General features: G+C 44.7%; 1 protein-coding gene across 1 annotated transcript; it reads left to right on the top strand.

The window, feature by feature from the left end:
- Positions 1–1,106: 1,106 nt before the first annotated feature.
- On the top strand, positions 1,107–44,154 carry LOC126533090 (uncharacterized). Its single transcript, XM_050180310.2, has 9 exons — positions 1,107–1,286; positions 11,900–11,962; positions 13,255–13,299; positions 18,061–18,123; positions 19,241–19,291; positions 25,988–26,116; positions 32,582–32,623; positions 42,022–42,075; positions 44,081–44,154. The coding sequence occupies exons 1-9, from the start codon at positions 1,208–1,210 to the stop codon at positions 44,110–44,112; spliced, it is 558 nt and encodes a 185-aa protein (XP_050036267.2). The 5' UTR covers positions 1,107–1,207; the 3' UTR covers positions 44,113–44,154.
- Positions 44,155–55,397: the final 11,243 nt, after the last annotated feature.

Below are 55,397 nucleotides of genomic sequence, written 5' to 3'. Positions count from 1 at the left end.
CGGTCGGTCGGTCGGTCGGTCGGTCGGTCGGTCGGTCGGTCGGTCGGTCGGTCGGTCGGTCGGTGTATTCGCTTGCACTGACAACCATCGTGCATGGCTACTGCAGAATTTTGAACAAGATTCTGCAGCAGGTAAGAGCAGCAGGTAAGAAGAACAGCATATAATAAGAAAGGGAACGACATGTACATGAAGCAGAAAATAATGACAAATCAAAATTCTATAACACTTAATGGCGTTGGAAACCGCAATTCCCCACGTCTTCTTTTTTTTTTTTTAGAAAGCCAGTCTCTTTGGCGCACTACCATAAGGCAGTAGCTGCAAGAAGTGCGCCGCTTCTTGTCGTAAGGCTATGAAAGATATTACCTTAAAATGACGGCTGCCACAAAAATTTAAGTTGCGAGGAAAAAAGCCACGATACATTCTGGATAGTTCGAAATAAATCATTATTTACAAATGACTGCAAACGAAGGACAAAATAAACGCCGCGTCGACAACATTCAAGAGGAAGAACGTTTTCGAGGAGGAGACCATACCGAGACGACAAAACGCCATGGCAAATTAATACCGCGCAGCTATCTCTGTGACGATGACAAGCCGGTACCAGGACCATGACTTCAATTCCTGAGCCACAAGATGCGGTGGTCTACGGAACGCCGTCACAGGTCATAGGCTCGAAGAGGCTTTCGACGGGCACGTGAACTGTCGTTGTGTTTCTATCTACATCCTTTGTCGCCACATGCTCCCAAACACAGTGAGATACGCCATTAACATTCACTATATTTCTGCTAACCATCACCTCGACGTTGTGCTTTGTTGTACGTCTTCCGCAAGTGCGCAAATAGCCGACCGCGGTGGCGGCGTTTGCTGCATTGCTACATTTCAACACGAATAGAGAATCTGAAACATTGGGCCTCTTTGTATTTGCATGAGATATGACCACTTGTTCTCGCACGGCGTGTTGTGTTCGAGTCGAGCGAAGCCGACCCTGTCAAGCTGGCCAGAAGGCGAGAGGACGAAATTGAAAGAGGAAAAGTCAAAGCTGCCGCAGTGGCATTGTGTTTTCGTAAATAGCAACGTTGGCCTCTTTTTAGCTGGAGCTTTCATTGCGCAAGCAGCGGTTACAACATAGCGTGCGTTCTCTCGATGGGCGTGAAGCTCGCTGGCAAATGTGTCATCTGGGGTGCCGATTTTGGTTACGTAGGAAAGAATGAAATTAGCCTTAGTTACCGTCACATTTATTGTCGTCGTGATTATAGTCGCGGAAGCGGAGATCACTAAAGCAAGAAGTAAGTAAATCTTAATCTCATAGTTAGTCTTTTCACGCATGTTGTCACGAATAGTCCAAGAAACACGGCGAAACAACGTTTTCTTTCCTAGCGGTATTGTCATGGCCATGAGAATTTTCGGCACAGCCTAAATAAAGGTAAATTTAGGAAAGCTGCACATATTCAACACGTTTACGATCCCTCAAAGAAAATGGATGCTTCCAGCAGTCTACGCGCGTACTCACACAACAAAGCCCCGGGACAAGAGAATAGACTAATTCTTTTTACAGGCACAGCTACTAACTCGTGACTGAGGGTGGTGTGAGGGTAGGAGCCGATCATCAGCGTTTTTCTTGCTGTCGCTTCCTGGCCACCCTTGAGCTCCATTTGGCTCAGCATCGGTGATCTGACATCAGAGAGCGCTGACCGTGTCAAGATGGTGTCGTCCATCGCCTCCGATATTTCGCGCGCTTGCAGCTTTTGCTCCGACCGTCCCATTCGGCGCGCTCCCCAGCAAAAATGTGGCATTCGGCGTGCGCGCCCGTCTGTCCCGACGTGGCGCTGTTAGCCGAGGGCAGAGTGGCTTCAGAACCGATGTTCGCCTGGACGATCACTTATTTGTCCTTACTCAATGCATCGAAATATCAAGAGTAGAAAGCAGACTGTTAGATGTGGCCTTTTTAGACATTGCATTAGCGTATTACAACGTAGTCAGCAACATTTTGTGGGATGCTCTGGAAGGGGAAGGAATTAGGCCACGATTGTATACAGCTTTTGGCAGAGATTTACCTAGAAAATACCGTTTGCGTTGAATGGGAAGGGATGAGGAGCCAGGAGAAAGTTGATATCAACAAGGAACTGAGGCAGGGGTACCCTTTATCCCCGCAGCTGTTTATGATGTACATGGTGAGGATAAAAAGGGCGGTAAAGGGAACTGTTCTCGAGTTTAATCTCTCATACAAACAGGCGGGTACAGTAGTAGGAGCAGCAGCTTCCAGGCTTGTTTTATGCGGACGACATTGTGCTGCTAGCTAACAAAGTGATACGCGACGTCTGGCTAATATCTGTGGACTGAAATTTAGCGTTAACAAATCAGTTGTTATGGTATTCAATGAAAACAGTGAACAGACAGTGTCAATACAGGGCATATATTATAAAGAATATAAATACCTTGGTATATGGATAAACGAAGGCAATAGATATGTGGAAAGACAGTAAAAAGTAATAACAGCAAAGGGGAAGAGAAAAGCGGCCATAGCGAAAAACAGAGCGCTCTGGGGATACAACAGGCACGAGGTGCTCCGCGGTATGTGGAATGATGTAATGGTTCCAGGACTTACATTTTGAAATGTCGCTGTTTCCTTGAAATCAGGGGTACAATAAGGACTCGACGGCAACCAAAGATCAATGGGACGCCTCGCATTGGGCTCTTACGGGAAGACTACAAATGAAGCTGTGCAGGGTGATATGGGCTGGACAAATTTTGAAATTAGGGAAGGTCACAGTAAAACTGATTACGAGAATGACTGAGGATTATGGAAGAAATTAAATGGGCTGGGAGAGTGTTCAGATATTTGCACAGGGCAAACATTGATTCGCAGCGGAGGAAAAGAACTAGGAAGCTTACCAGCAAGTATGCGATCGGTATGGTGAGCAACATAGCAAAAAAGAACGACAAGCGGAAAGTTAGAGGGGCTGAGATAATCTCATGGGTTGCGGCAGCGAAAGAAATCTGCCATGAGTAACTACATAAGAGAAAAAGAAAAACGAAATCAGGGATGAAACAATTCATGATAACTCAAAGGGAAGCTCATTACTTTTCGAAGCGAGATCAGCAGGATGCCTTAGAACACGCGCTTACCTATAAAGCGAGAATAGCAGCTTCGGCTTGTTGGCTTTCCATCCTGGTGTTAACAGTTCACAACGTAAACGGGACACGAGACGAGAAGACGACACCGCAAGCGATGACTTTCAGCAACGTTTATTTGAAAGAAACACGGCTTCTTATACCATTGTCCACACGTGCCGCAGTCACGTGATTGCACATCATGTGAAACACGCAGTGTTTTTTTGCACTCAAGATAGTGGTTGTACGTGCAAAAGGTCAAGATCTTTTTTATTAGTAACAAGGACGACGTGCTAACGCATTGATCACGAAGTCTGGCAATCTCGGCTGCCTCCATTATCTCCCGAACCAGCTGGCCATTGTGTTTTTTCAGCACTTCACAGCGTCTGAATTCTGCGGCACAAGCTTTAAAGGGGGCAATCCCTGACATGGATACCTAGATTCCTGTTAGCCTGCTCGACGCTTTTTATGTTCCTTTAGTCTTTCGTTTGTGCATATTGAAGTTTGCCCTATATACTTTTTTCCACATTTCAAATATATTGAATACACCATGGCTTCTGTGCAATCCTCGAAATTCGGCCGCCACGGCCGGTATTCTTTCCCGCGACCTCATTGCTTAGCAGCGCAACACCATGACCGCTAAACCACCGCGGCGGGAACTGTAGTCTTCGAGCTCGATTACTCGAGGAGGGGTACATTACTTGCACTAGAAATCGAAAAGCATGGTCGAATAATTACCAAACTTTCACTAATTTACTTTCTAGCTCATTACTTTACGGCACATATTGCAATTTACAAATCGTACCCGGTGAGCTTACAAGGCACATCCACTTGGAATTACTTCAAAGGAATGCACAGGTTTCCAGCTATGCGCCGGGAAACTTTCTGTAAAACTGCACTACTGTCCCACTTACTTTTCTTTATCAAGTCGCTGTTTAATGCACTGAAGCACGAAAGTAACTGGAATGCCAGTGAAATTAGTCGCACACTATGGATAATATTATCATGAAATTGGTACCAACCTGAAAGGCTGTTCCAAGTGGATATGCCTTGCCAACCCAACGGCTACAATTCGTGAAGTACAATGTATTCCGTAACGTAATTGATAAAAAGTTAATAAAAATTGTTTTGATAATTATCAACTATGCCTTTCGATTTATTGTACGAGTATTATTCGCCTTTTTGTGGTTTCGACCTCAAATACTAGAATTTGCTATCTGCCGCGGGATATTTCTTGGAATTCTGTATGGTCTGAAATAAAAGCACTCGTACATATAAACCACATAAACATTTAGCCACGTTCACGTGACCAATGTCGTACTTCATAGATGTAAAGCATACTTGGAAATAGTTACAGTGCGTTCTAGTGGTCTCTCAAGAAATAATACTATTCTTCATGTTAAGAAAATTATTTATTTTCAGACCACAACTAATAAGTCTTTAAGCGTGATGCTACTTCGAGGCTGATTATTCCCTTTGACGTGCTTGGATTTGCTGCGCTATTGAAGCATTCGTGAAATAGCTTGAAGCTTGGAAACGTTAATATAGGTTTCAATAAACGCCGTCACAATTCTCTCAGTTACCATAAGACATAATGAAAAAGTATAGCAAATATAAATAATCATTAGTGATACGGGACGTTTTTAAATCTAAGTCTTTACCCATGTCACTTTTGCCCCGCAGGGGCGTCTGCGTCAGCAGGCGTTTGGTGTGTTGCGACACCACGTACCCGAGCACATGAGGGTCGGACCCTCCCGCGTATAGCCGTGCGCGGCTCAGCCATGTCTGGGGAAAGGGGGATCCTGGAGGTTGGGCCGATGCCGGGTGTTAGGACCTTTAAGGGCCCCCAGCGGAGGCAATACACCTCTTTGGCCTCTGCTTCACATAAACGGCACCTCCAGACAGACCCACCTGGAGGAAACCGCGGCTGTCGCCTTTTCCTGTCCTCCTCTCCATCTTCGTCTTTCTCTCTCACCTTTTTCTCTTTTCTGTCTTTCTTCACTTCTTATTACTTCCGTATTTCCTGGCGGCAAGGGTTAACCTTGTGCATTATGCCCAGCCTTGGGTATAGGTATTTGGCTATAGTGGGGATGTAGCGCTGGCGTGTGCAGAACTGCATACTTCCCGTCCTGTGTCGTCCCCTGGTTGGGCTCTATGGTGGATGGCGGCCATACCTGCCGAATATATTATTATTACTTATGGAATCAACTTTCCCTCCACTCCCTGATCGCTCCTTCAAGAGGGGGCGCACCAAGGTTCCTTCAACTTCTTCATGAGTTAGAAAGAAACATTCCCAAAATACCATGTAATTCACAGTCAACATGAAAGCAAGACAGTCCGAACAATATCTCCTTTTGTTGTGGCGAAATCATTGACAAACTCCATCGGCCCAGGCTACAACGTAACTGAAATGGGAAGCGGCGACCTTCTTGTTGAACTTCGTGACAAGACACAGTACAGTAAATTGTCAAAACTAATTGCTTTTGGGGACATTCCAGTTTCAGTAGGCCCACACAGATCTTTGAACACTGTCCGCGGTGTCGTCTCTGACGATGACCTGCTCGATATTAGTGAAAGTGAGCTACTTGAGGGATGGCAAGATCAAAATGTAGTAAAGGTCCAGAGAATAACGATTAGGCGGGACGGCAAGGAAATCCCCACGATACACGTAATCTTAACTTTTGGAACTAGCAATTTACCAGACTCAATAGAAACAGGATACTGCAAGCTCCGTGTAAGGCCATACATTCCTAACCCACGCCGATGCTTCAAGTGCACGGTTCGCAAAGCTGCCGAGGGCGCACTACTTGTGCAAAATGTGAATCAAACGAGCACTCATCTGACACTTGCACTTTCACCACCCGTTGCGCTAAATGTGACGGGGATCACCCAGCGTACTCCCGGTTTTGCCCATCCTGGAAAAAAGAAAAACAAATAATCGAAATCAAATTGAACCTTTCCTTCCAAGAGACGCGCAAGCGCTTCTCGATGGACCAATCTAGTCCATCCGACACCGATGTGGCGCGCCGGGGGGCTGCGCTACATCATTCGGCGGCCACCCAAGTCACACGGAGTGTGACGGCGGTCACGCCATCAGCCCCCCTCCCCCCCCCCCCCCCCCGGCCGGAACAGCCAGCGCTGTTCGGGCCCCCGCAAAGGAGGAACAGCAGACCCTCGGGCCTGTTGGACCCAAGGCCACTGCGCGTGCAGATAGGCCCACCACCCCCGCGAACGTGCCCGCTGCGCAGGCACTATCCACCGCCTCAGACGAGGTGATGGATACGAACACAAATCCGGCGTCTCAGACGCCCAAGGAACGGCTAAGCTCCCTCGAGGGCGCCGGGAATCAAGAGAGAGCTCGTATCAAGGGGCCTGGAAAGGCCTCGTGAGCTAATTTAATCAAATCTCTTAGACACACAGCACAATACATACATAATATGGACACACAGATATTACGATAGAATGTAAGGGATTTACTCCGCAACCTAGACGACATTAAGGAAAACTTACATAGGTACACCCCAAAGGTGCTGTGTGTCCAAGAAACACATCTTAAACATTCACAAACTTTCTCCGACAGTATGCCATTTTTCGAAAAGACCGCAACGAGGCCCTTGTCTCGTCGGGCGGTGTGGCAATAACAGTAGATAAGTGTGTTGCTTGCGGGCAGTTACAACTTAAAACGCCCCTAGAGGCAGTTGCAGTCAGAGCAGTGCTCTTTAGTAAGCTGCTGACAACTGCATCTTTATACATTCCTCCCAACTGTCAACTCTCCAAACTGAATTTGAAAGTTTTATTGCGCAACTCCCGGAACCCTACATTGTCGTTGGAGACTTAAATGCTCATCATACCTTGTGGGGTGTCTCTCGGTGTGATGCCAGAGGACGTCTGATTGAAAACTTCCTCTTCAGTACATGTGCATGCTTGCCAAATAAGAAGGAGCCAACTTTTTACAGCGTTGCGAACAAGGCATTTTCATCTATAGATTTATCCATTGTTTCAAGTACAGTCGTGTCGTACTTGGAGTGGAAAGTACATAAAAATCCATACGGGAATGATCATTTCCCGATTGTTTTTAATATTAAGGAAACCGGACGAATGTTATCCACATGTACCCCACTGGACAGCTGACTCGGCGAACTGGCAGCGATACGGAGAGCTGACATATATGACCTGGGATGATATTCGTGCGCTTAGTATTGACGATGCAGTGTCATATTTAAACGCATTTATTGTCGACGTAGTGTCAATATGTATCCCGCAAACAAATGCAAAATGCACAAAAGCTCCGTGACTCTCCGACTATCGAAAACCTTATCAGCTTTAAGAAAATAAAATCAGAAGGAAGAACGCGCCGCCGTGCCAAAAGGGATAGCTGGCAAAATACATTTCCGGCATTCATTCTTATGCAGACGAAAGAAAAGCCTGGAAATGGGTAAACAAATTAAAAGGCCGTGGAACTCATCCTCTACCATTAGTAAACACACAAGCAGACACTCTTGAGGACCAAGCTGATTGTCTAGGAACACATTACGAGCACATTTCCAGTACATCTCATTACACTGATACATTCCTAAAATACCAGCGACTAGCAGAACAGCTGCATTTGGGTCGGAAAAGCACATTCAATCAAGTATACAATCGTCCATTTTGGAATGGACGATTCTGTTTCTTTCGTGCTTCCTTACATTCATCGTTCCACCAGGGAACACGTCGTTTATTAGGTGATGCATTTGTTTGCGGGATACATATTGACGCTACGTCGACAATAAATGCGGTTAAATATGACACTGCATACTTTCTTCTGGAATATTTTAATGCCCTCCCCCATCCCTATACAGAGTAGCATGCCAGCGTTTATATACGCGCCGGCAAAATTCTCTGTTTTTCTAATAAAGAGCTCTCTCTCTCTCTCTCTCTCATTTGGAATGGCTGAGTTCCAGGCCTCACTGAACTGTTGCAACAAGTCCGCTCCAGGAAGTGATAGAATAATGTATGAGATGATCAGACACTTACACCCTGAAGCCCAAAAAACACTGATGCCACGCTTCAATTCCATGTTCTCTGTCGGCTACATTCCTTCTGTCTGGAAAGAAGCAATCGTAATCCCTATTCTCAAAGAGGGCAAGGACCCTTCCTCACCCAACAGTTATAGGCCTATAGCTCTGACAAGTTGTCTATGCAAATTTTTTGAGAAAACTATTAACCGTCGCCTCACCCATTTTCTTGAAAGCAACAAGATACTCGATCCATTTCAGTGCGGTTTTAGGGAGGGTAGATCCACAACAGATCACCTTGTCTGCATCGAGACAAATATTCGTGATGCCTTTGTCCACAAACAGTTTTTCCTGTCAGTATCTTTAGATATGGAAAAGGCATACGACACAACCTGGCGCTTTGGAATACTCCGTGACCTGTCTGAAATGGGAGTTCGAGGCAACTTGCTGAACGTGATTCAGAGTTACCGCTCCAATCGCACGTTCCCTGTTAGAGTTGGTAACGTTCTGTCTCGTCCATTTACGCAAGAGGCTGGTGTTCCACAAGGCGGTGGGCTGAGCTGCACTCTTTTTATTGTAAAAATGAACTCGATCCAGACTGTCATACCACGTACTATGTTTTATTCCGTATATGTGGATGACATCTAGATAGGTTTCAAATCATGTAATCTGAGTATCTGCGAGCGACAAGTACAGCTTTGCATAAATAAATTGTCTAAGTGGGCTGACGAAAATGGTTTTAAGCTAAACCCTCAAAAAAGTACATGCGTCCTGTTCTCTAACAAGAGAGGCATACTTGCGGACCCTGCAATAGATCTAAATGGAGAACGGCTATCTGTGAGCCATGAACACAAATTTCTAGGAATCCTTTTAGACAGTAAGCTGACTTTTGTACCACACCTGAAGTATCTGAAATCAAAGTGCCTCAAGGCAATGAATCTGCTGAAGCTCTTGTCATGCACATCTTGGGGAAGCGACAGGCAGTGCCTTTTAAAGCTTTACAAAAGTCTAATAATAACACGGCTTGACTACAGAGCAATAGTCTATAATTCTGATGCACCTAGCGCTTTGAAAATGCTAGATCCTATTCACCACTTAGGTATCCGCCTTGCTACAGGCGCCTTTAGGACTGGCCCTGTGCAAAGCCTCTACGTTGAATCAAAGGAATGGTCATTGCACTACCAAAGGACATACTTAACTTTCTCCTACGCCCTGAAAGTTAGCTCAGATGTTAAACATCCTTGTCATTCCACTATGTGCGACTCGTCCACTGCTAGGCTGTTTCGTAACCGCCCAGCCACTAGGCCTCCTCTGTCCCTCCGGTTGGAAGCACTCTCAGAAAAAACAGGGGCCCCTCTTTTACAGTGTCCTAATGGCTCCTACACGGCTTCCACCGCCTTGGGAGTGGCAGACCATCCAATGTGACATCTCTTTCTCAGAAATATCGAAACGAGCCCCGGAGGCACACATATAATCGCATTTTCTGGAACTTAAGGAGAAGTACTCCTGTGATGAATTTTATGCAGATGTTTCGAAGTCTCCTGCTGGTGTTGCTTACGCAGCTCTAGGACCCTCATTTTTAACATCTGGAGCACTAAACCCACACACCAGTATCCTTACAGCTGAAGCATACGCTGTACTTAAGCCTATTCAACACGTATGGCTCACAAATATCGCTAAGGCTATTGTCTTCACAGACTCATTAAGTGTAATGAGAGCTCTAATTAGCCTACGAAAACGCAAGAACTCCGTTTTGAATAAACTATATACCTTGTTGTGCTCTGCAAATATGTGCAACCAAGCGATCGTCTTATGCTGGGTACTTGGCCACAGGGGTATCGAAGGCAATGTGGGTGCTGATGAAATGGCTACGTCAGTGAGTTTTAGCGACAAAAATGGAAATACACCCATCCCTGCCACAGACCTAAAGCCTTTTTCTGCGGCCTAAATTGAGGAATCATTGGTAAGGCGAGTGGCATACACAAGCAATGAATAAGCTTCACATTGTAAAGCCAAAACTGGGGAACTGGATAAGTGGAAAAACTGCACAATACAAGGAAGTACTTCTTTGCCGATTAAGGATAGGCCACACAGACGATACTCACTCATATCTCTTGACTGGGGGCGATCCTCCAACTTGTATTAAGTGCGGCAATAGTCTCGCAGTCATGCATGTTCTTATTCAGTGCCCTGCCATAGAAACAGAGAGGAAAAAGTACTTCCCTGCTGCATATCGCGATAATATACCCCTTCACCAAGCATTCTTTCTTAGCGATTAACCACTTTTTAATCTGTAAACAGTCTTTGATTTTTTAGCCGAAACCGACACCCTGAAAATCATTTGGCCAGGCAACATTTAGCACACGACTAACAGCCCTGCGTTCAAGGCCTCTCTTGAAACTCTGGTGTCGCTGTTATATTTTATTGCATCATGATTTAACGAAAGCTCATTGCCATAGCCTACACCACTACCTAGTCAGCGTCATAATTTTCGCACCTATATATTCTACGCCACTGACAGCCACATATTCTAGGCCCTTTTACAGCCATGTCACATCTACCATGAGGAATTCATTGCGCACGTCATCCACAATACATCGTCAACATTACCACTTGTCATGGCGCTCTTTGGCCAAACCTGGCCCTTGCGCCATAAAACACCACACATCATCATCATCATGTCACATTTGCTTACTCTTACTTTCTTCTTTTGGTTAATTGTAATATATACATCAGTCCCTGACTTTAAACGTCCTTGATCAGCTGGCACATCGGAATACAGAGTTCCCAGAACGTGTGTACATAATGATACACTTGACAAACGACGAAACCGAGCCTTCAAAGACGCGTACACAAGAGGAGAGAAAGGACAACCGCACATGCTCTTCTCTCCTCTTCTGTACGCGTCTTCGAAGGTTGGGTTTCGTCCTTTGTCAAGCTATGTACCAAAATGCCCAGCACCAGAGTCTTCTAGCTAATTATACACGTTGCCAGCTGCCGCAATTCACGCGAAAGAGTCTGTAGCGGCGCTACAATTGGTGACGCGACCACCGAGGAAAAATAAAAAAAGCAATTTGTGCGCAATCGGACACGGAGAAAGAGAGGGAGAGAAAGCGAGAGAGAAAGAAAGAAAGAGAGAGAGAGAGAGAGAGAGAGAGAGAGAGAGAGAGAGAGAGAGAGAGAGAGAGAGAGAGAGAGAGAGAGAGAGAGAGAGAGAGCGATTTGTTATGAGAGAAAAGCTGACAGGTAGGCTTGAGCTATAGTACTGTTTTCTAGAGTGCCGCTAAGCGTTGGGGAAGGGGAATAGGGAAACAAAAGGAAAATGAGAAAGTGAAGAAGATGGCGACACGAAAAGAAAACGCGGAGAAAATACCATAGCACGCTGAGTCTGCGTGGTCGCATTTACCTGTCGCTCCCCGAGACCGTCATCCCCACGGCTAGCGGGCTCCACGAAATCGTGGCCTCGGCGATTCCCTCTCCTCGACCGCCTCCGCAAGACATTGAATTTCGGTGGGTATTAAAGACACGGGTGCCTGAAATTAGCACGGCCAGTATTTTTTCAGAACACTGTATTTGTTTGGTCGAAGCTTAGGAGTTAAGGTTATACCGCAAAAAAAAAAAAAAAAAAAACAACAAAAAACCAGAAGTAGCTTTTTATTTCAACTAAGGGGTCTAGTAGGGAGGTAAGTATGCCGCCAACGACTGGCGGTATCAATAGCAGATTGCGCACTGATATTGATAAGCAAAGTAGTCATGACGTCTAATAAACCTGTTTCTTTATATACCTTTAGAGGGACCAAACAGAGGGGTCCAACCAGGGAACGCACGACAGCAGAACCGGCCGCGAAAACCGGGTGAGTAAGCAGCCGCATCGTCAGGAGGGCCGTTCGTCTCCCAACGCCGGACAAGTGCTGAGCAAACTGCTGCCTGAAACGCTAAATCTACGTAATTTCACGTCTTCCCGCAAAGTGAACAAACACGCGCATCCTTGTGTTCCGGTTTGAGGTGAACGCAGAACGAGAACTCGCTTTGAAGCTTCTTGCACCGTGGCATTAATGGTATTTATTGTTGCAGAAGAACAAATGTGGGATACGTTGGCCAGTAGCCGCCGTGAAACTGACTGACAGACATTTATTTTTCTAGTTATGAGCAAATTATTGGACGCGCCCAACGAAATCAGTCAGCAAACAAATTTTTATAATTTTATTTTGAAACCTATGCCACGGTCAGGCTTTTTCGACTAGTGCAGTCGCCTAATATTCACTGCGAGATATAAAAATGGGGATGCAACTACACGTTGAGGTAACGAAACTGGAAGTTTACCTACGAAGACAAAACGAACGGCGTATCCTATAAAAGAGGTTTAGTCTAAGTACCCGTTCACACCTATTGAGTCGACGAGTTAGAGCTCCCCACTTGTACTGAATTCACGAGACTACATCAATTGTGATCAAGTGGGGCACTGTCCCTGCAGTTATAGGAATTGACTATAACAAAGTGGCGATGACGCGTATGGTGTATGCGATGATCCGTACTAGGAAGCTGCGCTCTGTTTAGGTTTGTACAAATCGTGCACATAATGGGGCTCGAGTGAGTGCGAGCAGCATATCGCTAACTTCGGCGGCGTGATAAGGATTGATAGGTTTTTCAGTGTTTACTATGTTCACAGTTACCTGTAAATTTGTGTTATTGCAGTTTCCCTGCGCCAAAGAAATATCATTGCATATCCGGTCCTGCGTGTACATGTTTCTTGCGTCCTCGTTTATTTTGCGCTCAGTAAATTTGCAGTATTGTTTCATGTGTGGTCGAAGCAATGCCCTCTAAACATGCGCGGCAGAAACTGCAGAATTGCGAAAACGTGCTCGTTCAGGCAAGCACTTCCCATAGTCGAAAGCACTCATATAACCTCTTCGACCATCTAAAAACTGTTTCAGCTTAAATTTTCCTGAATGCCATTCCTTAAAAAAAAAGCAATAAAAAGCAAGCCCATACATAGCAATGCTACGGTGGCAGCAGACACAGCTGAATACGCACAACCCCTTTCTTTAAACACGATATCTCATACTAAGACAATGAGCAAGATCATGTTTCCGTACGATCTTCGTAAGCGTAATACTATTAACATGTGCATTTACATAAATTTTAGGAGGACAAAAACGCCCCGTCGGAAAGCCTGGGTCTCGGCAAACGGGTGAGTATAGTAAAGTCAGCTTGTGTCGAGATGACTCGACAAGCAATACTTTCTGCTGCGTATAAATCAGCGAACAAAATTAGTTAGTGTAGTCTTGCTTTTGATTGTAGTCTTGATTTCGATGTAGTCTTGGAATGATTTGACAATCATTGCACCCATGTCGTTTATCTGTGTCGAACGAGCAAGCGATCCAGTAAACAGGAAGTGAAAGAAAAAAAAATTATTGACGGTGGCATTGACCCCGTCGTCTGTAGTGTTTTCTAGCTTACATAGAGCTTACATAGAGCTTATATAGAGCCTACTGTGGTGGAAGGATCAGGTGATGGGCCCTGAACGTAGTGAATGTGCACGTACCACAAAAGAGGGACATGGAGTAGGGCGTGAAATGTCGGGTTGAGTGGCTCAACACTCTTACGTGCCGGAGAAGCAACATGAAAAGAGGTGACGGGTAGACATGTGGGGGCATGAAAGCACAAGCGGGTGATACCCGTAGCTCTTGAGGAAGCTCGGATGCTGTTCACAGACCTGACGGGTGATGAATAGGGCCCCATGGACTTCAAAGTGTAATTACGAAAATAATGAGCAATGATGCATGATACAAAAACAGTCTCGGTAGACGAGTTAAGCGCGTCACATAACGCAAATCAGAGGATACGTTGAAAGGGATTATGAACGCATTATCTGAAAGCTCGCGGCGATGGGTAGTCGCCACTGAGTAGCAAGCCGAGTCTCTATTCAAGTGTGCTGCAAGAATATTAGGGATGCTCATCAAGCGACTCCTAGAAGCTGAACGCTGCCTTGAAGGTGCGAACAGAAAGCGGCGAAGTGTATCGTTTTTACAGCGGAGCTGCTATACGCTAGGTTGTGGCGTTTGTGCGCGTAGACGAAACCGATGGCAGCCACCCCAGAGCTAAAAGAGCTAAAGCATAAAGCAAAAGCGTATTACCGGGTATGCCCCAGCTGCGTTTAATCGCGAGAGGTGTCAAAACTTATTGGGATGAAAAAAAAATCGTCATACAAAAGTGAAACTGGAATAGACACTGTTTAGTACGGATTGCGGTTTGACGTCACGGGGTCTATAGGCAAACCACGTAACCTTTTCTGGGTTCCCTTCCACCTGCACAAGGGGCAGGTCGCGTGCGGTGAGGGCTGCGGAAGAACAGCACGTCTACGAAGAACACCGTCGTGAACGGAAGCGGCAATGCGCCCGGCGACGGCCGGAGGCACGCAATGCGGACGAAACTCGTGCCGAAAACGCCAAGCGTGTGCACCTTTGGTCGGATCGCCCCTCCCATCGTGGTTGTGGGTGATTTGAACATAGACGTGTCTCGGCCAAACGAGACACGTCTGTGAGACACGTCGACAGTGGTTCGCGGCGTTTCTCTTGGAAAGGTTCGGCATTCAATGTTAAACAAACATCAGTGTGCCCACGGCTCGTCATCGGCCATGTATAGACCTCACATTGGCCAGGAAAATTTACAGTGTCGCCACAGAGCCGCTGGCCGTATATGGTAGCGATCATAAAGCGATAGTCACCTTGGTGAACGAATAGTAAATAAAAAAACACCAATCAAGCGAACGTTAAAAGTAAGAAAAGCACTGATTATGCTATTTAATAAATCAACAAAGAAATCGTGAAAGAAAAACGAAATTGATGGTGGTATGTGCCTTTAATTTTGAATCAACATATGTGAGCTGTTAGTACTGTTTATTTTTTCGGCTTTGATGCAATCCGCATTGTACACACTGGCGACGTGTTTTCATTATAGCTTTAGCATAGACAGCGGTTGTGATCGCCTCTTCTTTTCTTGCTTTTTGCCTAATTGTTGCACTGATGGCTACATTCCAACTCGACCAGTTCTGGCTACTTGTGTATTGTGTTGGTCATGTCTGCATTCAATCTAGAAGGGGAAAGTGCCCGATAAATGCGATACATCTTTTAGATACACTTTGCCTGCATCGCGACCGTATAAGGCCCCAGCAGACTATGAATCCAACGAGAGCTTAGGGATATTAGCTGTGATTGAATGAATATAATGAAGAAAAAGTAAAATGAAAGTGGACGAAAACATAACTTGTCGCCGTTGGGGACCTAACCCACAGTCTACGCGGGCGATGCAGTACCAATTGCGCTACAGCGATTTCCATCAATCCCTCCACTAACTCGTTCTCCTGCATTCGTAGCGAGGGTCTCGAATCTGACAGCCTTGATTGTGGCATACGAGTAGCATTCATTAGCCATGTCCCAGCTGGCCTAAGTTCACGGGTTAATGGACTGACTGATTGCAGTCACTGTAGCACAATGGTAGCGCCTCGCAGAACTAGTGTGAAGGTTGTGAGTTCTGTTCCCGCCGGCGACAAGCTATCTTTTCATCCATTTTCACTTCGCATTTTTATAGTTAATTTCTACTTTTATATGCCAACCGCAGCTAATTACCCCTATGCTTTACTTGGCTTCCTTGAATGCTGGCTTTATATTGTCGTGATTAACGAAAATTGAGCCCATCTGTTTCCATTCTTCCTCGTTTGCATATAATGTACAGTCTGTTTCACGTAATTTGAGCCAAACCTTCAAAATATGCAAATGCCTCGTAGCTTGACCAAACCAAGGTAATGCTGCTTGCCGTCGCTTGGAGATACTCAGATTATTTCTTGCATTCCGCCTGATTAGATAATTAGGCTTAATTAATTATTCAACTTCTCAATTAGTATAGCTAGATTAGAAGTGTCAACGAGAAAATTGTAGAGCAACATGAGAAACATCCGATACAGCTTTCTGTAGCTCAGTACGTGCCACATAAAAGGGTTTTTCCGAGCGTCAAAGAAGCCCGCGATTACACGCAAAATTGCCGTGCGACTGGCCGCTCGAGTCACTTGGCGAGTATTCGCGGGCCTTTTTTACGCTCGGAAAGCCCCTTCCATGTGGTACTTATTGAGTTACAGAAAGCTGCATCGGGTGTTTTTCATGTTGCTCTGCAATTTTTTTCTTTGACCCTTCTAATCTAGCTATAATAATTGAGAAGCTGAATAATTATTTACGACCAATTATCTAATCAGGCGGAATGGAAAAAATAAATATGAGGATATCCAAGTGACGGCAAACAGCGTTACCTTGGTTCGGTCCAGCTACGTGGCATTTGCATATATTTAGGTTTGGCTCAAGTTAAGCGAAACACCCTGTTGACTATGCTATATAATATATAGCAGCCTCCCTCTCCCCTCCCCCCCTTCCCTCCTCCGAACGGCTCCCTGCGAACAAAATTTCTGGCTCCGCCATTGGCCACTTGCCATGTAAAACTGGGCACATACATATTTTTGACCAATGTCCAAGAAAGGGTTTGTGCCACTAGGAATGCGATCAAATACGCAAGTAGAAGAACAGACAATAAGTGAAGAAGCCGGAAACAGAAACTGTTGTCCGATACGATGTCCGATATGGAGAAGTGAAGTCGGCAACAGGGTTAGCCGAGTGTGGAGAAAGAAGCCAAGTGAAAAAAAAAGAGAGAAGAAAAGATAAAATAAATAAATAAATAAATAAATAAATAAATAAATAAATAAATAAATAAATAAATAAATATCACAAGGTCGCGAGCAATAACTTTGACGTTGGCCACTGGGCAGAAGAGAGCTTGTAAATACAGTTCTATTTACATCTCTACCCGTGGTATTTCCTACATACATACATACATACATACATACATACATACATACATACATACATACATACATACATACATACATACATACATACATACATACATACATACATATCTTTACTACGTGACCAGCTTTCCCACTTCACACACAGACACATTTTATACAGACACGCTTAACGCTAACATATAAGACCTATATTCTGCACTTAGTTCTGAAATAGGATAAAAATCGGTTCGTGTAATGAAACAAGAAAGCAGAATGGAAGTACAAGAAACTGGCCCCTGACAAACTGACCTGAATCGTGGAGTTCGAAAAGTTCATATTGAATTGGAGATTCGAATGTTTGAATTGCAATTGCGCTTGAATGAAAGAATGACGGTTCAATGTCCTTGCTCTGCCCAAAAATAAGGCCGGAGTGCAGCGAAGTTGAAATGATACATATTATAATGCTCACAGGGAAGGGGGTGAATCGAAGGCTAGTCAACTGAAACTGCTTAAGGGAAGACCTCGTGAAGTATCATATGTTCTAAACGAGGGCAGGGTCTCTTCTGGTGTGTAAGCGTTTCATGTCATAAGTGTAAACGATTTCACGCAAATTGAAGAGACAGTGTGTTTTCAGCTAGTATAAGTGTAATCGATTGAACAAAAAGAAGAAAAAAAAATGGCCCTGAATGTGGGGAACTACGCGATGCCATCGCACAAGGGTTTGGTGCAATGGTCTGGCCGATAACAAGCGATCTACTCCGTTCTTCCCATTTCTCTAATGTTGCGTGGTATCTCTTCTATTGTAGAATGTATAGCGGTAAACTTCTTACTTAAAATAATAGCTGCAACGAGCATTCACGTGAGATTCTGAGTACACCTAATACAGCTAAAACAGGCCGTGCATTTTGAATAGCGCGAGAATAGCCTGAATGTTCTCCGAGCCGATTTAGATTGTTGCGAGAACACGCGTAAAGGAGAGCATCTGCTCTTGAGCGCAGTTGTGTACTTTTTTTTTGGTAACGAAGGCATTCTACGAGTGCTTCGACAATTGTTGACAATTTTTTTGAAGCGTACACTTGAAGCGCTGCGTATGGGGTCAATCCACTCGTATATTTTCAGAGCGCGGGACCAGTGGCAAGGAAAAGAAGCCTGGACCGAATACGACTGCATCAGATAAAGCGGGTGAGTGCAGTTGCCTGCTTCCTCGCGAAATAAGATCTTGATTGTGATGTATGATATATATAGCACGATGACTTGTGAACCGCCTTTCTGATGTGGTGAGCTTTTGGCTATGGTGGCGCTTATGCTGCCCACGTGTTTACGTTTTGTTGAACCCATATGGGTACGCGTGCCGCTTTCACCCGGGTCTTTGTACGAAGGCTTTCAGAAATCAGAGCTTTTCCAGTAAAGCAATAACTAACACGCACGGTTATTATTAGTATGTAAACGCGATTTTATTACGCTCATTACTGCTGTGGTTATGATTGTCTAATTAAAAATCGACGTTCAATTGAGAACTATATGCGCGAAGAAAATGTTAGAATGCATGATGAACAAGACATTAAAAACATCTGTGTCATGCTCTTGCATGACCAGTGCTATTGTGCTGGCGATTTTTTTTACGCCGGTTAATGTATTATGGCGTCACGGGCTACGTTATTGAAGACTTTAAAAAGAACGTTGTTACTTTATCCAGTGGGGATTAAAGTAAGTGCCGTCCTGAGCGCAACTCCTTGAATCCTTGCACCCACAAATAATCTTACCGCACAGTGAAAACACCTTGTGGAGTCCAGTGAGTGCCAGGAGAGCGACTATATTTAAGCTAACAGCCAAAGTTTTACTTTCGCAGGAACTGCAGGAAGAAGCAGCAGGAAGTGGGAAAACAGGGCAGGACACTTTAATTAGGCAAACTGAAAAACGATTAGACAGAGACCTCGTCTTCGCTTCAGTAATGCGCGAGATCTTCGTTTTTCTCTACGTGCAACATGTACAAACAACTTGGCACACTTGCACCTTACTTAACGACACGAAATCACTTCAGAAAGAAATATATACATATATCAAAACGTCTATCTAAAAGAAAAAAAAAAATGCAGAAAGAAATACGTTCGCTTGCAAACGCGTCTAAATAAAATAAGGGCGGTGGTGCTGTGGAATATGCGTGACGGCTTTTCTTCAACGTTGAAGGGCTGCCGTGGCCAGCTTTGCCAGTTGCAGTAATGAGTTTGAGGCCTATTTTAATCTAAGAAGCTTGTAATGTCCCGCAATTCAACCACATGTCCTCAATATATGTGTGCAGAGGCTCCAAGCGGAAACACATCGCCAGCAGCCGCAACTCCGAATGTAATGGGTAAGTGCGGCTGCTGCGTCATAACGAAAGCAAATCCTGCAGGAAATCCTTCCATCAGAGCCCGTCGAACTAAATGCTTCTGCAATACAGGTTAATGCAGAAGCCGTAATGCCATGCATCTGCGCTTTCTTATAAGACATGCATGCTTCTCCATGCGCTGATTTAACTGGCGGACGTAGCATTCCATCATTTCGTTAATACTTATTTCATATGGGCCTATAAGAAAAACCAAGGTGTTCAATGCGTTTTTTATTTATTATTTATGTGTGACACCGCCAGTCTCGGTGAGAACAAAGCAGGTAGCATTGTGTTAGACAGTTTTACAACAAGAAACAAACAGGTCATGCTAAATGGTACAGTAAATGAAAAAGAAGGAAAATAGAAAAAGCTTCATCAGCTGTTGCAGAAATCACCAATGACGATGTGAAATACAATACTTTTGCCTGGTATAACAATATCGCTCAGTAACAAATATAGTAATACTAGAATTTATATAAAAATAGCGAATAAATGACCCATGTAAGGTTAGAGAAGTTATACAGCTAACAGATAACAGCGCAGAAGTGACCAGCTTGCGGCTTGAAATGCACAAATTCCACGCACAGAAATAAGTATTACAGTTAAGATATGTGGGTGTGTTAAGTGGCGTCTTCTGTATTTGATGACTCCAGTAGGTCGATGAACGATGAAAGTGACGGAGAGGAAACTATGTGGTAGTGGAGGAGATTCCATTCTTTGATCGCACGTGGGAAAAGTGAAAACTTGAACGTGTCATTGCGAACATTGTGCTGATTTAGTGTAAATGGGTGCTTTTTTCGCAATAGACGTGATGTAGACACAGTAACATACTTAGCTCGGTCTATCTTATAACTGCCGTGCATTAATTAGTTGGTACATGAATTTTAAGCGTGCTTGTCTGGCCCTAGCAGATAGTGTTTTAAGACCTGCATCAGCTGACAGGTTTGTAGGGGAGTCACAGGGCCTGCATTTGTTAAAGATGAATCTCACAGCTTTTCTTTGCACGTTTTCTAGTTTTGATACGTTAGTTGACGCGTGCGGAAACCAGATGATGTTAGGCGTATTCTAAGACGGAGCGATCGAACGAAAGTAAGTTGTATAGGCTAGTAGTGTGGCAGGGTGAGTTAGAACTCTTGCAGGAAACTGCGGTGCCCTTTTGAGTAAATCAAAAATTCCAGTATGGCGACGCTGTGACGACAACGAAGTGACAGCGGTACGACGACGGCGGCGCGACGGCCACGTTGCGCCATGATCACGTGACTAGATGGTGTGATGACGTCATCACGACAGCGGTACACTTGCGTGAGACGCGCAGCGACGGGCGCCCAACCGCGGAGGTCACATACTCCGTCTACCAAATCAGGGGAAGCAGCCAAAGAAAGTTATAAATCTGAGAAGCATTATGGAGATACAGTTTAAATGAAAGTTGTATTGAGTAGCATATACTGTTACCAGGTGGCTGGTACTGCGGTCACTCAGGTTCGCAACATTATAGTTCCACGTGGATGTTTACACACTTGAGAACATGCAGTGCGCTAACTCCTTCGCGCAAGGTACTGTGTCGCAGAAACCCAGCGGCTCAACAGCAACACCTCGATGACCTGCGCCAAAAGTACCACCTCAAGCCAAAGCTTCACTGGCGCTCGCAAAGGTTGCCTGGCCTTGCAAAGCTGCATAATTGAACTTTTAAAAGCGGGGATACATTTTGCTAAATAACGCGCAAATTGCCGGCGGTTTATACCGCGTAACTTTAATATTGCCTCGCACTGAGCACGTGACACATTAACGCTACTTTGTAAGATTTGTAAGAATTGCGCGGTAAACAGACGCCCTCTTTCTAGGCGGCGGAATGACGGAACATGCGGGCGGGGGACTGCGGGCTATACTAAGCGAAATCACTCCCTTCGTCAGTGATGTGAATGCTCTTGTAATTTCTGACAGGTCAAATTCTTCATAACAGCTTACTCTTGTTTCAATAGGGCTATACTGTGGCGCTTTTATCGTTCAGCGAATACGCTTGTGCGGCAATAGCTTTGTGCTAGAATAATTCTACGTGCTTTTCCATTAGAGTTTCCATTGCGTTTTCCCAATAAAAGCTGGAATTGCCTTTGCCTAAAGATCAAAATTTCTTAAGGAACACGTAGGCCGACAACTGATAACGAGCCTTTGAAGGGTAGTGCCTGATACTCTGGCCACATGCAAGTAGAAAGAGTAACAACGCCTCAACATTACACGTGGAACCGCAGTAGCCTAAGCATCAAATATTGAAGAAATAGTTCGTCTGAATTGTTTACAATCAGATAAGATTAGACTGAACATCTTAAAGCACAAAAAGGTAGAACGAACCAAAGTGCTCCCTGCACCTTATGAATGGTTCAAAATCAGGTAAGGGAGTAGGTACAACTAGGAATTTCTCAATTCTAGCCCAATGCTTAATTTGTTCCTGGGGCATGCTTAGCACAGCTATTTAAATATATAGCCGTGAGCTCCATAATGTGGAAACCAATCTCACAAAATAGAAACTGCACAAACGTGAATACTCATAAGAACTTGCAACGACTTTATTTTCAAGTGATTGCAAAGTTTTTCCAATCCAATCCAAACGTGAATACTCATAAGAACTTGCAACGACTTTATTTTCAAGTGATTGCAAGGGGCAAACACATAACGCGAGACGCTCAGCATACAGTATTAAGAAATTGTCCTTACGCGGAGTTCTTATATGGCGTTTTATACAAATGAAGCAAAATCACGTGCGAAGGCAATGAAACACAAACGAATCCCATCGTTTTACTATTGAAGGCCATTATACAAGCAGTTACCTACTGAGGGCAGTTGTGTTCTTTTCTAACAATTTGGACATACTTTTCATAACTTAAATGTATATAATAAACAAAACGAATGATGAAACGGCGGCTAGTGGGAAGATGTTTGCAATTATTGGATGGAAAGATTCATTCATCGTTGTCAAAGCAATCTTCTGCTGTAAGGCTCTGACAGTTATTTAGGATGCCAAATAAATTGTATCAATTCCGATCATTTCTTTTTTTTTCACTTCAGTATCTTAGGACTGACTGTAAACGCTGTAATGCTGGGTTTGAGCCAAAAATATGGCCCACTGCTTCAGATTTTCGCTCTATAAGCTGACCAACGTCAGTGAAGGCGGTGCGTTCTGCACTAGCCGACATCGTAACACGCAGTCTTCTCTAGGATAGTCATTTATGATAAAAGGATGACCATAGAGTTGGCTCAGCTGATGGTAGTAACTGAACCGTCGGTATACATTAGGGGGATGCTCGACTCTCGCCTCTCCCTTCCCCTTATGGCTCACGTGTCCTTCCCCGTATGAAACACACCCACACACACCTGGTAGATTATTGTAGTGGCGCAGTAGTGCGAAAAAATGCATGAGTATTCCGATGAGCGCGGGCGTGGATACTGGGGCGCAAGAGGAACGCTTTGGCTGCTGTGCAGCGTCGCATGCATGTGGACTGACTGCGCGCTCGTCGGTTCTGTTAGGATTGGGGACGCACACGGGCTATTATTTGACTCCGCGGGACCCACCCGTAGATGCCTCCCGATCGCCCAAGTGCGTCTCGGTTTGCGTAACTGCATCCGCGAACAACTTAGATGTCGGTGTTCGGCATGGGGCAAACGTATTCGCTCGGCTTCCTTGCGTGGGGAGTCGAATCCCTAGATTCCTAGCATGTTCCATATCTTTTGTGTAGCTAGGCTACGTGTTATCCTTGTCCACGAAGGTGCAGTACATGCCTTTTTGTTTGTCTGTACTACCGTGTGTTGTCGTTGCTTTGCTGCCAAAATCATTTTAGACCCCGTAAAGGGCTGCGTAACGTGTCGCTCTTCGAATATCGGACGACAAGTTCGTTTCATAGATCCTTTGTTGGAACCGAAACATACTTTCATCGCTATTGCCAGCGGCGTTTCTTCAGGAGAGTGAGGCAATGATTTTGCAAGACATATGAACTTGTCGACAAGCTACATTTTCGCAAGCGTTTTTAGAAGAATAATTTTGACTGCACGAGAACCAGGTGGTGTGCATCCAGGTACGGCGAGGCCCATCGCCCACGGAGCGTCGGCAAGCCTGGCCTAAGTATAGGAAGCCTCGTGAGTAGTCGGAGTTCTTCTACACTTAGCTCTTTCTCTTTGTTTCACTCTATTGGAGTCGCAGGTTGGGCGGCAAAATTACCGTGCCCCACGGGTGCCTTATGTGCCGTCTGGTAAGGCAGCTCGGCACTGGGTGCTCTGACACCGTCCGGGGCGCTCGGTGCCGTTTGCTCGTTTGCTCCACGCGGCGAACGGTGAGGGACCACCTCCCACAGCAGATGTCTACTCACGGCTGCCTGTTTTGGGCCAAATTCGGGTTTTCTGTTTCGATGCCAGTCGTTTTCAGAGCAGCGACTCACTTGGCCTATGGTTTTCGGAGCTGCCTTTCATTCGTGAAAGAACACAACTGTTGGACTGTGGCCTTGAGGTTTCGCCGTTTTATTCCCTCATTCTTGCTTGCCTTGGTCGAACTGAAACTGCTCGTTCGACTCAAGAAAGCGACATTTTTTCATCAGAACCTAACATCTGAGTAGCCCCGCCGATATGTTTGAGCGCCAAATTGAGCATCATAAAACGTAGACGATGCAACTGTAAAGCTAACTACTTTCACGACTTCAGTTTCTTGTGGAAAACGTTTTTCTTCTATTTACGGGGTTTTACGTGTCAAAACCACGATCTGATTATGAGGCACGCCGTAGTGGGGCACTCCGGAAGAAATTGGACCACCTGGGGTTCATTAACCTGCACCTAATCTAAGTAAACGGGTAATTAATAAAGGGAAAATCAGACATCCACCCGTTCGTAGCAATTGCTACAAAGAATTTATTTATTAATTACAAAGGAATGATTTATTAATTACTTCTCTCCACCTTGCGGGTTTCCGCAGAACTATTACGTCAAACTCTTGCCTTTGCTTTGAGTTGTTGACAACTTCGACTTCGCCCTACCATTTGCTAGCCGCCTGGTTAGCTCTGATTGTAGAGCGGCAGCCCCGGAAAGGCGGTGGTCCCGGGTTCGAGTCCCGGACCAGAACAGATTTTTCTTCAACTGCGAGGCCTTTCTTTCGAGGAACCCGTATGGGTTTCCTTTGTAGCAATTGCTACGAACGGGTGGATGTCTGATTTTCCCTTTATTAATTACTTCTCTCCACCTTGCGGGTTTCCGCAGAACTATTACGTCAAAGTAAGCGGGTGTTTTTGCATTTCACGCCCATCGAAAGGCGGCCGCCGATGCCGCGGGATTCCATCCCACGACCTCGTGCTTAGCAGCCAAACACCATAGCTATTAAGCAATCACGGCGTGCTGTCGAGAGCGCTTGAGTGTATGCAACGGGAGTGAGAACCAAGAGCCCTTTATACCCCATGCACATGTGCGTGGTTGCAAGCGCAGCAGTGGATAGATCAGACTTCTCTTTCTCCTGAATCAGAGGGCGTAGGATTAACGTCGATTAGGTGCTGCACACGAAGAGACAGTCTTTCTCGTCCTTTCCCAGTTTCGTGGAGTTTGCCGTCTCGTCATCGTCGTAGGCTGTCTCGCCGAGTAAACAGGTCTGCCACTGGAGATGATCTAATCGAAACTGTGCCGATTCCGGTTGCCTCTCAATTTAATGTGTTGACTAGGGGTGCGGTCCTGCCAGTACAGTGCCTTGTTAGGAGTGGCATTCCAAATGGGTGCGCTTTTGATGGACCCCGATCCTGTTCAGGTTGCCTTCTCGAACTTTGCACCTTGCTTCGAGAGACAACAAGCGTATCGGTGTCGTCTTCGCTGGCGCTTGTCACCACGGATCCCGGATGCAGCGTACGCGTCTCCGTGCAAGTGGCTCATGTCCACCGTATACACCTGGCTACCTGTCGGTGGCGATGGAACTTCGGCACGTGGGTGGATCCTCTTGGGTGACTCCAGCCAACTACCCCTTCGCAGCTTAGGGATCTAGGGACTTCTCTAGACCCCACGCAAAGGCTAAATAATCGAGTGCGTCTTGTGACTCGTGGCTAGTTTTGTCCTACTTTCATCATGCAATAAAGTCCTTTGTGTGCTACTCCTCGTCTCAGCCCTGCTCGGGTGGCCACCACCACATGTTCGGCCCACCACAGAATTTCGAGAGTGTGAGGACAATTCAAAAGGAAGCAACATCGCTGCCGAAGTGCTTAACAGAAAACTTTCAAGGATGTTTTCAGCAGTGGAAGAAAAGGTGGAGCCAGTGTTTTGTGTCTAATGGGAAGTATTTTGAAGGTGTTCACACTGAGGTATGTTAATGTCTGCGACATGAATTTTATTTATTAGTATTACATACGAGCTTTTCGGAGGGACCTTCTACACTGCATTTGTTTCCTGTAAAGTATACTTCGTAGGAACCCCGTTACTATACGGTATCACTTTGACAACCAATGCCAAAATACAGGTTCGAAGCACAGGCTAGCCCATCTGACAGAAACGAGCAGCGACATTAAAGCTTTACAAACGTGCAACGTTCTCGCGAAATAATAAATAAATGCTGGCTGCTATACAGCGCATAACTTTTAATGTTACATCCCATTGAGTACGCGGCACTCTGTCGCTAAGAACCTTTGTATGAATTGCGCGATGTACAGATGAATTTTTTTTTCTTTCTAGGTGGTGGAATTATGAACCCCATGGGAATGATGAACCCCATGGGAATGGGCATGGGAGCTATGGGAATGGGTATGGGAGGCATGGGAATGGGAATGAGAGGCATGGCAATGGGAGGCATGGGAATGGGAGGTAAGTGAAACTATTCTTCATTAGGGTAGAATCTTGGGCTAGTTGGCGGGAGCATAGCTCAAGTTCTCTAAGATCATAGTTCACACGAAGTAGACAAAAAAAAAAAAAAAAGAAACGCGCGCATTGCGGTGCGATACACACGCTGACTCGTGTGAGCGCTGGTTTTCAAGAATTTGAACTAAGGGATTGTTGATTCCTTACTAGTGCAATTACTCTTGTAATATTCCATAATCAGAAGGATGTCTAGTAGCTCACTTTTTAGCTCATAGAACCACACGGTGACGCTTTTTGTTTTATAAATCTGGATGTGCAACGATTATTCGAGATGAAATATTCGTTTGTCATTCGACTGTAGGGTATATTGCGTTTCCGTAATAATAACAGCAATTGCTCTCACATGCAGATGAATGCTTGTTAAAAATTTAGGTTGGAAAAGTGATAACATGCCTTTGTAGGACAGTATTCCGCAGCCACATCTAAGGATAAAAAATAAAGAACGGCACACTATTGCCCACGAAAGTGGTGGAGGCATCGGACATCAGAAGTGCAAAAAGCGTTTGTGTGTCTCATTTATATATACATACCATATGTTCATACGGAGAAGCATAAAACGAACGAAGCGCTTTCAGCACCACTTGCGCTCAGAAGCCGCTCAGAAAAGGCATTATATGGTAAAATATCACGTAAAGTACCATGTGCAGTGTAGAACATTTAAACATTTGCCCAGATATTTATTGTCGCTAGGCGATAATTCGCACGGCAATTTATGTACGCACGTACACGTTTATTATTGCGATTTCGGCTTCGATTGATTTTAATCTTGTATGAATGCATTGTGGTATTACTTCAACTGTTGAATGCGATGTTGTTTTTGTGCCACGTATTTATACCTTGGGGCTTAGGCGCACTCAAGTTACAAGTTTGTAGCTTTTAGTCTCACCCGCTCCGACCATGCGACGGGACTGCCGAAAATGACAATGGCTGCCACAGCGACGAAGAATAAATACAAAACCGTAAACCAGCGGTAACTTGTGTTAAGTGGCTTAAAATGTATCATCCGGCTCATTCGATATGACTTCAATATGACGGCTCACAGGATAAGTACCACGCTATTACCAATATTGCCTTAATTTCTGCAGTGGTTGTCGTGTAGCGATTCATTTATTACTGCTGCTCTCTCGCTTGCTGCATCATAGAACGTTGATACATGGCCATATTTAGGTACTTTCTTATCTGCACTTATCTTCATTAAGTGTGCTTTTGGTGCATTATAGTATTTCCTAGGAACTCGCTGATGCTTTAGCAGACGCATAGTCTGGGCCCAAAAGGATGCAGATAGCAACACCAAAGACATTCGCGAAAGGTTGCTAATCTTGAAAACGGAGCAACAGCGTAAAATCGCTTGGAGAATTGATACGTATTAGAAATGAATGCAGCGCATGCTAATGAGAATTCGTCTTCAGAAAATATTAATAAACTTCTTTATGCAGAATGTATGTGGTAGAAATGGTTAAGCCAGCGTACGTGGGTGAGAACTCTGAAATGCCGCCGGAGATGTCTATTGTAAATGCACCTGAATTGCAAAAACAGCCTTCCTGGAGGTCACCGCTCTAGGCAAATGTGCGTCAGGAAGTATTGTGTGTTCCCAGAGGCCCCAGTTTTCGATATAACGCATTGATCAGTAAATCATTGCATGATAGCGTGCAATAATTTTATTAACGATACTTTCGCGTTACCCTGCCTGGCACATGTGTTACATCGGTTTAAGTTGCCACGACGATAAAGTGATTCTTGTAGAGACCACTGTTCTTTCGCGCTGCAATATTTTCTGTTTTTTTCCCGTGTTCTACTAAAAGGCGCCGCTCTCATTGCCACGGCAATATAAGTGGAGTAAGAAGAACGCCGACGCGAGGGGGTGTTACTTTGGCAGGAACCGACCCTAGGAAGAGAAACTGCCCTCCAAGTCAACCTGACAGCGAGGACAGTGTGTTGTACTCCTGCTCAAGCGATGACGCCTCAGATGAAGAAGGCTTCGAAAGAGCGGTACATTGGAAAGCCAAGAGAAGAAACATCAATTGACGGTCTTCGTCAAGTAAGTCAACCGTCATGCCACAGCGAAGGCCATCGGCCCACACAATCCTTTCGTGCCGGACAAACCTGCCGACAACCTCAACCGCCTTAATTGACAAGTGATTTCCGTTTCTCTGGAGGCTCTCGTTCCAGGAAAAAAAGGACACTCCGGCTGCTCGTAGCGCACTGCAAGTACCGGGCACGCCGACTCCAGTGCTTGAGAGCATCGCATAGCACCATGGCCTGCCCCTCGCTGCCCTTTCACAAAGAAGTCAAGAAAGCATCTCTGCTGCAGCGAAATGCCCGCGGCCTCAAATCGAGAATTTCAGATTTTAGACACGTTGACCTCGAAAACCGGTTTCCCGCTCTCGTAATTTGCGAACCGAACGTGCAGAATGTGATACGCATATCTGGCTATGAGGCATTCATGTGCTCTACCTGTGGTGATGTGAGCAAGGTCGTTTTATATATTAGATGTGACCTGACAAACGTGTTGCACCCAGTCTCGCCTCACGACAACCAGTATGTTTGTTTAATTGTAAAAACGAAGAAGCTTACGTTCACTCTTGTCGCTGTCTACACTGCTCATGCAAGTTGCTTCAGCTCTAAACGACTGCACGACGTGCTATCAGCGACACCCGACCCTACGATTCTTACCGGAGATTTGAATGCTCATCATCCGCTTTGGGGGAGTTTGAAGATGGACTCCAGGGGAAGAAGACTAGCATCCTTTGCCACACAGCACAACCTTTACTCCCTTAACGATGGTAGTCCGACATATTTACGAGGGCTTGACCCTGGTATCGAATCACATGGAAGCGACCATATTCACACATACCATAATATCAAGGGACTATTTAGATACTCCTCCACGACTCTCTGGCGAATTGACTGGTCGGCGTTTTGGACACCCATGGAGAAAGTATGTCAGGAAGGGAACCATTCTAGCCTGGAACATGAAATTAAAAAAGCCTGGCAAGAGGCTACGCGCGGTTTTCATCATTTCCCGAAATATGAAGAATTTCAAGCCGAACTGCAACGACTACGAGCGATTCGCCGGCGTGCTGAAAGACCATACAGGAGAACGTAAATCCATCCACAATCTGCAAACGAAGATTCAACGCCGTATGATGCACTACAATCTCAAAGATGGAAACGATTCTGTGAGTCGGATCAACGCCAGCGCTTGTCTCAGATGTGGAGAACCGTGCGTGGACTTCGCGTATCACCGCAACAGCATGTTCCTTTCAAAGCTCTTGCTTTGCACCAAGGTCGCAAAGAAATTGACATTGCTGAAGAATTTTGCTCAAGACTTGCCAGCTTGCAGCCCCAACGCGCACTTACGCCACGTGCCACTCCTGTGCCTCGGTATTCCCGCATGGATGCAATGCTTTCGGTGGAGGAGCTTGAAGCGGCACTGGCGACTTGCAGGCGCTCTTCGTCACCTGGGCTGGACGGCGTTACCTACGTGGCGCTCGGCAATCTTGGGCAGAAAGCACGACTCATGCTAAACTATTACAACGAGTCTTGGCGCAACGGTTTGGATCTACGGGAATCGAAACGCAGCCGCTTGGTTCAACTTCTCAAACCTGGTAAATCACAGTTGTATTTGTCATCGTACCGCCCCATCACTCTGGCTAGTTGCCTCGGGAACATAGTAGAAACAATGATTTTGACGCACCTGGAATGATACCTGGAAAATTACAACGTGTACCTGGATGCTATGGCTGGCTTCCGGTGTAGGCGCTCATCCATAGAAAATGTAATTGGTTTGGTCACGTTTGTTCAACATGAAAAACATCTGGAACGACTCACTGCAGCATTATTTCTTGACATAAAAGGCGACTATGAAAATGTAGCACATTATGCAATCATATATATATAGAGGCTGTGATTGAAGCACGAATGAGTGGCCGCACTTTTCAGTGGCTGTGCAGTTATTTGACCGTACGCATTTCTTCGTGATGACCGAGGATGGCACCGCGACTCAACACCACACATTCAGTGGAGTACCGCAAGGCGGGTTGTTAAGCCCGACGCTATTCAACCTAGTGCTCGTTGGCCTAGTCAGATGCCCACCCAAAACAGTTCAAATATCAATATGTGCTCACGACATCTGCATCTGGGCGTCTGCTGTAACACGACTGCAGGTACGAGCAAGGCTACAAAAGGCATCTACGTTAACATCACTGTACTTGCGAAAACAGAACTTCGAACTGTCTTCAGAGAAATGCTGGCTTGTTACATTCCTTCGGAAGGCAACGAAGCCTTACTCTGTAAGTGTCAATGGGCAAACAGTTGCAAACTCATGGAAACACCGCTTTTTAGGTGTAATTATCAACCGCGACCATTCATGGAGCCCGCATATTTCACACCTAAAGAGGAGGTTAGTGATAATAATATATCTCCTCAAATTTCTCTGCAGAAAGTCATGGGGACCATCGGTGCGGTCAATGCTGCAGCTTTGCTGCAGTATTCCAGCAAAACCTGCAATGCGAAACCTGCAGCAAGGCTGCAGGTTTCGCAAGATACAGCCTCCCTGTGCTTGGTAACACCTGCCAAACAAACCTGCGTGTATTCCAGGGACTGCAAGCTCAGGCCCTAAAGACGTGTCTCGGTATTTCGAAGTGTGCGTCTACAGCGGCAACAATTGCCATAGCTCGAGATCACCCAATATCAACGTACTTAGCCAGTGACGCTCCCAGGGTGCATATTCGGCAGACGTCCCGACTACTTTCTCACCTATCTATCTTGCTGCTTTACCTGCAGAAAGGCCATGCACAACTTTCAGTCGAATAATTGTTTCCAATCGTACCTCGTTGCCATTGAACTACATGGCTGAGCAAGACCATCCTCACCTTTATAGTGCCTGCACAAACCTGAAATGCGAGTTACAATCCCAGGAATCATGAAGAAAGCTAATATGCCGATGCCGTTGTTTGCCGTGAAGCAGGCCAGATTGGGACAATGACCACCTACATGTTTACATCGATGGCGCAGTCACACCTACAAGTTCAGCTGCCGCTTTGGTGATACTAGCAAGATCCTTCAAAACACAGCTAAAAACGTGACATGTATCATCCACGACAGCTGCTGAATTGGTAGCCCTACGTGCGACTCTTCATTTCATTCAGGAGGAACCACCTCATGCATGGTCAATCTTCTGTGATTTTAAGGCAGCCCTGCAGAGTGTACTCTCAGCATTGCGCCATGTATCACATGAGCAGTTCGTCGTAGAGATAAGAGAAATCCACTATGACATAGTTGACGAAGGGCACGATATAATATATCAGTGGTTGCCTAGTCACTGTGGCATACATGGCAATGATCGAGCGGACGTAGCTACCCAGTCTGTCCATGACGGCGTCAACTACGTTGCCATTCCTCTCTCGAGAGCCGACGCAGCGAAAAAACTTTCCGCACTTGCGCGTGACCTAACATTAGCTCGATGGAATTAATCCGAATTCACAAGTGCACGCCTTCAAACCCTGGACCCCAATTTACAGCTCCGTATTCCGCCCGACCATCCACGACGTAACTGCACCGTTCGATTTCGTCTAAGGCTTGGAGTAGCATTTTCAAATGCGTACACCTTTCTTATCTGAATGACCGACAGCCCACTTTATGACTTCTGCGGATGCAACAAAATAATCGCGCATCTTTGTGAATGCCCTCGTTTCAACCCGCAAAGAGCAGCCCTGTCAGCCACATTACACCTTATGGACAAGCGCTCAATATCGGAAATCGCGGAAAGTGGCTTACGCGAACATCAGCACGATCCACTATGAAGGCGCTGCTGCGTTGCTTAAAAGACACGGGACTTTGTGACAAATTGTGACTGTAGAATGTGTGACGTAATACTAGGAAAGCCTTCGCAGACTGCGTGACAGTGCCCACAGAAACAGTTCTGTATCGTGTGTATGTGTGTATATATTCTTGTTCTTTCTTTATTTGTGCAAAAATATTTGGTATTCCATCTGATATCGAAAGTCAGCTTCTCTATAATAACCCTAATGTCGCCACCCACATAAGACTGGAAGGAAGGACATGTATTATAAAAACAGGCTGTTTTAACTGATGAAGCAGTGAGCCGCTTCTGTCGCCTTAAGGCGCCTAGAACACGTGGGCGTCCGTCAAAACCGTTATTTTCGTCGTATCGGAATACACGATTAAATATTCAGTTACCTTTGAAAATTACAGCATTCGAGACTTCCGTATGAGCTAGGTCGGTTGTGTCTCATAGGAGTGCGCTTGGCCAAATATAGTTCAGCGTAGAAGTGAAGAGTTTCAGCAAGAATTTTAATGATTGTTTTTTACTAGTGCCATTCGTATGTTGCTTCGGTGAGGCTTGAATGCCCACTTTGTTCTAGCGATGTGTTTTGCACATATTTTCAGGTATGATGGCTACAATGCTGATAGGCCAGTTGGCAAATACGGGTGAGTGAAACGCTTGCGAAATCAAATCCTTGTGTGATGCCTAATATAACTCTGACCATGACTTAACAAAGAAGTGCTTTCATCGGGAGGGTGCCTCTGCTATGTTTACTTTTTAGTTTTGAGCCATGCCTCATACTTTAATGCTTTGCGAGTTGTCGCGCCTTATTCAGCTAAGTGTGTTCCCGCTTACAACTGTTGCTTTCATTTCTTCTGTAAGCACCAGCTGGCCTTCGCTTGCAACTTTTCTAAACAAAGCTTTCATTGCTCCCGCCTTTCGTGTGGCTACTGCGGCTGCTGTATTTTGCTGGGTCTGTCGGCAGCTGATTGGATATGTTGGCACATTCAAATGGGGAGGATTTGTGTGCGCCGCGTGCCAGTACTATCAAATCTAGTTCGCATATGATTCTGCATGCTGACCGACAAAGTAGTGCACATTTGTTGTGCATACTAGTAAAAAAATACAGTCCTTCATAAAACATGAATGCCGAGTGCCGTCTCAGAAGTATTCAAACGCACACGAACTTCTTACACTCTAAAAACTAGGGAGGGTATCGCCGGAGTGAAGCGGCCGATTTACTCTTCAAAGCGTTGTTTTACTCTCGCAAAATGTCGAGTGGAGTGAAATGCTGTTTACTCCGTCACCAAGTAGAGAGTGAAATGCGCTTTTCACTCTGCCATTCTGAGAGAGACTAGAATGCCCGTTCTACTCTTGCGGCAATAGAGAACAAAACGAAGCGTAATCTTCTGCTTCAACTGTAGGAAGCTGGCCCCGAACATGGCGATGTATCACACACGCACGCTGAGCAAAGAACGCACCGTTTTGCTTCTAAGAGAACAGGCAGCCATAGTTCAAAGGAACGCGGAGCCGGCGCTCTACTTTTTCACTCGGAGTTGCTCCACCGCACACGCGCTCAACATCGCGGAACAGCACAACACCGGAGAAAGGTGATCCGTCCAGCGAGCAGCAACGAAGGCCATCCAAGGGAGGTCGTGTGTCAGCCATCTCGCGTCGCCGTGAAAGCACGACAGTCGTTCCTCATTCGTTGGATATAACAACAAATTTTCCACGGTAAGTGAATTCTAACAGGTGCACATTTTGCGTATATGACATGCTATCGCCAGGAAGTCGTCGCGGCGCTTAGCCGACGCGATTGAGAACGCACTAAGCAAGCGCGCCGTGTCTCTCGATGTCAATTGAAAAAGCAGGTCATCGCGATAACTGCATGTGAGTTTAAGGCGGAAGCCTTTAATGGCTCATTGTCAAGGTCATCTGCTGTTAGCAGAAACTGTCACAGCTTTCCGGCCTCCTGATTGGTCTCCTCTGTGTCGTGACGTCACGGTCGCTAGGCGTAGGTGTTCGCCTCGATTGGCTCGTGTACGTGACGTCACTGTGGTCAAGTGCGGGTGTCGGGGTGGTTTGGCGTCGCGCGGTATGACTCATCACATCGGCACGCTTGGCGGCCGTGTGTTCGACGGTGCTCCCTGACGTCACTGTCGTCAGGCGCTTGAGGTGGCCTCCCGATTGAGCGCTGTGTGGCCTGACGTCGCTGTTGCGAGGCGCACGTGGGACATAACAGTGTACGAGTTGTGTGCCTCCGTGGTCTTTCCGACGCAACAAATCACCATTGGCAAGGGTGTCAGGCTTCCACCGTTTCACACTTTAGCATCGACAAAATGTCTTCCGTTTTTTATCAGTCGCCGCTACCCGTAAGAGCTTGAAAATCGCAAACGCTGCCAGAACCATGTTATGTTCAATAAGACGTGAGGCGAGAGGACGCTTAAAATGGTTTGTTCACCAGCCCATGATTCCGAGCCTATGCGAAGCGTGCTTAGCGTGCGTTTTGTGTTTTTGAATTTATTCAGTTTGGCAGTTTACTGTGTACGGAACGCTGTTGAAATAAGGAGGCACATAGCAGAAAGCGTCATTTTGCTGGCGGCATGCTTTCGTTATAAATAAGCCGCGCGCTTGGCGGTGTCTCGCCCGTGGGTAATCTGCGACCACTGAAGTTACGTGCAGCGCCAGTGCTAGTGGGAAGCTTTGCCGCAGGCATTCAGCTGCATGCTGCAAAATGTCAATAGGGTGCGTTTTCTTGAACTTACTGAAAATGCATGAGGAATGAATGTTTTATGCTGAATAAAGCATAAACTCGGCGTAAGCGATCTTACACGCGACATCTACAAGCGATGCGATGGAGATGGCTGTCGCGTTCGCTAGTCGCCTACAAGTCGTACTCTGTGCGAGCGACGAATTTGAGCGACGTCACCCCGGTGTTGCCGGTATGAGGACTGCAAATACACGTCGAAACTAGCGTGTCGCGTGCTTTAGTAACTTAAGTTGATTTATTTTACCATAAAAAGTAGCATAAAATATTTCCGAAGGTCTTGCAGTAGGTTCTTATCCTCGCACGTATAAAAAATCAATCGTTTGCTCGTTCCGCGCGACAATCGGTAGTATTTGAGCGATGGATGTACATCCAGTTCCGGCTTCGCGCTATTTACTAGTCGCTCATAGCACTTCCGAGAGAGGAGCGACGAATTATAGATTTCTAGAACCGAGCGATCTGTTCAAGCGACGGCGCGTTTTGTCGCTCGAAGCCGTCGCTCGTCGCCGTCGCGCACTAAATCGCTCTCATGGGGTTTAGCCCTAAGACTGAACTGTTTTTGCTCATGTATTCAAATATGTGATGATATGTCTTATTTGATGTCTCCTGTTGCGGTTTTCCAGCACAGTGAGAATCTTAAAGGGTGCGTATGTCTACGAACTCGGTGAATTATCAAGCAGCGAGTTATGCATCGGCATCGAATATAACGGCTGCTGTGTGGAATTACAATTGCAGGGGCGCTTTGCATACGCTTATTGTTTTGGACATGCCTGTGCATTTGCTAATATGAGTTGGCGCTTCAGAGTTATGTCATATGAACAGCTGAATCGCTCTTCTTCTGGGGGTTACAAGCGTAATGTGTGCATCTTGCTACTGTATGGCAGATCAAAATGTGTTTATCACTTTAATATTTTAGTGGAGAAATAAAGTACCGAAATAAAACGTTGCTATAATTACGTGTTACCAGTCGTCTGTCGTACACAAAACAATGAGTTGGTGTAATAAACTAATAACTGCGGTCTAACTGCAACTTTTACGTGCCTTCAAGAATGTGAAATGCTAGATTTCAAACTGCAGCAGTAGTCAAGTCTGTCAAAAATGAACTCCATTGCGCATCTCATAAATGAAAACAAATTGATTCCTTTTAGTAAGCTTAGATGCCGGCCGCAGTGAGCTTTCTTGTTATTATTGAAATGTGGTAAGCTTGCCATAAAAAGTCTTGTTACCCTTTCTTATAGGCACACGCAGTCATATCCATTGAACTCGAGGGCCATATTTTCATCCATACTGAGCATCATGTTTGCAGCTATGATCCTCAAATTATGGCTTCAGCAGTGGCACAACCAGAGATAGTGCGGGGAGCACACTGGGCACGTGCTTAGGATCTGTCACAAGTGGTGTTTTCGAAACGCCAGACTAATGACAGACTTATGACACCTGACAAGGGCCAATATTATATTTATTAGCAGGAGTATTTTAACGTTGGTGCTGAACGAGGATGAACTGTCGGTTATTTCTTTTTTGTGTAAATCTAAAAATTGAACTTAGTTTAGCACTTGACTGTTGCAGTAATCTAGATGCTTCGCATGCATTTCAGTAGGAAGACAAAGAGTTCAGACTTTCTTTTAGTGGCATTACCTTGACTGATTTGGTGTTGTTTTACACCATGTCCTCGTGTTGACTATTGCACACGGTATTTTCAGGCACCCGCTTTATATAACGCAAGAAGGCGGCTGCAAGGACACAAGGATGTCAAAGAGCCAGCCCAGCGCGACTCCATGTAGTGCAGAGGAGCGCACGCCAAAGAATGAAATTACATTGCCATGCAATTTAGACGAGAAAACTGGAATGTCGATATATTGGGTGTACCATTTGACTAAATGTCAACAAAATCAAAATACAGTATATCGCACCAAGATGAAAATTCTCACATGCTCTACCCAGTCATCTTAACATGGCATATTTATGTAATGTCTCTAATGGGAAACTCAAAATCAGGTATGCTCTCTGGAGACACATAGGAACAAGTGTCATTGAAAAGCTAGAAGTGTGTTTAAAAAAGCTGATTAGTTTTATGAGAAGTGACTGCTTTTTGTCTTGCCTCTCAACATATATATCGATGTGATAAAAAACAGTGGTACAATGAAATTGCATATTTGCTTAGTGACATGATACATACTTGCAATGAGCACGGTGCCTGTGTTCACTATAAAAAGCAACAGCTCATGCTTGGTTAGATGCTTGAATACATTTAACAGCTTTAATAGCTTACATTTAACAGCACGTAAATGCAAGGGTGCAAATACAAACCACTTTGATTCTGTATTTTAAATGCTGACATGAACCAGACATATTTTCATGTCTTCCCTTTTATATGTTTTTTACATCTAACTTTAGAAGTATGGCTTCCTTTTAGGTTCCAGAAAGGGGAAGCATTGGGGAAAGAGAATCCCATGTTTAAGAAGTCATTATCGTTTACGTGCATGCTCACGAAACCAGTTCATTAGAACCGCTCGTGCCTCCCGAAGCGAAATCAAGGAGCAATCAGTGCCTTTAACTGCGTACACCGTGGTGCAAACCTTACGTCGTAGCAGCCGGAGAGTCACTTTGTATAGAAAATTATTTTTAAAATGTATAATTGTGGTTTCTCATTCCGTGATATAGTGATGTGGTAGCTTCTGGCAGGTATTTGATATTTTGATTAGGGTGACTCAATCTACTTGCCAACCAAGTACGCTAGTGGAGGTGCAGATGCGCTCAATGCACAGAACTGAGAGCATATGAGTAGAACACTTGTTCATCAATTGGTGGATGTGAACATATAGTGTTATGCAAAAGCCCTTTAGTTTCATGGCTTCTGTACACATAGTTTTTATAAGGCAAAATAAAATTAAAGCATTTTTGCACATGGTAAATTTCTGGGCTTAGGATAGAGTGCACAGTGAGGCGATGTATTAATCTTCCCAGACAAATATGTACCTGTTTTGAGACGAAGATTTTGTGAAGTGAGTGAGTGAGTGAGTGAGTGAGTGAGTGAAGAAACTTTGTTATGAATGCCTGCAGAACGGTTAGCCGTCCCCTGTTAGGGAGGCGTCACCGTGACGCGGCCATAACGTCTTCGTGGCGTGTGGCGCCTCTACTTCGGCCGCGGCCGCACTACTCCCTTTGGTCGACCGCGCCTGCCCCTCTTTTGGGGTGGCAGCCTCCCTCCGGTTTCGCTCGGTCGTTGCCTTTCGAGGGCCGCCGAGATCTGCTGGACGGCCTGGGCTTGGACATCTTGATCACAGCACCTCGTTGCGGCCTCGAGCCGCGGCGGGATCGTTGTTATCGTTGCAGCTTCGTGCGGATTCTTAACACAGTCCCTAAGGATGTGAGCTGCAGTGGCTCTTTCCTTTTGGCACACACAACAAAGGTCACTTACATAAACACTTGGACACACGGGCCTCATCAGAACTGGGGTGAATAACGACCCCGTTTGAAGTTGTCGATATAGAACCCCTTCCTTACTGGTCAAGCCCGGAAGAGGTGGCGGCATAGTCCTTCGCTCTAGTCTGTACCACTTCACAGTTTCGTTGTAGGAAGTCATTTTGTCCTTGGTTTCCCACCACCACGACGGGTCGACCGCAGTAGCAGCGGCACGGTTGGTTAGTCCTCGCGCCGCCGCGTTCGCCGTCTCGTTGTGGTTTGCGTTACCGCGATCCGACACATCACTGCCCATGTGCGCCGGAAACCACTTTATCACGACACACCGATTTTCACTCGCGAGATCGACAGCACGCAACGCACGCGTGGCTTCACCACACACCCTTGCTCTGGCGTAATTTCTCACTGCCGTCCTAGAATCACAGAGCACAGTCGTGCACTCGGCGTCGGCGATGGCCAGGGCAATGGCCACCTCCTCGGCTGGATGCGCCCCTCGAGTCCGCACACTCGCCGCTGTTCTCGTTGCACCGGTCGATGCCCCGATGACTGCAGCGGCGAATGCCTTTCTGTCATGTGGATACTCTGCCGCGTCCACAAACACGGCACCCCTGTCTTTGGCATGGAGATCGATGAGCGCCTTGGCCCTCGCCGCCCGCCGCTCTTAGTGGAACTCAGGGTTCATGTTTCTTGGCACCGGACATGCCCGTAGCCGTATGCTAATTGCGTCCCGTACGGGCACTTCTGTATTTTCTGGTCCCCTTTCCTTTGGCCCCAGGCCTAGGTCACGCAGAACTATAATTTTTCTTACTTTAGCGCATCTTAACCACTTCAGTAGGAAAAGTGCTTTGGTCTCAGGTAGCTGGTTCATTGTGCAAGTATATGCATAGTCGCATGCAAAATCCACGTGCATGGAAGGGATATGTGAAACAGGATGGTACCATTCTCAATTTATGTTTTGCTTCTTTGTTTGTCTTTTTCGTGCACTTCTCTGCCTGTACTTATGCTCATGTCGCCTTTCATGCATCATACTCTTCATATCAGAAGCCACGCTATACTTTAGTTAGATTGCATATTCAATGAGTCACAATAATTGATCATGTATTTATATGCAAGCTGCTCCTGAGAAGTATAGCATTCTTACCACAATGGGAATGAAAAGCTACCATATATGACAAGAAATTTGATGCGCAAGATTTTAATGCCAATGCTCCTTGCAGTTATACTTATTTGCTACACACTAGATAATATTATAATTTTAATTTTATTTATTTGTGAGAAAGTAACGGATCAATCCCAACAGCACCAGGAAACTACTTTCGTGAGGAGGCCAATCGAATAGGAAATATGATACGCCTCTGTGCCGCTTTGATACCGGGCAGGATATTTCTGCAGAACCACAAGCCAGACTTAGAAATAATGGGGTGCAGTCCGTACATGAATAGCTACGTGAAATATAAGCAAAGCTAGCTAGACCTGCGGCCTAACATGAGAATATACAACACATTTCTAAATGCTCTCAGTCAGGAACATCCATATGCTGTATAGGACGTTATCATATGAGCTGCTGTCTTAGAATATGGCACATAAAAACAGTTTCTTGCACAATTTATCTACATTACCAATCCCATGCTTAGAAGTTCATCTGGTAACCTCTGCCATATAAGTGCACGTGTTTTGTGCCAGAAATGCATTTTCTGGCCAGTAATGCGGCACGTATTTCTCTTGAATCATAGTGTCAATATTTTGTGAGTTTGCACACGTTTGTTCTATGTTTAACTTTCCATTGTATACTTTATTTTTGAAAAGAAGGAGCCAATGGACTTTAAAGGATATTCCTACCCTGTAATACTGATGAAACTTTAGAGAATGTACTTATGTTTTATTACAAGATCTGTTCTAAAGTTCATAGGCATCATTGTAATCTGATTTTATGCGTTTATCAGTACGTTTCTCAAATTATTATTCAGTTTGTCTTGTGACTGATCAATAAAGATTTTGACCTTTCAAGAGATAAAATGTTTCATTTAAGTAACTCGGCGACTACAGATTACATCCCAGTCACCAAGCATAAGGGCAGGAGCTGCTTATGAAGGAATCAAATATTACCCACATGTAGCTATTATTGCGAATCTCTTCTAACGTGACCAGGGATCTACATCGTGCTTTCACACTATTGTGAAGAGTACTCGCGCTCTGTTCTGAAGGAGTACAAGCACTCTGTTTGGGGGAGTAGAAATACTCGGCTTGGAGGAGTTGAAGTACTCGGTTTGGAGTAGTAGAAGCACTCGGTCTGGGGGAGTACTATTACCCCGGTGGGGAGAGTATTCGCACTCTGCGGAAGGGTACTAGCACTACGTTGCGGTGGAGTAACAAAACCGTGTCAGGAGGAGTTTTCGGATACCCTCTCTCTCATAGAGGGTCGATCTACTATCGAAAAGAAAGTTACATATGGGACAAGCAGATACTCCCTCAAAGAGAGTGCCGGGAACTCTCTTTGTTTTTAGAGTGTAGTGGAATAGCGCATTCACGATGTTCTTAGATATATGTAGTTTACTGTGATTTAGCCAATCGGTATGTGTGACTCGTTGTGTGCCCATTCTTGGCCAATCCTCCAGAGCGGGGATCTATTAATGTGACACGAGAGATACGGATTCCGTCGTGATTAATAGACATATCTTCTACCTCTCTGTGCGCACTCCTGGAATATACAATTCTCTCTATTTGCAGGTGTCATACACTGCCGCAGCGGCATTCGTGGTATTATTGCATGAGGGAGGGGGCACAAAGCATCATAAAATTATTTCAGCAAACTTGCGGCCAGCCAAATATGCCCGTAACTTCTTCTACTCACTAATTGTTCTCGGGAAAAAATATTACTTAAAGAAATCTGAATTTTTAAAGAAATCTTACCTAATGTGACCTCATATAACCTAACCTAACTAAACCTTACTAACTCGCCCAAATGTATACCATGCTACTGTTTCTTACTGTGTTTGCATTAAATTACATATATAAGCTTTCCTGAGTATTATAAACGTGTTTACGAAGTGTGCAGACTTTAGCCCGCTATTCCGCAAGAACTATTACTGCCAGCGAGGTCAAATGTTTCGGCAATGGGCGAATTGTAGTGGCCCACGTGCCTACTCAATTAAATGTTTTTTGGTTAAATGTGTGTTTTGTAAAAAGTTCGTTAAACCCGAACTTGACGGTGACGCACGACCACTTTCTGCTATGTTTCTCTGTATACTACATGTGTAACTGAACATACTACCGAGTTCACACTAGGTGAAAATTAGATACGTGTTCTACCATGGTGTTCGGTGCAACTGGAGCATTTCTACCACAATTCGGAGTTTGAAAATAGTTGCGCAGTCCTAATTTTCTCCGTAAGTTTATACGTTTTACAAGTTCGTAAATGGCTTTCTCGATGTGCTCGGTGACTTGAGACTACGGTGCTTGAGAAGGGAAAGTAGGCGCTCGGTTTATATGTCGCGAAAAAAACAGAAAAGGAAATGGGCCATGTCATACACGACGCGCCGAAAAAGTTCAAGGTGTGGGTCTAGTGTATTGTCTAGTCCAGAACTCCGGAGTGCTGCAAGTCTGTTTTACAAACGGCGCAGAACTTATCGCACTGTAGTGAGATAACTATAAGTGCCCCGACATTAGATCGAATCAATACTACTTTAAAATTGAGGCAGCCATAACTTGCTCATAATTGCCCGTACTAGCATTAACTACACCCGCCAGTGTCGCATACTTTTACCAGTTATCTGATTAATTTTTTGTTATGTGCAGAGTACAAGATGCACTTAAGCTTATATGTTATGCAAACAAAGTGTATTCACCTTAAGCAATTTACATGCTCTTATATAGTGGGTGGCTCGATAGTCAACATAACGAAGGTGGCTACCGGACTGGACGACGGGGGTGAGTACGCCGGCGGCTATGTCTTTACGAAGAAGTATAATCCTGCAGTATTTGATGGCGAAGTTACAAGTTTTGCAGCTGGGATAAGTTTGGACGAACATGCCGAACATCACGCTCACACACGCAAACAGGCGATCGGGGAGCGCGACATAAATTCACCGAGTTCATGCTTAGATTGTTTTTTTTTTAGAGGCGTAGTGTGTTTTGTTTCCGTATTTTCCATTGGTCACATTTGTCTCATTTTACCGCGAATGCGCGACAACAGAAAGACGAAATTCCACCGTTACACAATGAGGCACAACAGGCTCGGAGGTAAACAACGGTAAAAATCCTTGTCTGTGACCTCTACACACTTTTGTTTTCTCAAGGCAGAAGAAAATGACAAGAGCTGTAATGCTGTCACGTGAGGGAACTGCTGTGCTTCGGAGAACTGAAATATACTTTTAAATATCCCCGCTTTGGAAATACGAAACGCTCTAGGCTTTCGAACACGAATCACCGGCGTCGTTCATGACACGCAGATTTTGTCGCTTCCGCTTATCAAAGCACTGCATGCACAATTGCAGACTTTCCTTAACAGCTTCCAATGTTTTCTGGCATTAAACGGCGAAGTGCAACAGGACGTTTATTATATGTACGATAGCCGCTCATCAAGCGAAGCAGTGCGTGCTCGTAATGGCACAACTTCGAAATATATATAATAAAAAAAAAACATAGCTTCTACTGTTAGCCAGAAGCTTCCGCATGCATTTCGACCTTTCTAACGCCCAGCTCCTAGGCATTTGAGAAGGCTCTCCAGCTATCTTTTCGGGCCTTGTTGCGCAGCCTTACTACTTTCGTGTAACCACTGAACACACTCACCATTGTGTTTTTATGGAGGTTAACGGCAGAGCAGGCATGACGGTGGGGATGTGATAATGTAATACACCGACCTACTCCTTATGCAGGAGTGTTGACTTGTTGGCGTCGCGCATGCTCCGTGGCTTCTAGACTTTCGATATGCGTTCATATGTGTGGCGGCCTATGTAACGTTTAGCCAGGTGTGTGTATTTGTGGTTGCATCTGAATACTAGAAGAATCCCGGCGCTACAAGGTTTGTTTAGATTGTGCTAGCTTATATTAATATTCAAACACGTAATAATTCTTACCGCTTATCAAGCCAATGTGATTTGATGCTGTTTCTTTTTATAACACTGCCTGAACTCTTTTTTTTTATAATGCGGAAGGTATATCAAAACGCATTTACTGAACGTTTATGAAGGTTGACAAATGATTATCGTGAACTTTTTCTACAGTGGCTTATGCATGCCGGTTTGGTCTTGTTATTGACAAATTGTTCATGAATTTTTTTTCCCACCACGCTGTAGTTGAAGAATAGCACCGGGTTTCAAGAGGCGGCTGCATATGCCTAGATACCTTTAATAATATCACAAAAAATATTACATTCAAAATTGAAGCGTTGCTATGTTGCTAGGCGTAAGAATGTGGCTAAATTTTGTACGTGCGGCCTGGCTACGCTTGTGTGAATCTTAGAGTTGCGCGAGAATGTTTGAGAGATGCAGACAAATGAAGGACCACTCTTCAAAGGGCTGCAGGGTGATTCGCGAAAGGCACCATAGCGCAACGAAAGTGGCCCTCGGCAACGTTGTTTTGGGAACAGTCTTCCAGACTAGACAGAAAGAGTGAGCTGCAATTGATGGCTTTTTTGTATGCAGCATAAATCAAAATGCGCCTAATGAGCGTACAGAGAAAACAAAATGCTTACTTCGGCGAGCTTATGCTGCTATGTTCGAAGCCGTCATGCTGAGCTCGTGGTAGGAAATTTTTGTTGGTGGACCATTGCCTCTAACCTAGCCACATGATTTCTGGTGTGTCCGAGACAGGCGCAGAAGGCCAGCTTTAAATCCAGCTACGTTTAGCAGCCTCGCTAAGCGCAATTCGCGATGTCTGCCTACACATATGCACTTGTAACGCTTGAAGTTTTGTAACCACAGCCCTTCTTTAGGTGCTCGTGCTGATGGGGCGGGTGGAGGCTGAGGAGGAGCTGAAGGTGGCGCTGCCCAGGGCCGTGAGTATTGGTGCGCCGTTCTCTCAATCACGAATATTATTGCAAAACGGAAAAGCTGCGCGCGCACGGCAGTTGGTACACAATTTCGGGAGAGGTGATGGGAAAGGCGTCGTCACCATTCAATGAGGGTCATTTTCAAGGCTTTAGTGATGGGACACGAATCGGGTGAGAACTGCATACCAAATCATACAGATAAAAAACATGCTTATCTGCCCCTGCGCGAACAGCGTACACTATTTGGTGCACTTGTCGTACTGATTTTTTAAAATCTATTAGCGCGTTGATAGAATCAATATGACAAGCGAGTCAAAGCGAGAAAAGCGAGAGAGGTAGGTCATACTTGTTGCTTTGGTACAGTGCTTGGTAAGAACTTCGGAGTGGATAGCGGCGTGCTTTATAGGGAAGGACAAATCTATACAAAATCCTCTCTTAATATTCTAAGAACGTATTTCTTGCAATTGAAATGTCTTATTGACATTTTTGTTTTATTTTATGATGCCTGCGAACCTTCCCGCAGTTTCTTAAATATTACCTTGCCTGATTTGGTGCCATTGTGGGGGAATTTCTTTGCTGGCATGCATTCTCCTCCTACGGGCCATATGTATGTATATGTACAGTCAACAGCAAAAGTTTACGGGATGCGGTTTCCCCTTCAAATGTAAATTCCTACACTGTTAAGGCATGGCACTTCGTAGTTAATGAATCACTGTGTAGGTTGCGAAGGCTACTACATGCTGGAACATTTAATTCGAGGCTGTGTGAACACGCTTCGCGAGAATTCAGCTTCTTGGCAGATCCTGCGTCCCATAAACTTTTGCGGTTAACTGTCCGTACGGAATTACGACCCAGCATTACGTTCGCCACTCGTTCGCTTTTCGGCCCATATCGTTCCATAAAACTCAATGCTTGTAATAAATTGGGGATATATCCCAAAATTTTGTTATTTGATTAGTGCAAGCTTTGTTGTAAACAATATTGTTCAGTTATTTTTGTCTACTCGTGGACCACGAGAAATGGCGCAACCTTTTGTGTCCATGCAGGCTTGTAAACTGTTCGTTCGACCGGACCGAACAAACCACACTGCGATAGTTGTAGTGCTTAGAGGAATTTCCACCACGGAAAAGACGAAATTTGAGAAGTGCGAGATGACGCACATTGACAAGTTAAAGAAGCCTCAAATTTTTTACGTGACTCCCCAGAAAATACTTCGTGCTTTTCAAATGACCTTTTTTATTTTTTATTGAATCACAGAGAGTCGACTAAAATTTCCCAAAAACACGTACACACTGGAGCTAGTGATACAATTTTTGTCACACTAAGATTTTATTTCACTAACAAGCGCACAAGTCAAAGATTCCAAGACTTCGCACCATTCTTATTGAACGCGGATCAGATATAATAAAAGCCGCGGTATTTGAAGCAGTCATACGTGAGCACAGGACTGCAAAAAAAAAAAAAAGAAAAACAGGAAAAGAAGGCGAACTCGGCAGCATGTTAAAAAATGTTATTAAATTATGGGGTTTTACGCGTCAAAATTATTTTCTGATTATGAGGCACGCCGTAGTGAAGGACTCCAGAAATTTCGACCACCTTCTTTAACGTGCACCTAAATCTAAGTACACGGGTGTTTTCGCATTTCGCCCCCATCGAAATGCGGCCGCCGTGGCCGGGATTCGATCCCGCGACCTTGTGCTCAGTAGCCTAACACCCCAGCCACTGAGCAACCACGGCGGGTCAACGGCAGTATGCAGAGAAAGTTGGGGAAGGTAGGAGGAGGAGTTTGGGAGGCGCCTTTAGTCCAGGGCTCCTGCGGCTCTTGCTGTCTCCCGGGCCTGCCGCACCAGTTGCTGCTGGTTACGAGGGTTGGAACTAGTCAGCACGGCCTCCCACTGCTCGGGTGTGGGGTTGGGTATTTGCGGGGCTGCCTTCGCGTTGGGACACGCCCATGTGAAGGTAGGCTGAAGAAAGTGTGTTCTCAGTAAGAGAGCTGGGAAACAGCATTTAGAGATAACATTTGGAGGCTAGTGACTACATTTCTTGTACAATATGTTCAGAGCGAACCAAACGACCACACATACAGAGCAGTACGGGACGAGCACTGTTCTTGTTTAATAACTGTGACAATATTGGGACTATTGAAAATGCTGAGCTGGCTATTTCACAATTATAGCCAAAAAAAGGACACTATTGCTATAAATGATTGTAGTTGTGAAAAATGTTCGTTACTTTAATTTTTTTTCTGTCTATATTGTTCTCATGAGCGCTGCACCTTATCTGTAAGGACAAGTGTTCAATTACACTTTCGGGGGTTAGTTTAGCTTAGTTTTTGGAAAAGTTAGGTTACGTTACTTTAAGTTGAATAGATGCGCGTGATTGCGGTGCCTCTTAAGATAGCGTGCGATCTGTGTTTCTTTGTGTGGTTGTTTCCTTCGCGCTAAGCTTAGTGCAAAGAGTGCTTTGCGAGGCATTCGAGCGTTACTAGTGGGTTCCGAATGTGAAGGGGCGCGAACGGCTGCCGTAAACATCGACTCAGCGTGCGCTCACAGGTCACCGGATTCTATAAATGCTGGTCTACTACTATAATAGACTCAATGATTGTACTTGGCGTATTCACTGTAGTCTGCTTGGCGTAGAACGCTGTAGTTTATTCAGTGCATTTTACAAAGCTGTCGCTATAGCTAGAGAGAACAAGAGAAAAGAGACCGTGGAGAGGGAAAGGCGCCATTTTCTGCATCCCTTTAGGGGTACAGCACTGCACTTTAGGGAAGGAGAAGGCGAGAAAGAAAGAGAAACCATGCGGATGCCGTGAACGGTAGGTATCGATGTCAACGAAGCTTCATTTGCTCTTTGCGCTGATCGACGATCATTGAAAGTGATGTTGACGGCAAACGTGTAAGTTCTTCAACGTTTACGAGAGTAGTGGGTTGATGGCGAACGTCACTCGCGTGCACCACGCGAGGTGACGCTAATCCTCGCTAATCCGGAGATCTCGCGATCTCCGGATTAGCGAGGCAGTCACGTCGTACATCACTCCGTTCGCAACGTGCCGCACGAGACAGATTGTCTGCGCCAGCCAATATACCGCGAAATTAAAACAGCTATAGAGCTGCTCTCAAATTTCGTATTAGCGAGTATCGTAATCTTCGGTGAATTTTTTCGAAGGTATATTACTTTGCTTTATGAGCCATGCAGTTTGATACACATGCTGTTGACACTAGGAAGAAGCATAACCTCGATCAAGGTGTTCCAGCTATTTGGCGTGCCTCCTATTTGCAAACTAAAAGAAGTCATTGATTTATTGATGAATGCAATGCTTAGGCAGGAGTATGTTTGCTTTTTCAAGATAGCAACATATCTTCTTTTACACTTGAGAAACCATACCTTGCTAGAATAAACTCTGCAGACAGTATATACAAAAAAATTGAAGCATTTCCGACAAACGTTTGGACATCAACGTTCAAACAGGCCAGTATAGTATAACACTCACATATGCGAATTATTTAAAAAAATTCGCCAAGCATTTCTCCACATGATACAAGTCCAAGTGCCAAAACCAGGCTCTATAGCACAGTATATATATATATATATATATAGTTAATTTCAATTCAGAAACGCGCTATACGTGCCATTGAAGGGTTTCATGGCAGACCTTCAGATTTACCTACGTTACCGCTATTTCAGAAATATGGCATCCTTAAAGTAAAAGAAGTATATAACTTCTGTCTACTTAAGTACATCCATCATCATAGATTATTCTTTTCATGCCCAGATAATTCCAACAGCCGTTATGCATTTCGTACGAAACGTAAGCTTGTTCCTATCACACGCACCAATTATGGCAAGCAAACACTATGCTACCAGATTCCCACAGTAATAAATAACTTTCCCTTTGAAACTGAGTATTACCTTCCACAAAAACGCTTTAAATCTACAATTAAAACATACCTATTGGAACAAACGGAATGATACATTTATTTAGTCTGCATACTTTGTATTTATTTGTATTCAATTTACTACCTTTCAAAATGTTTTTTTTTTTTCTATAACGCACATGTTGTAAGCTGTGATATTGTTTCTTTGTTTTAGGACTGATATTCTTATGTTTGTATCAAAAAGATATTGTCTTTACACCACTAATACGATAAGTTGTGTATTCAATTTATTCTTTTCCTGTACAAACTTTGCATGTTAACTTACTGCTTCATGCTTTTACAATGCTTGAGAAATTCGTTGTGTATTTGTTGTGAAGTGCTTATGCACAATGCCAGCTGTTTTACGGGTGACCGGGACCTTGTCAGGCTCTTGCCTTTTGTCTTGGCGCCCTCTTTTCGTTGAAAAGAAAATAAACTTTCACTTTCATATATATATATATATATATATATATATATATATAGAGAGAGAGAGGTGAGTTAAGCAACACTAAATCCGCTCACTCAATACGCGGACAGGGCCACCGCGCACGCGACACCACCCCGTTAGTTTCTGAGTGGCACAGCATATAAACACAAGGGGATTCGCAACCTGGGCGTCAGATACAATGAGTGGTTAGGTGTAAAACGCAATAGTGCAACTCACAGATTATTAATAAATAAACACAGCAACCATACAAGGTTAATGTTTATGTAATAAATCATGAATTTAGCGTCATTCTTATTCTTCATACTAGAAGATGGATGTAGGACCTCCTATTAAGTTTGTATCTAAGCAATAGTCTCACATCAGATTTAGCATTAGTTTATTGCTTTGGTTGCTATCTAACTTTCTGACATTTTGTTTAAAGCAACTGGTAAAGCGGAAAAAGCTGGTACAATAAAAGATGAACTTCGCGTTAAGAATCGTTTCTATACCGGGTTATGGATGTTGAATGTCGTATTAAACCTGTATTGAAACCAAGATTATGCAGCAGAGTTACCATTTTTAAGTACAATTGTTCTTTTTTCAGTTTTTCTTTTTCTTTTCAGGAGCTGGTGCAATATTGTATATAATTGTCTTATTATGGAGCCGCTTATGACAGAGATGGCCCTCGTTGAACTGCCTCATTGTTCTGTTTTACGAAGGCGTCAGGAACGTCATTCTTTTATCTTGAGAGACTCCGAAGAGTAAGAAAAGAAGAAGAAAAAGTAAAAACTGTAGATGCAGTTGAAAACCGAAATATATTTTTATGTAATGTCCTGATTTATGAATTTTACGATACCCACCTTATGTTCATTTTTTGTTTAAGATGGCATATTTCAATTTTATTGAACTAAGCTTCCGTTTTCAATAAAAGAATCCCTTGTGATTACATCACTAGCCTTTGTTCTTTCCCATCTTTTTTGTAGTTCTCTCACTTTGTTCAAACAAAATATGTATCCGCAGCAACTCGCCCACCCCACCTTAATTTTGAAGAAGTTCTAGTAATTATTTCCGCACTCTTTGAGAAACCAGGGATCATTCTTTTTATAAAGGACTCATAACACAAAGCTGAAGAAAGGGATATGTAAATTATTCAAGCAATTTAGTCAAACACTGGTAAAATCAAGCCTATCTCTAAGTATGAGGCACCAGTGCATGCCTAGCATAAGATCTGTCTCCCAAACAACAACAACCTTTTCTCGTTCGCAACTATAAATAGCGTTAGTAATTTTTCTTGCTTCTTGCATGTCAGACCAAGGAGCCCAGGACTGGGTTCGTGATAGAGGTCCACGTGTCTTAGCAAACGCCCTATGTACCACCTTATGCAGCGCCAGGTGTAATGAATTCAGCCCTTTAGCCCTGGGTATACAAGACCTGCAAAGGCCACTACGACCACTACATCCAGCGGCGCACCCCGTAGTGCAGCTTCAGAACCTGCAGCGGACGAACCCAGCCCCTCACGGACGCGCCGAACTCGCCGCATGTTTAACTATCTAGAAGATTGTTGCCTGTCCAGGTGAGGAGTGCTAAACTCGAACTGGGCCAAAGGGACTTGGTGAATAAGTGGCCCGGATGTAACTTCTACTAGCGTCACCAAGCGCATTATCACATTTCCCTGTTGTACATTAGTACATTTCTCTGCAGCCGGACGCGTCTTCCAGAGGAGGGAGAGGGACGCAGCGTGTGCTTCGGTAGGTGTTGTGCTTGTGTGCTCCGAGCGCGGCCCGTAATGGCCAAGCTTCGTGTCGTGTCAAGCTTTCAGCCATAGCCGCTCCGCAGCCCCGTATATGCGATAACAATTGCTGTTGCGTTCACTACGCTGTCAGCCTTGGTCGCCGATCCTTCTCCACTCACACCGCATAGCTGAGGGGAAAAATGTTTCTATCACTACTTCCACAAATCTGCGCACACAAGACGCAAGATAGGATAGAGCTATTACAGCTCATTCAGCGCACATTACAGAAAGAAAATGACAGTGCGTGCTCTTCTACACTAAGAGAATAACGCTGCTCTCTTCACAACCTGCAGCCGCCTAAGCAAGCACGCATTCCTTGTACAAGATGCTGGCCCCAATGGTGTACTTTCTCTCTTCCTTTTCCTTGCATGCTCCCATTTGCCTCTTGCCAAACGTAGGGAAGTAAACATGATATTTGATCTCACCTGATTAACTTTCATGCCGTTCCCTTTATCGGTTTGACAAGAAAAAGGACAGGGTCCGTTGTATAGGCTATGGGTGAAAACAAGATAAGGTTATTCTGCAATCAAGTAATAGGATTTTATTTATTTATTGATACTGCGGTCTTGTTTTCAGCACCTTAGCAGGGTGGATACAAAGTGAAATTGAAAAATCTAAGTACATGATAGAGCAGTACATAACATAGGTCACTTGCTACGTGCAAATGCAAGCAGTAACTGAACCACACACAGTAAATCACTCGCTACTTAAACATAGATGTGACTCAAATAATGGCAGTGAGAATTGGATTACAACGTCATCATTAATATTATTTCATTCAACAATAGTTCTAGGAAAAAGGCAAATTTGAAGCAATCTTTTTTAGTTGTTAACGGTGTTATTGTCTGTGAGTGCCGATGACGTGTAGCATAATCAGTGGAAAAAGTGATCAAGCGCAATGTATCAACGTTGTAGTGCCCTTTTATGAGCTGAAATAAAAATCTTAAACGGCATGTTTGGCTCCTTTGCGTCACAGGTGGCAATCCAATTCTCTTGAGGAGCTCTGCAACTGAAGTGCGGCCATACGAAATATATATGAATCGTACTGCCCTTTTTGAACTTTTTCTAGTTTAGTAATGTTTCTTTTAGTAACGGGATCCCATATGACGATCACGGTACTCTAACATTGGTCGAAGGATGGCATTGTAAGCAACAAACGCACAGGAGGTGTACCAACTTTTAGAGAGCGTCTTAGGAAAAATAATTTTCGAAGGCAGTTTGCTGTGACAATGTCAACATGTTTGTTCCAGGAGAGAGTGTTAGTAATCCAGAGGCCAAGGTATTTATATTCGGTTATCTCAGAAAGCATGATGTTTTAGGCATTATATTTGTACAATAAAGGGTTACCTATTAACGATATCCTCATAGAGGCAGTTTTATCGAAGTTGATTTCCATTTTCCATTCATTTCAACATGTTACTATCTTTTTAAAGGCATTATTCAGTCTAATTTGATTGTCAACAAAGCAAATTTTTTCGTACAGGACACAGCCATCAGCGTACAGCCTAATACCCATAAAAATATGATCCACAATGTCATTTATATAAAGTAAAAACAAAAGCGGACCAAGAACGCATCCTTAGGGGACGCCAGAGTTAGTGTTCCTTTATATGCTCCCGCAGGGAGCAGAGTTGCGCATAACTTTTCTGGCGCCGCTCGCATCGCTATTCGCCGGGCGCTATCACGTGGTACTAGAATGACGTATAATGTTCAACTGCGCCGCTGCGAAGCCAATTTTACTGGCGCGGCACCGACTCGTTTCTGTCAGTGCCATCGAATTTGCAATCAGCGGACCGTCGAGCGTGCGTTGCACTGATCGGCTCCGGCTTGAAGGTACGGCATTACACCACATTAAGTTAACAACTTTGGTGAAGTGGTACGAAACACATCCTTTTGACACTTGCATTCCAGCATGACGGGGTGCAGTGCACCAAACTGCACAAATCGCTCGGAAGGTGCCAAAGCTTTTTACGCGGTGCCGTGCGGACGGACGAGACCGGCGAGCGCCTTAAAGGGACCAGGATATGTGAGGTCCGTTCGCCTTGTTTACAGAGGTAAGTTCGGCTTGTTTACACTTAAAGCAGCATTTATCTCGCCTAACACTCCTGTACACGCTGTAATACGTACGCCTGTCACGAGAGGTTCTTCACTTGTGCAATCTTTGGAGTATATGTGCAGCGCGACACAGACGCAGGACAAAGAATGGACGGCACGTCTGTGTCACGCTGCACATATGCGCAAGAAAGCTAACTTACTAACTCGTTCAATTCGCTGTGTAGCTTGTAGGATTGTTCTGTCTATGCGGCTCTATAACAGTATGTTCAAAACAGGGTGAATACTAGCAGATGCGATTTGCCCGCTGCATCCTGGCTTTTTCCTACTCTGTCTTTTCTTGTCGGCGTTCTGATTTTTCAAGTAAGGTCGATTAATGTACTCGTGTTCATTGTTTTGTAGTATGCGAAAACATCGTCCGCTCCCGCTGATGAGACAGCAGTGATAGCTTCAGCATATATTACCGCCCGCAATATGTTACTTGTTCGATCAGCCTTAGTTGACGTGAAGAATGTGCAATTATTTTTGTATGTTTAGTAAGCGCTGTGTTATGGTACACTAACCTGACTAGCATGAAGAGATAAAGAGAAATGTGTTGTCATATTAGAGTCTGCAATGTGTGAATAATTACTCAGCAAGTTTGCCATAATATGTCATTAGTGCAATAAAAATAACCTGTTGTTACTCTTAATAACTTGTTGCCTTTCCAGTGGCTTTTAATTCTGCCGTCAAGGCTCCAAGAACCAACACTCATCCCCTGCTCTCACCAGCCATTGCTCATCCTTCCCCTGTACGAAATAAAGTTGATCTAGAAGCTCGTGCATCTTCAATCTTTTTCCACTTGCACATTTGCTGCTCCGAATCAGCTGTTAAGTTTGCGGTATGAATCGTAAAAATAAGCTTTGCATAAAATGTGCGCATGTGAACATTTGAAATGCGTTTAAATCTACGTGCCTGTACCGCATATATCGAAAACGCGCAGCAGCTGTGAATGACGGTTAGTGATGAATGGCGGTCACGGTTAACGGTCACTGACATAGCTGCAAGCACGATAGTTCTCTTGGCCACGATAATTATTTGCCTGGTTTCGGCAGCTAAAATGTGCTCACATAATTGTCCACCACACGTGTGCGAAGTTTTCTTTAAACACCCTTGAAAACTTTTCTTGCCTTCCGGCCTCCGCGAGAAAACTTCATATGCATACTGAAAAACATTGCACCGTTTTTTTGTTCCAAGGTAATGCGTGTTTGCACGCGAATTTTCGAGCTGTTCTAACCACGGGTGTAGTCAGGATTTTATTTGGAGGGATTGAGGAGGGTCCTACTTTATGTGTACGTTCGTGCGTGTGTTCGTATATGTGCATGTATAGGTGTACACATAAACTAAAAATTTCGGGGGGGTTGGCACCCCTCCGGCTGTGCCAATGGTTCGACCATAGCCTGCATTAAAAGGTGTCATTTGGCTCACCGCTTGCGAACAATTGCTTGAGGAGGAAAAGAGATAAGAAGAAGGCAGGGAGGTTAACCAGAATAATGTCCGGTTGGCTACCCTACACCGGGGGAAAGGGAAAGGGGAAAACAAAGATAACAGGGAGAGAGAGGAGGGAAGGAAAGAAGGAAATTGCATTGAGTTCGCTGACGTGTGTGGCCTTACAGAAATTGCATTAATAGTCAGAGTTGGTCGCACAAGCCCGTCGTCCTTAAGAAGCACAAAAGTGCCTTCACCGCTTTATGGGCCGACGGGCGATGGGGGCGGTGTTCCAGCAGCACCTGCACAGAAAGCGGCCGATTGTCCAGTTTTTGAAAAGCTTTGGCAAGTTCTTGTCTCTCAGGGGTGTATCGTGGACAGTGGCACAGCAGGTGGTCGATGTTTTCTTCCGTGAACAATTGCTTGAACGCGAAGAAAACTGTTTGGCGATGAACATAGCTGCTTTATTTTCAAAGGCTTCCAATTTGCTTACTAAATGTGATTAGTGAGGGCTCCATACAAACGAATCAATCGCAAATTCTAATTTTTATCGTATGTAAGTGGTATGCGCAAGTGTTTTGTGTCTTCGTCAGTGTGAATTATGTAGCTCGGGGTCCATGCCCTTCCGGTGGCAGTTGCCAGCCTGCTCCTCGCTTTCCCTTTCCTGTTACCTGTGTATATGTGTATATGTGTTCAAAACAAATAATAATAATAATAATAATAATAATAATAATAATAATAATAATAATAATAATAATAATAATAATAATAATAATAATAATGTCGGTGTCACCAAGATGTTCTTCGCTCTGCCATGCTAAACATAAAAACGCTCGCTAGACTGCCATGCTGGGACATCAAATAGCTTTCGCCGGGAGATGGGACTTCGTGTTTCAGAAAACGACTTGTGAAAGATGAAGGTAGGTGGCGGCATAGCACGGAAATTCTCGAATCAGCGCCCTGTGACGTCATCGGTTGTGGCAACATCCTGTCGCACAACATCCTGTCGTCCTGTCACGGTCGCGAAGCGTGCGCTGCCGTGAAGTCAGAGATCCAGGCAAAATTTGTATATAATTTGAAACCCGACTTTACCCTTTAATTTGTGAATATTCGGTTCGCATTATATGCGCTATAATACGGTACTTTCGGACGTGCTGTGCGTCCAAATACTCCTCAATGTAATGTTAGGAGCACTGAGTACCTGCAAGCAAAGGGAAATAATTTCCTGGTACTTCCCTTAACGAAAGCTTGCTGACATGAGGCTTCAGGGAGGACAAAATCCCGCCGACAAAATTACGCGCTGACTACTGACTATAGAAGACTTATGCCAAAGGATGATTTGCGTTGAACAACGAGCAGGAAATGTCAACAGAAGAGGAGTAATTGTCCCACCCACAATTCTAACTGGAGGGGTCTATAGAAAGAGTTTACTGCAGAAAATTTTATACATGTATGTTATAACTAATCGGGTTTAACGAGCCCAAAACCACATGAGGACTGTGAGATGTCGAATCGCGAGGCTTTGGAATTATTTCTACAATCAGGACTTCTTCAACTTTCCCTCAAAGCAAGGTACCCGAACGTCTACACATTTCGAACTCATCG

Source organism: Dermacentor andersoni, chromosome 7 (assembly GCF_023375885.2).
Source record: "Dermacentor andersoni chromosome 7, qqDerAnde1_hic_scaffold, whole genome shotgun sequence".
Classification (NCBI taxonomy): Eukaryota; Metazoa; Arthropoda; class Arachnida; order Ixodida; family Ixodidae; genus Dermacentor; species Dermacentor andersoni.
The sequence above is the reverse complement of the archived record's forward strand: the minus strand, read 5'-3'. Positions and strand labels throughout refer to the sequence as shown.

Coding starts and splice junctions, on each gene's coding strand:
- LOC126533090 (XM_050180310.2), top strand. CDS start 1,208: ATGAAATTAGCCTTAGTTACCGTCACATTTATTGTCGTCGTGATTATA. Junction 19,292..25,987: donor CGCAACTCCGAATGTAATGG/GTAAGTGCGGCT, acceptor TTTTCTTTCTAG/GTGGTGGAATTATGAACCCC. Junction 32,624..42,021: donor AGGCCAGTTGGCAAATACGG/GTGAGTGAAACG, acceptor GCTCTTATATAG/TGGGTGGCTCGATAGTCAAC.